Below are 72,089 nucleotides of genomic sequence, written 5' to 3'. Positions count from 1 at the left end.
GGATAGGATTATGATAAGGAAATACTTATGCTTAATACATTAAAATTAAGGTGTTTGGGAATTAATGTCTAACACATGGCAAGTAAGTAAATTAACTTTCATGTATAGTCACCTAACACATCCGAATATAGACCTAAACTTCTCAAGGGAAGAAAATAAAATGTGAGCAATCCAAGGTTGTTTTCACAGGTTGACACAGAATGTAATCAGACTAAGGTGATATTTCACTGTGGATTCAAAGTGTATTTCTCTGATGGTTCATAAATATTGAATTTTTTAATATATTTCTGGTGCTATAACATTATCAAGGGAAAATTTCACACAGTTTGCTGGTCACAACATTTGATCACATCTTTACTGAATATTTTCCTTTAATCCTCATGGAAGTGCATATGTCTATTAATTTCAAATTGAACCAGAATTATGGACCTGAACATTCACTAATGACTATAGTGATGTTTCATTTTATGCGTCAAATTGTTTGGGTTAAGGGATGCTCAGAAAGCTGCAAAAATTTTGTTCATGGGTATATCATGAGGGGTGTTTTTAGAAGGCATTGGCATTTAAATTGGTAGACTGAATAATAAATATCTTACTTAAACAATGGAACTAAGAAAAATCTTCTGCATCTGTTGTCTGAAAAGAACAATGTTGCAAAGGGAAAGCTAGTTCTTCTTAATTGAACTGAGTCATCCATCTTCTCTTGCCCTTAGAGCTCACAGTTTCTAATACCCAGGGCCACACTTTGTCACTTGTACCATCAACACCCCATTCTGTTCATCCCTAGTGTCAGATGTTCAGACTCAGAATGAAAATTACACCATTGGATTTAAAGGTTTTCAGAATCCATCTGAATTATATACAACTAGTTTTGATGGCTCTCCAGCTTAAAAATGACAAACTTCAATTCTCAGTCATCATAATTGCGTGATATGTATATACAAATATATATAATGCATATGTAATATATTTATGATATTTATATTTCATATAATGATTATATTCTACTGGAGGACTTTGAATGATAAAGATTTTGTTACCAAGAGAGATGATAGAAGAGAATTTTAAGAATGAGTTTTTTAACTTGTCAATGGATTTTCTGAAATTGGTTTTCTAATCTGACTCAATATAAAGATTGCAATTAACTTTTCTAGTATTCAAAAGAGCACTGATAGTTCATGTAATGCTCTGGCAATGTAAACATGCAAATGACTTCTATAAATAATCCTAATCAACCACTTATTTGAAGCAAAAAGTGAAATGATTCTCTAGATAAATTTTGAACATTTTTGGAAAGCTCAGATTCATACTTGTCACTGGCTGGCTGCTTCTAATATTATTAGAAAAATTAATGAAAGAAAAGGACATGGTCAGTTATAGGGCTGTATAAAGGACCCAGTAATGTCTAGGTGTGCTCTGAAGGATAGCCTGATCCCATGTACTAACAGAACTAAAATTGCTGAACATCAAATGCAGAAACTCATCCAGCAATTGGCTGAATAAAAAGGCTCATCAGTTTTTTGACCTTCCTGGGTTTCTCCTGTTAAAGTAAGTGCACTGAGTAGGAAAGAACTGAATCCTGTTAAATGGAATAGATACATGTCAGAAGAAAGTGATAAAGCTACAGATTTTTAGCTTCAAAAAGCTGATGATTATTTTTTCCCCCATTGGATGCAATCACCTGATAACCAGTAGAAGCAGCCTTCCCATCCTCAATGGAACTGGACTCTCCACTCTCATGAAAGGTGGTCTATACAAACCTAGTAATGATCTCCTCCTCATCCACAGATGTATCCTCCTTTACCTATATTTGAAAGGATTCACCCTGCATTGTGAAAACAAGGGAATGGCCTTCCCACAGGCAACTATCTTCCAAGACAGACTTTCTTCACTGCCCATCCATCTCCCCCCCGCCACCCCACCCAAAACTGCAAGGAGACCCAAGTCTTTCCTGGTCACAAAATTGAGTTAGAAGATTGTTACAGATTTCTTACCTACCATGCATGATGTCTTGGGTTTGATCCCCAGCACTGTAAAAAAAATGAATAAATAAATTAATCAAAAATATGACTCATGAGGAGGAGTGCTATGTTCCAAAATAATTACTTGAATTTTCAAGTATGTACAAGTAGAAAACTGGAGACCATATTTGGAAATGTCTATTAAAGATTTAATATAGTAACGGAAGGAACACAATGTTGAGCTAGGATGGTTTTATTAAGCAGATAATATGCATCTAGTGTTGTAAAACCAACAGGTATAAAGTGATCAAATAGTTGAGTTGGCACCTTAGATATAGAAGAATTAATGACTTCCCCTTTTATAACTTGAAATGGCTAATCTCAGTTTCTTGTGGAGAAGAAGGATTCAAAGGAATACGGAAATTGGACACTGAGATTGTTTTCATCATTCAAGAAATGTCCATCTACAATGGGAAGTTACTCATGACATACATTTAACCAGTATTTTGAGATATAAAAATTCATAAGCATTTCCCAACCATTTTGGTCAAGTTCAAAAATCACTGATCTTTTGGTCAGAACATACAGAGAAGCATTAGGCACTTAACTGGAAAGCTTAAAAACAAGGATAGTTAAAAGATGCTATGGTGGGAGGGGACCAGTGACCACACTCATTTTTCAAAGACATTGTAAGCATATGGTATTTGTGAATGTCTTCCTCCAAATTGTGTGTGTTCAGACCTTAACTCCCCAATTCATGTTAGTGGTATTTTGAGAGTCTGGGAAGTATGAGATATTTTAGGGTTTCCCATAGAAAGAGAACCAATAAGAAATAAAGATTTCTTCAGTTGACTCACATGATCACATGATGAACAGTCCCACAATGGTTGCCTGCAGTCTGAGAAGCTGAGAAATTTGGTAGCAAATAAATTCAATTAATTCACAAACCTCAAAATGAGAGAGAGAAAGAGAGAGAGAGAGAGAGAGAGAGAGAGAGAGAGAGAGAGAGAGAGAGAGAGAGAGAGAGAGAGACTAATAATGCAGCACCAATCTGAGGCAGAAGACCTGAATTATGTCTGGAGATACACTGGTATAAGTTTGCACTCAAAGGCTGAAGAATTTGGAGTCTGATATTTCATAATTACTCAAGTGTTGTTAAATTTGTATGAGTTTTCCTTTTATTCTGCCTTTTCATTCCATATGAGCCCCCAGAATCCTTGATGGTGACACCTACATTCAGGGCATGTCTTCCTCTCTCAGCTCACCCACATTCCAATGTTATCTAGAAATATCCTCACAGATACTCTCAGAAGTATGCTTGCCAATATTCTAGGCAAACCTCAATCCAGTTGATACCCCAAATTAGCCATTACATAAGTATAATGTAAGTTCATGAGGGTGGGGTGTCCAATGATGATATTAGTGGCTTTGTAGGAAGAAGAAGAGAGACCCAAGCTAGCACACTTTATTTTTCTTGCCAGGTGGTACCATCTGGCATATTATGGTACTTCAAAAAGCCTTTACAAGATGCTAAGTAGATGCTGGCACCATGTTCTTGGAATTTCCAGGCTGCAGAACTATGAGCCAAATGAACTCCTAGTCCTACAAATTACTCACTTTCTGGTACTTAGTAATATTATGGCAAAGAATTAACAGAAATTTGGTATTCAGAAGTGGGGCTATTTCTCTTAAAGTACCTGAAAATGTGGAAGTGTTTATAAAGGTTAGAAGTGAATACTGAAAAACGTTTATATTGCCATAATTGGAGCAATAAGGGAGATTCTGGCAAGTGCTTTGTGAAAGAAGTGAACGGAGAAAATCTGAAACTTCTTAGAGAATATCTAAGTGATCATGACCAGAATGTTGACAAAAATGTGAATGGTGAAGGTCATTTTCATATGGTTTCAAATGGAACCTAGCAATAAGACTTTGGAAATTGTAGTTAAGGCCATCTTTGTTATAAAACAGAAAAGCACTTGACTGCATTGTGCACATGACTTAGCACATTAAGGACTGCAGATTTAGGGGCAATAAACTAAGGCATTTGGCAAAAGAAATTACTAAGCAGCAAACTATTCAGGCTTTTATGTGGCTACTTTTAACTGTTTAAAATAAAATGAAAAAAGCAAAAAGAAGATTTAAACCAGAAAAGTAATTAAAAATAAACAGAGGCATTTGAAAAATTCTAAGCTTGTCTATGTGGTAGAAAATCCAAGATTCTAGGAGAATAAACCAAGGATATAAACTAGAAACTGCTTGCTAGTGAGATTAGTATGAATAAATGCAATCATCAAGATAATGAGAATCTTAAGGGTAGCTTCAAGGCTACCACTTTCAGCACAGTCCCAGTGATCTAGCAGACAACATGATTTTGGAGGATGAGTAAGGACATTCTCCATTGAATCACTGCCCTGGACCACCCTGAGTCTCTTTATCCTGCATTCTGGTGTAGCTATCCAACTGCTAGTCAAGTGACCTTATGTATAAATCAACTCATTGCTCTAGAAGACACAAGCTATCAAACTTGGCAGAGTCCCTATGTTGTTATTTCTGCAAGCCTGAATAATGTAAGATCTTGACTTACTGTTGCTTCCATTATTGAATTTTGAACTACTTTGCTAATTTCTACCTTTTGCAATGTGTGTCAGTTCTATGTCTGTCCTAACATTGAAGTTGTGAAGTAGAGAACTTGTTTTAATTTTATAGCTCATAGCTGGAGTGAATTTACCCCAGGATGATTTATGCCTTATGTGCCTGATTCACAAAATAATCTGAATTTTGGATTTTTTATTTGACACTGAAATTAATTAAGACTTTACAGACACAGAGCTAGAAAACATGTATTTTCCATGTGTTAAAAACATGAAATTGGGGCTGTGGTGAAAAATGCTGTCGTTTTTATGTCTCCCCCAAATTTCATGAGTTCCATTTAATTCTCAATTTCACATATCAATGATATTTGGAGATGAGGGTTTTGTGAAGTAATTAGGATTAGATGAGGTCATGAGGGTGAGGTTTTATAAGCAGATGGAGGAGGCCCAACCTGGCACATTTATTTTCTCACAGAATCTCCAGAAGATAGCATCAGCATATTCTTGTGCTTTCTGGAATCCAAAACTGGGAGACAAGTAAACTTTCAGGTTTTAAATAAACTTTTGTTATCCAGGTTCTTGTTACAGCAACAGCAACTGGATTAAGAAAGCATAATTACTATAATAGATTGCAGAATGAAACTACCAGAGTAGACTGACTCACACAGTCCTATGGTTTGTCATGGTGTTCCTAGAAGAAAAAATGGATGAAGTCTAATATATTCTGGTTTCAATTTTATAAGCAGAAAAGTGCCAGGCCAAATGAACAAAAGTCTAACTCTAATCATAAAAAAAAAAAAAAAAAAAAAAAAAAAAAAAAAAAATAGAGTTAGTGTCTCTCAATCAGTTCCCAGGCCTGATGCAATTTACAGACAAAGAACCACCTGAATAAAGGGAAAAATGAGTGCCTTCATGAAAGCTCCATAGTAAAATGCCCAAATCTATACTGTTAATTTTCTACCAGCTCTATTAAAAAGAACTATGCGTTAGGGTAAAGGAAATGGTGGGATCATTGGGACACTAATTAGCTCTATTCTTTAAGCAGACATTGACTCCATGAAATCCAAGTCATCACTGTGGTCAACTAATTGAAGATCAAATTTACAGGGATCAGTAATCACTGGGGTTTAGCTCAAGTTTATATCCAAGTGGGTACCAAGAGATTAGAAACTTATCCTACAGTAATTTTCTCAGTCTCAAAATGCACAAGTGAAAAAAGTTAACAGTTTGCAGAATGCTCATGTTTGTTTCCTGACCTGTAGTGTGAGGGCTAATATGATTGCAAAGTCCAAGTGAATGCCATTTGAACTGCCTCTGCTTCCTGGTTATAGTGACATACACCTATAATCTCAGAGGCTTGGGATGCTGAGGCAAGAGGATCCTGAGGCAGGAGGATCCTGCGTCAGGAGGATCACAAGTTTGAGACTGGCCTCAGTAATTTAGCCAGGTCATTAAGCAATTAGTGAGAACTTGCCTCAAAATAAATAGATAGACAGATAGACAGATAAGTAAATAAATAATTAAACAAACAAATGGGCTTGGGATGTGGCTCAGTAGTCAATCAACCCACGGTTTCAATCTCTGATCTCCTCCCCCAAAAAACAAACAAAAAAAAAAAAGAAGAAGAAGAGAAAAAAGAACTGCTTCTACTTCAGAAATATCACATATAAATAAGGAAAACAAAGATTAATTCCTTTATCATTAACTTGAAAGATGCTGGGGTAGTGAGTTCATCTATATTCCCACTAAACTCGTCTTCTGTGTAGTCTCTGCAGAATACAAAAAGATATCAGATACTGGAATAGATTATCTTAAACTAAATTAAGAAGTGACCCAATTTTATCTTCAGTTAAAAATATGACTTCATTTTTTGAGTAAATTATCACACTCCCTTTTAACTGGTACTAAACTATTAATGTGAAAGATTCATTTTTGCTCAATTTTCTTGTTAATAAAGCCCACTAGAAGCTAGCTTGGATTTAGCTGGTAAATTCAAAAATGTATTTCCACTGTCCTACCTCAGGGTCATATCAACTCCCCAGCCTTATGTCATACTTAATTTTGTAGTGATATTCCGGTTGATGATTGTTATATTCCACAAAATATTACATTGGTGCCTAATGTTGATTGTACTAAACTGATGAGACCTTGATGATGAGAAGTAGCAACTGCTCTAGATTTACTAGTAAGACATTTGCATGTGAGAGGGTGATATTCAGCATCAGTGAACCCTCAATGTTTTTTTGCTTCAGTGAGATTTAGAGGTCTAGGTATTTGAAAGGCATTTTGAAATATCCCTTTTTAGGTGAAGAATAAGTTGGTATATTAATGGCTTCTCCCTTCTCCTCCAACCAAGAAAAAGGCACCTGGCCTAGGGGGGCAATTTGTGTTTTGGAGACAACGTATTTCTCATTTGTGAAATTTCATAAAGTACATGATTCAGTCCACGTTCTGAGTGAACCCATAACAGCAGAGGTTCCAAAACTGGCCCAGACTGTTGTAAAAGCTGCTCTGCAGCTTATGCCATACAATACAATAGATGCAATGATGCTTACTGTCACTGGAAGATAGGGATGCCTTTTGTAGTTTTATGTAGGTTCTTTATTCATGAATTGCAAAGCTTTGTTATTCTCATAAATAACTGCTCTCCTTTCCTAGGGAGAGATTTTGGCCTGCTTTTTGGCTGTAGGAGAAACTGAGCACTTAATCATGGTCAAGAAAATCACCAGGTGACCTGAACTGTCCATAATAAACTGACCTATCTTACCCATAGGTCATAGAGTTTGGTCCACAATATCATCACCAACTTCGACCTTCATCATCAAATGAGTACAATTAGTAGGGCTCAAATAGATCTGGAAGGTACTACTATACAATTAATATGGGAGATATGCTCATTATTGCTATTTCTGCTACATTACCCTCTCCAGCTCAACTTGGACTTTTGGTTTCATGACAAGTTGCCTTTAATTAATTCACAAAGGAAGGAAGACTCAGAAGGTACATGATTCAGGAAGTCATCAGGTTCCTATTTCTGAAGGACAATGGAAAAGAGAAATTATCTAGCACAGAAAATTTCAGTGACTAAATGTTGGCTACACAGGTTTTTGGGAATAAAAAATAACTAAATGTGGGATTTTATATTGATTTATGTATGCACTGTGGCAAATGATTAGGCAAGAAAGTCAGGGATGTGAAATGAATATAAGAAATCTGATGACAAACTAATTTGGAAAATAAGTTACTGAAAAGACCTCTTCTAATGTGCAAGTATTTCTCAAACTTTCTGGTAAAGAACAAAAACTAGCTAAGGTGCATGCTGAAGGCATTGCATAATGTACAATAGAAGATAGTTATAAATACAAGGTATGAATAGGTTACCAGTTACTGAAATGAGGGCTAGAACTGTCATACACATTCCCTTCTTATATTATTAAGAATGTATTTCACACATATATGTATAATTATATATAATATTTACTATAAAATTTTCATGCATACTATATATAAATGTCATTTTCCTATATTTCCCCTGTGTGACACAAGAAATATTGACTTTATTTCAGTACTTTAGTATTCTAATATTACATAATCATGCTTAACTTATGTAATATCATGAGAAAAATAAACATCAAAAAAGAATATTGCCTTTTGTTCTGGGAAAAAGAATGTGTTCTCTTTTAGTAGAATGTATGATACTTGTGTTCAGTAAGGAGTAATTATGATCTTGGTATTGTTGTTATTTGGATACTAAGTATGAGAGTGCCTAGCTACAGAGGTTGGGTTTGTGATGGTTAATTTTATGTATCAAATTGACTGAGTAAAGGATGTCCAGGTAGCTGGTAAACATCATTTCTTGGTGTATCTTTAAAGTTTATCAAAGAGATTATCTGACAAATTAGTACACTGAGTAAATAATAGACTGAATAAAGATTGTATGCTATTATGATTGTGGGGAATTATCATATAATTCATTTAAAGTTTCAATAGAACAAAAATATAAAGTACAGAAAAATTATCTCTAGTGGATCTGAGACTTTAATCTTCTCTGCCTTCAGGCATTGTGGTTCATTGTTCTGAGGCTTTCTTCTTAGTATTTCAGACACAGATCAAATTACACCAACAGAGCCCTTGGTTCTCCAGCTTAGAGAGAGAATAGAGGATGGGACATTTCCATAATTATATGAACCAACTTTCATGACAATTTTCTCGTCTTCCTTTTCTTTCTGTATATTTAAACATGTATCTTTGTACAGATTTGCACATCATAATACAAATATATACTCATAACCTATATATACATTTATACATATATACACATATATACATCCATGATTGACACACACACACACACACACACACACACACACACACACACATATATATATATATATATATATATATATATATATATATATATATATATATATATATAGGTTTTCCGTGGAGACTCCCTACTAATACAAATATTAAACCTGAAGGCTAGTAATATTTTATTCCTTTTTATTCTATCTATATCAATGTTTGAACTCTGCCTTCTTTATTCAGAGTTGTCAAGCATGCTATTCTGTACCTCACCCTCAACAATAGGATAGCTATTTGTTCAAAAATAACATGTTGATCTTATTTCAGAATCTTCTTTGATATAGAAGTTACAGAAGTATTGTGCTTATAATATTATTTAAAAGGCATTTTTTTCTTCTATGTTCCAGGGATGTTTCTTTTTTTTAATTTTATTTTTTTATTAGTTACACATGATATTACAATGATCTTGGCAATTCATATACTTGAATAATTGGGGTATAGTTTCTCATTTTTCTAATTGTACAGATTGCACAATCACACTGTTCATTGAGTAAAAGGAATTTTTTAAAAGAATGAAAACATACAAATTACCTCCTGGAACAAATATTTATTATCTTAGCATAGCCTATATATTACTACATGAAAATATCACTATATTGGATATGGATATATATATATATATATATATATATATATATATATATATATATATATATTATGTTTATATATTTATATATGTTTATAATATGTTAATTTGTTACATATTATATATATATGTATATATATACATATATATATGTGTGTATATATATATATACATACATATATATATATGTATGTATATATATATATATATATATATATATATATATATATATATATATATATACACACACACACACACATACACACAGGAGTTAAAGATGTACCAATTTTTGAATAGATGTTCTCAAAATGAATTATTGTTTTCTCTCTGTATATTATTAAATGATCAATACTGAATCAAGGACAGAAAAACGATGTTAAATGAATTATGTCACTATATTTTAATGGAAAATTAGAAAATTAAAAATGTCACAATATTTTAAAACTAGAAAATGTATTTATGTAAGGTTTAATAATAAATGCCTTTACTACACAAATAAATGCAGTACAGAGGAACTAAAACAGGTATAAATTAATAAAAATAGTGTGTATTTGCAATGTTTTTTAAAATAAATAGCTATTAAAGGTTACTATAAAAATAATCTAATCTTCTTGTAATCTTTTAAATAGGAAGATTGTTCCTTGAAAATCACCACTCAAATAATTGAAATCATTCTGCCCACTATCTTGTTATTATTATATATGATTTTCTTCAAAATGTTTTTCAATTTAGTATCCATATTTCAGATAGATGATTAAAATAAACTAATTCATTATTATGTTAGTTGTAAATAAAACAAAACATACAAAATGTTCAGTTTTTTACTGATCAGTACTATTCTTTAAAGGTAAAGTTCATGCACTCATTGCTAATTTGTACAATTGCTTATTATCACATGTGAGCCAGAGGAAATCTTAAAATTTCAAGTCAGTTAGCTGGACATTTCTATAACCACCATATGTTATGGAAATAGTAAACAATTAGGTGAACAATCTCAAAGTTCTTATATAGTGTCAATATCTACTATTTGCTAAGTTTCTCTGCATAAAAAGTTGCTAAAATATCCACATTACTATTATCTTCTAAGTGATGGTTGAGTACATGTAGAATTACTAATATTATAGTAAAATTTGCATTTTAATTTGTTGTCATCTTGGTTTTCTCTATGATATTCAAAATTTAAATTCTTAAATTTACAATTCAACTTAAATTTTAGTGCAAATACATACAAGACATGTTTATAGACTGAATGAGTGCAATGTTCTTTCTAGAATATCTATGAATAACTTAGCAGCTATGCTTCACTGTTCAATATTCATATAAATTACTTTAAAAATTAAAAGCTGGACAAATGGTGCACACATGTAATCCTGGCTATTTGGAAAACTAATGCAGTTGTTTATGTAAGGCAGGAGGTTCATGACTTTGAGGCCAGCCTATGAAATTTAGTAAGATCCTGTCTAAAAATAAAAAAAAAAAATTGGAGCTAGGATTGGACCTCAGTTATAGAGCACATGATTAGAAGGTGCAAGGATCTAGGTTCAACTCCAAGAAAACACACACACACACACACAAAAAAAAAAAAAAAAAAAAAATAGGAAAGAGAAAGAAAAAAGTAAAGAAGTTGTGAGTATATTTCCAATATGACATCAAAAATTCCCAGTGAAAACATCACACAAATTATTGTGCACAACATTTCCACTCTTGTTCTCTCTTTTAGAATTCCCTTTATTCCATTTCCCTCAATTCCAAATAACTATTGTTGGGTTCAACATGTACCTCAGTAGTAGAGTGCTTGCCTAGAAGGCTGTTGGGCCTGGATTCATTCACCAGCTTCTTAAACACATGGACAGTGGAATGAATCTGATCTAAACTTTCCTGTGTACGTGTATGAATACCCCAGAGTGAAACTCACCATAATGCACATCCATGAGAAATTAATTAAAAAAAAAAAAAAAACTAGAAGTAAATAGCAGTTAGAACAGTGAAAAAAGAGAACAAGTGAGGGGAGAGGGAAGAGAAAGGGGAAGTGCTGGGGACTGAATTAGAATAAAGCATATTTCATGAATATATAATTACGTCAAAAAAATCTTAATGTTTTGATGTTATGTATAACTAAGAAAAACCAATAAAAATAATTTAAAGATTAGATAAACAAATAAAAATTATTTGCTATTTTTTAACTCAGTGGAAAGATAGTAGAATGAATTGCATATTACTTTCCTATATCCATATATGAGTACACTACCAATGTAACTCCATATCATGTACAACTAGAAGAGTGGGAATGTATACTCCATGTATGTATAATGTGTCATATTGTCATGACAAGAACAAATTAAAAATGAACTAATGACTCCTTCACAATTGGCACCTTGCCAGTATTCTAGCTTCTTGCAGATATAATCACCCTACAATTGTGCTTGAAATCTTTTGCATGCTTGCATCTCTGTTTTTTTTTTTTTAATTTGTCCATCATTCAGCTTTATATTTTGCCATCATGTATATAGACTATAGTGTATTTATCTATTAAATTATTTAATATTTGTTATGTATTCCTTTCTTACCCTGGCCTTTTAAAAATTAAAGTGTTGTTACAGATATATCGATGTGCTATTCATCTTATGATTTCACATGTATGTTACATATAATATGTATATGTTTTACATGTGAATATATAAAAATATATTAGATATAAATATGAGTGTATGTATATAAGTTTTGAATAAACACAAATATATACCTTATGTATGTTCATATATATAGATAAAGCTCTAAAATATAGAAAATGCTTTGTTTATTTGGTAGTCCAAATTTTCTGCCACACAATCTTATCTGAGCTTTCTCTTTTCAAGTAGTAACCAAGTAGTAGATGCAGAAATACAGATGTCTGTGAAGAGCCTGATGGGACCACCATCACCCTTGTGGTCAGGTCCATAGAAACCATACAAAACTTTGAAGCCAAATCCAAGTCAAGGAGAGCATCCCCCTCTTACAAGCAGAGTAAGATTATTTTCAAACAGCTGAAGAATAACAACACTCTCTCAGACTACAACACCCAGAAAGAGTCTACTTTGGACCTTTTTTCATCTGCAAGGCAGAATCATAAAATGTACTTCTGACAGCTTACCCACAAGCACAGCTGGGTCAATATGGTCTAACATAAGTTTCCATGTTGTCAGCTTCCACAAGAAGTAACATCACACTAGTAATTTCTGCTCCAAGAAGATAAAAAATTTGCTCAGAGCCACTCCTTCCTCTTCAGCATAGCCTCCTGCTTCAGCCACAGCTCTGAGACTTCATTGAGATTTCCCTTTAGTTGATTGTGAAGGTAAAAAATAAAAACAAATCCACTTTGATGGCATATATCTTTAAATGATTTTATATATATTAAAAAATTAAATTGTGTTTATGATTTATGAGAATTGAAATATTTTTAAAAATGAAATTCTTCTAAATTATATTATTCTATTTATATTTAAGGTACAGAAATGTATAGAACAAAAATCAAAAATTTCTATCCTTTTTTAACTGAGAAATATCACAGGTACTACTGGGCAGAAGGTCTCACTAATTGCTAAGGATCAACATGAAAGTGGGATCCTCTTGCCTCAGCCTCCATTTGCTGGGGTTACAGGCATGCACCACAGCACCTCCCTCATTACCTACTTTTAAAGTGATAGTCCAAAGATATTGAAATTTAATTTCTCAATAGGTGTTAGATCTTGAATTAAATGTCACTTCCAAATCCTGGGAATGTCTCTGGCTCCCCTCTTTCATATACACACAGATGAAATATCTCATAATTATATATATCATAAACATCATGATTGGTGGGATCATATTCTCACAATATATTTCTTGCTGAATTAACATAAGTCATTTCAAAGGAGAGCTTTCATCTTATTTGCTACATTAGTCAATCTAGTTGGTGTCTTAGGGTCAGCAATTGATTAAAGTAAAAGTTGTGCACATATACAAATTCTGTGTAACATATCTGTCAAATATAAGCTATAACTTAGTGTTTCTCTCTAAAACCTTGGTTTGATTTTAAATAACATGACATAAGGCTATATTTATGATATTTTCTTGAAAAGGTTATTGAAAAACAACTTGTATGCTTCTATATTTAACTATGACTGTTTACTGCCTCTGCTTGTATTTGTTTTCTTCTCTCAAATTCTCCGTAAATGGCAATTGAAATAGATCAAATTATATTCCATGCTTGTATGATGATGTCAAAATGAAAAACAATATTATACATAACTAAAATGCACTAATAAATAAAAAAGGGTTTGATGCATTTTTATATAGTAAGGGGTAAATATAATTTATTTGAATTATAAAAAGGAGTGGGGTATTAACTGATGAGGTAATAATTTCTCAGTTATATGAGGACATAAAATAACAAACCATTTATCGAGACTTACTGAGAATTTACAATAATCAAGCAGATGACTAGTAAAATAGAAATAATAGAAAATTAGAAGCAGTCCCACACTTATAATCTTATATTTAAATTTGTCTAACTAATGTTTCAAATAACTACAAATAGTAAATAATTCTGAGACAATTGGTAAATCATTTAAAAAATTATGGTTTCTTAGTTTGAAATACATGCAACAAGTTGGAACTTGTTTTGTTTTTCAAAGTATAGGAAAAATATTAAATGAATACTAAATGTGTAGAAAAACACTGAATAATAGTTTAAATTAGGGAAGGGAAGAGATTTTTAAGGCACAAAAAGAACAAGCCACCAAGAAAAAATTAGAAATTTTGAATAAATTAGCATTAAATGTCTGAATAGTAAAATGTATATGAACAAAGCAAAATAAGATACTGTATACAGACAAATGCAATTAAATAATATTCAGAAACACCAAAAGAAATTAATGCTATTATCCAATCTTTTGGATCATAAAGAAATCCAATGCTAACCCAATCTTTTGCTATATCTGAATTTCACAGGATGGGTAATTTATAAAGAATACATACAACATTTTTTTTTTTATCCATTCATCCACTGATCTATACACAATAGCAAAATTATGATATCAATCAAGATTCCCTTCAGTGGATTTATGGATAAAGAAAACATGGTATATTATGCAGCCATAAAAATATTGATGATTTTTAAAGGGAATTTTAAAAGTTTATTGAATATAATGTATTATGTATTCTCTATATAATCTTTGAGTGGATAGATATATAGGTAAACATGACAATGATTGATACAATATAAACTAACAATCATTAAATCTGTGTTTTCAGTATCTTGACATAGAATTTAAAATATTTTGGCAAATTGTTGTGAGCCAGGTTTTATGGGCAGTGACTAAACAGACTCCATTTTACACTGAGACTCCATATCATGTAAGAAATGCTTCTCCCATGGGAACATTCTGCCTCTGTACTCATCAAGAGTTACGTAGCATATCATGTTTGGCAACACAAAATGGCAATTCTTATACAATGAAAAATTGTTCTATTTTTTAGTTCCCATTTTTCTTGAACAGTATACCTTGTTAGAGATTAACTATCTAGACATTAGTAACCACACTTTAACTTGTACTCAGGTAGGGTTGTTTTGACCCACTTCCTCTGCTGTTTATGATTTTACATCTCATGACATTTGTTTATGGTTTTGAATGATAGCAACAGCCACTTATGATTAATATGGTTTTGGACTATAAAATATATACTCAAATCCCAGGAGGGGCTCAAAGGGTCTACACCTGCTTCTTGGCCCAGCAGTTGGTGGATCCAGACCACCAGCTGGTGAATAAAATTTCCGTCTCCTGATCAACTCAGTAATATATTGCAATCTCACCATAACAAAATACTAAATCAATTTTTAGCTTTTGCTAAAAAAATTTTGTTAAATATATTTTATATTGTAGCCATGCTAAGTATTTGATGGTTGAATTTGGTATACTTTTATATGTACAAATATTTTATGAAAAAATCATGCTTGAAATATTTAGTGAAAATAGGTTTTAAGTATATATCCTATACACTGACATCAAATTAAAATGAAATTCTATTTATAATAGTCTGTAAAAAAATTGCCCCCTGTGATGATACAGCAGACTGAATCATAGAAAATATGGAAGCATAGGAAAAAATGTGGTAATTATGGACATCCTTGTTAGAGTAGAAAACAATAGTCAGAAAAGTTTTAAACTAAATTTCTTTCTGTGTTTTATGATCTATAGAAAAATCTGTAATGAAAATAATTGAAAACATTTAAGTCCATTTCATTGAATAATTAAAATTACCATTTGGTCATCAATCGCTTCTCAACATACCTTAATAAAACAAAAATGAAATTTTTTCTCAGATATCATGGTAGCCTGTATTTAGTTTCCATAATAACAATGAAATAGAGGCTATTTTTGTTAAAATATCAGAGGGACATTATATCTGTATTTATGATGTATGGGGAAAGAGCCCAAGTAATGAAGTAAGAAGATCTGTGATTTTTTTAGTATAACCTAACTTAGCCTGTATTAATATTTTGTTGTGGAAGTAATTTTGACATAAAGTTAAAAACAAAAATCAATTTTTACTATATATGCATTCTATAGTTATTATTTTTAAGATATTTTACTACCATAAAGTCATATACCTTGGTGAACATGCAAGAAAGTACATAATAATGATGAATTTTAAAATATTAAATGTGAAAATGAAAAAAAAAAAAAAACCACAAAATTATCCTGCTGATTTGCTCTGCTGTGTCTTTATTATAATAAATACATTACTTAAATTATTCCATGTGTTACATTCCAAAAATAGCTATTATTTACATCTATACTAATGTGCATTTATTTTTACCTATGAAAAAATGATTAATAGTAGGTACTAAAATTGTACATAAAATATAATGTAGATTTCTTCTATAGTTTCTCCACATAGAAAATAATGAAGGAACTTACTACTAGTTTTAAATATTAACCATTCTACCAACAAAATATTTGATTTTGCAAACTATACAATAATTATATCTTTTAATTTTTTCTCTAAATTATAAATTTTTTTACCCTTGAATCTTTTCTTCTTAGCCACTTTTCACCCCTGGTCGATGTGATCCACATATATTCTGTAAATCTACACTATAGAAAACATGATATTACTTGAAAGTGGAGAAAAGAAATAATTGTTAATATACACATATCTATTCTTAATAGCTGTGTTTATTAATTAAATGTATAAAAACTACTTCAAAACATTGACTTTATGCAACCATGATTTATTTTTTCTTCAGTGTTGTGGGTTGTATGCAGATTCATGAGAGCATATTGTCCAACATGGCTGTAAGCACAGATCTTTGACTTTAGCTGGGGTGAATGGAGAGTGAGAAAACTACGTTTCTCACTCCATGTAGTTATTCATGCTCTCTATCCAAATTATCTCTTATCAGCATTTTAAATCATGTTCCAAGCATCTCCCTGAGCAAAGAATGTTTTATGACCAACTACAGGTTTGAGAATCAGAGACTTCCTCTTGATTGAAGTAGTGGTAAAATCACATTTCAAACAAAAAGATACACAAATATAGAAAACAATTTGACATGTTTTCTGTTTACCAAAGAATGTTACCTGGCATTAAATTAGTCACATTTGTTATTCTGGTTGCTGCTGTTGTCTGTTCTCTATATTCTCCTGTAAAAAGAAAAATAATATTTCCCCTACCTGCAAGAGAATTTTCTTTAAAAAGCTCAAAGTTTGACCTAGTTTTGGGAAGTGTCCTTATATCTTGGGAATTCCTTCCTCTAATATATCTGCTCTCTTCTGGTGAAGGCAACAATTATCTGGTGATACTGGGTATTAAGTCTTGGCCTCTTTGTAATATTCTGTCTCAACTTTGAAGGTCCATGTTTGTTCCAGTACTGTCTGTTAATATGAAGGATTTGTTGTGACTTCATTAGAGTTCAGATTCTTCCTCTGTTGAAGGAGGCTTTCATCAATCCCTTGATGGTTAGTTTCTGAAAATGTTCTTCAATAAACAGCATGCAAAACATTTATTTTAATAATTTATTTTATTAGGATCACCAGGCTCAGTACTCAGAGGCTGAGTAAGGAGGATTGTGATTTCAAAGCCAGCCTCAGCAACTTAAGAAGGCCCTAAGCAACTTGGCAAGACCCTGTCTCAAAATAAAATATTTTTAATAGTACTGGAGATGTGAATCATTGGTTAAATGCCCTGAGATTCAATCCCTGGTACCAAAAGAATTTATAATAATAATAATAATAATAATAATAATAATAATAATAATAATAATAATAATAATATCTTTTATAAGGGAATTATAAATAATGCAGGGGTTAATTTATATAATAATATACTCATAGAGTACAAATTGATTCGTTTCAATTTATATTCAATTCCAAATTTTTCCCTCCCTCTTGCTGTTCATTCCTACTACATGTCTCCCCACTATTTATTCTTTATTTTTTATTTTTTTGCAATTGGTGTTTAAAGATATACATAAAGCTGTAATTCACTATGGCATATTCATATCTGTACTTAGCATAATTTGGTCAACTTAATTCTACTGACTTTTCCTGTCACTTCTTCTTCCCCTCAATCCCTTCCTCTACTCTACTGAAATCCCTTCTACTTTCTGGAGTTCCTCTTTTTTTTTTTTTTTTTTTCCCTTGCTTTGTTCTAGTTTCTTCATGAGGGAGATATTCAACTCTTGTCCTCCTGAGTCTGACTTATTTTACTTAGCATGAGTGTTCTGCAGTTCCATCCACTCACGAGCAAACATGATAATTTCATTCTTCTTTATGGCTGAGTAAAACGCCATTGTGTATATATACCACGTTTTATGTACCCATTCATCCTTCCATAGGCACTTGCACTGGTTCCATGACTGGGATATTGTGAATCATGCTCCTACAATCATCAATGTGGCTGTATCACTCTAGTGTGCTGATTTTATTTAGTTTTTCTTTTTCTTTTTCTTTTTTTTTAATATGGGGGTTGTATTTATTTGTTATAAAAGGAATGAAGATGAGAAAATTTAAAAAAAAATGTTTACTAATTCATTCATAATATCAACAAACACATTATATCTTAACATAAAATCTATCTTTTATGAAAAAACTGCATTTTCCAAACTAAAAAATATGAAGAAATAAAAAGTTTGGATTTACATTTTTAAAATCTTTCAGTAACCAGCTTGGTAAAACACTGAACTTTTATATGTTTTCTTCTGCATTCTATCTGCTGCATTTATCTTGTTTTTGTAGAAGTATATGAAGAAAATACATTGCAAAGAGAAATACAAGGAAAGGGATGTATATGTTAATGACCTTACTAGAGAATTGACATTCTTCCTTCTGATTTGCTACCTTACCAACATCCAACAAGTTGTAATTTCTTAAAGGTTAGTTGCAATATAGAATATGAAATAATAGCAATGAACTTTTCAGATTCTATTACATTAAAATCCATTGATTCATTTTGTAATTTGGCTGGGTCATCTACCCCTGTGTGATTTTATAATGTCAGGCTTTGGTCATTTGGAAAATACTGGTTCGCTGAATTATTCAAAATTCTCAATGAAAAAAGTCAAACTTCTTCATGTCAATATTTCATTACTGAGTCATCAGAAAATGTCTTCAAATTTTGAAAAGCTGTTATGTTCACAGTGACAGAGAACTTTTTGGGGGTTTTAATTTTAATTTGGAAGTTTGAATTTTATCATTGGCAAAAAGCACTATTATTGCCCTAGAAGTATCAGATTTATCTTGCTCATTTGGGGGGAAGAAGAAGAAGAAGAAGAAGAAGAAGAAGAAGAAGAAGAAGAAGAAGAAGGAGAAGGAGAAGGAGAAGGAGAAGGAGAAGGAGAAGGAGAAGGAGAAGGAGAAGGAGAAGGAGAAGGAGAAGGAGAAGGAGAAGGAGAAGGAGAAGAAGAAGAAGAAGAAGAAGAAGAAGAAGAAGAAGAAGAAGAAGAAGAAGAAGAAGCCTTTCCAAATACCCATCTAAATAACCATGGTTTTGTCAGTTATTCTCCAGTAAAAAATTATGTTCCATGACAAAGGTGGCTAATTCAGCTTGCAATGGCAGCAGCCTTTTACATGATGTTCAACACTTCCAGGAATTAGAAAATGCAAATTATAACTACACTGAGATTCCATCTGACTCCAGTCAGAAAGACAATTATCAGGAACACAAGTAACAATAAATATTGTTGAGGATGTGGGGGAAAAGGTTCACTCATACATTTCTGGTGAAACTGCAAATTGGTGCAACCACACTGGAAAGCCATATGGAGATTCCTTAGAAAACTTGTTATGGCACCACCATTTGACCAAATTATCTCACTCCTCAGTTTATACCTGAAGGACAGCGGTAGTCCCACCAACAGTATATGAGTGTACCTTTTTCTGCACATCCTTGTCAATATTTAATATTATTTGTATTCTTGATGATTGCCATTCTGACTGAAGTGTGATGAAATGTTAATGTAGTTTTGATTTTTATTTTCCTTATTAGTAGGGATTTTGTACAGGTTTTCATATATTTGTTAGCCACTTGAATTTATTCTTTGAGAAATTTCTGTTTATCTTGTTTGCCCGTTTGTTGATTGAGTTGTTTCTTGTTGTTGGTGGTGTTGGTTTTGATGTTAAATTTTTTGAGTTATTTGTATATTAGTGGTATTAATCCCCTATTGAAGGAGCAACTGGCAAAGTTCTTTACCCATTCTGTAGGCTCTCTCTTCATGCTCTTAATTTTTCCCTCTGCTGTGCAGAAGATTTTAATTTGATGCCATCCCACTTATTGATTCTTTGTTTTATTTTTGAGCTTTAGAAGTTTTTTTAAGTATATTTCCAGGAACCCAATGTAAGTTACTCCCTGATTAAAATGCATTCACCCTGTTCTCAATAACATCAAAATTATTTTTTTCATTTCGGGCACTGGGCCGATAATTAATAATCTCATGTACTTTATTAGGTCCAGGAACAGATAAAGCTCATTACGTGTAAGATCACTATCTCTTGATTCAAGGCAGTGAAAGAAAAGTCATATTTATCCAACTTGCATATTTTCAACATGCAAAAGTAAGACAGAAAGTGAGACTGGAAGCAAATAATCACAATACACGTTTGAGTAAAACAATGGAGGAAAAAGAAGCAATTATGAAATCATTGGGATATGATCAGCTACCTTCTACATGATTCCTGGTTTATTGTCCTCTAACTTTTTACTTTAAATTCAAATAAAATCTTGAACTTGCCTACTGATTTGATGTTCCCTTTTTATAAGAATGTCCCAAGATCATAGTTGGTAATATTCCATCCAAATTAATTTCTGTAGATATTTGGGGCTCGGATTCACTTTTGTAACTTAAACAAATTAGTATTTTTTAATACAATTTGTCATTACATCCATTCATAGTAATCTCTTAACAACTATGAAGTATGTTTGAGTATATTCCCTATATCAAAAGTCACATTCACATATTTTAATGAAACAGAGTTTTTTTTAATTTATTTTTTACCTTGGATCACATGCCTAATTGCAATCAGATGATATTTTTTAGAGTCTTAAATCTTTTTTTCCTCCAGCTAAATTTCTCGGCTTCACACCATGTTAAATCTTTTAAATGCCTCAAGCATGTTACAAGCTTATAATTTGTTGTATTATAAATTTGCTTTCCCTATTTGGAAATTGTGTTGAGTAGAAATAACAGAGATGAAAGAGCCTTTATAAACTCCTTAAAACTAAACAATTCTTTCTTTTTGCTTAGTTCCCTCTTGCAATAATGATCATATTTAGCTAGTAAAAGCCAAACAAAATTTTTAATAAGCAAATGGTCTTTTAGTATCTGCACTATTTTGCATGACACTGCAAGCAATATTTTGCCAGATATTTTACTACTACTTAACCTAGATGTTATTTTTTCAGACTTTTATTTCCATTTCCTCACTACCTTTTAGTTTTTGCTAACTTTTCCCTTGCCAGTATTCTATACTTTTAAATGTATTTGTCATCATTTCTCTAGTATGAGGCTGGTGCTTGGGACCCAAATCAATGACATACACTTGGGTTTTGTTAAGAGAGTATCTCACTTGTAGACCCCAATTTACATATTTGCTAGCAATTGCTGTGAAATAAGCAACCTCAACATACATCGTTTCAAAACAAAATATTTTACTATCTCTTAGGATACTTATGGTTATCTGAGTAGTTCTGCTCCAGGGGAGAGCTTGTTACAAGCTGACAATTGAGCATGGCTTCAAATAGGATATATGATGGCTAGAAATAATCTCCTGGCTCCTTCATACCATGTTTGAAGATTCCAAGCAGCCACAAATGACAAGTCATAGTGCAAAGCATGAGTCCAACCTACAGTTCTGTCATATATACCAATGGTGCACTGGTCTGCGCAAGCAAAATGGCAAGTTGCACTCTACCTATTCACGAAACAAGAAGAAAATCTGCTTAGTAAAATTACATGTGTGAAAGAATGAGGGGAACTTTCACAAGGTTTTTTTTACATCTGATAGTGTATCAAAAAAGGATTCCCCTATCATAAGATTAATTTTTATGTTGCTAACAATAATAAACCCATTCATCAATCAGCAGCTTGAGATATGAGAGAATGTTGTGCTTTCCATGAATTGTGCATTTTAGGAAGTCACATTCTGCATGAGCAGTATGAAATTAATATTTTCAATATCTTATTATCGAAACTATTATTCATTTTAATAGTTTTATAATATCTCTAGATCATAGTCTTGAAACCTTCATGTTTTCATTGCATACCTAATTTTAATAAAATTATTTAACTCCTAAATAATGTTGATGCTAGCATTATAATATTCCTTTTATTATCTTTTACTTTTCTTTCACCAACACAAATGCTATTTCTCTGGGCCTTATTATCTCAATACCAAAACTAAAAGCAGTTTAGATATTCTTTCTTATATTTATCCCTGGGAAAGTGGTGTTAAGTTTTTCAAGATAAAAATTTTTCTTATTATTATTAAAATGTGGAATGGAGGATATGAATTGTTGGACATATTAAAGACACAGTTAAAAACTAAGCACATTTTTCATAAATCAATCCTGACATTCAAGGTCACTAAATACCTGCACAGTTTTCCTCTTATTTTTCTTTTACATATTTTTGTTTTTCTGCCTTGGTCCATATAAAATTTATTTATATGCATCTAATTGTGATTTCCTGCTGCACTTCTCGTACACTTCCAACATATTCTCTTCTCATTTCTTCCACAGTACTCTTTATTGCAATTTGTTTTCCAAATATGAACATCCATTCCAATCACTAACAAATAAATCATAATTTCTGTAAGTTGACCTTTTTTTCAGATTTAATACATCTTATTATAAATCCTCTCACTATTAAAACCATTATTAGCAATAGATACAAATTATTTCTCATTGAGATCTTAAAGATCCATTTAGAACTTTTCATGCACTATCAAAACATTAATATTGAATTTTATCCACATTTCAGTCTTTTAGAATTTCTATTCTCAACTCCATTAATATATTTGTAAGTGACAATGACCTCTAAAATATTTATCCCATATTCTTCCACATAATGACTTATATGATAACTTTTCTAATTATGCAAATTTCTATTCAAAAACCTTCAAAACTTTATCAACCTCTAGCCAACTCAGTGGTGCAAACCTGTGATCTCTGTGTCTCAGGAGACTAAGGCAGGAGGAGGTCAAAGATAGTCTCAGCAATGGTAATGTTCTAAGCAACTGAGTGAGACCCTGTGTTTATATCAATTATAAAAAAAAATAGGGCTGGGGATGTGACTCAGGGATTAAGTGCCCCTGAGATCAATCCCTGGTATCCACCACCCCCCCCCCCCAAAAAAAAAAAAAAAAATCAACTTTATCTCTCTCCAAGTAAGGCAAAATTTCTAAACATGGCATTTAACACAGGATTTGATCAATGCAACACTATTTTTTATTATGAAATAATCTGTTTTACATTCTTGATATACCAACCTAGGAAGCATAACATTTTCTTTGACTTATTTCTTCCATAGTATATTTCACAGAAGAGTACTGCTAAAGAGCTATATGTAGTTCATAATATCATTTTCAAACATGAATTTAGGAGGTTGATCGCTGTTTTATGACTATGATGTTGTTATAACTTATGCACATGATATCTGTGTCAGCAGCATTATGATATTATTGGTTTAGACTGTGTTCAGGTTCTCATAGAGAACCAAATATTTCCTTGGATAATTTTGCAAATCCAAAGTTTGTGATTTCTCCTACTAAGAAACTTACATTTATATTTAATTCTCACTTTATTGATTCTAGACAATCATTGTTGTGCTTAAAATCCTTTTGAAAACTGTGTTATCTGCTACTTTCATTTTGTACTATCATTGAATTTGGGCACTGTAACTTTAATACATTTTCATAGGAATCTTTGATTAAAATGTGTATGGCAAAAATTAAAGAGGGCTCTTTGTCAGAGTTAAGAAATAAAAAAAAATGTATTCTGAATCATTAAATCAGTTGCATTCTTTGCCCAACATTTTTATAAACTGTTGGGTAACCTACCCCATCAAAGTCTTCAGACATTGTCAGTATATCTCTATTGAATTATTATTTCTGTTTCTATGTTGCACTGTTATTTTTCTGTGACTCTAAATATATACATATATAATCTGATGCTTATATGTCACATGTAATGTATGCTATTTTTCCTCTTCTGTATTATTCATACTTTTTTTAAATTTCAATTTTAGCCTGGATTTTTTTTTTTTTTTTTTTTTTTTTTTTGCTTATCTGGCATCTGGTTCATGCTGTGGCCAGTATTATGCTCAAATAATCTATTTTTAATTGCCATTACTCAGTTTTAATTCAAAAAATATATATATTTGATTCGTTGTTGTTTAGGAGTTAAATTTTCCATTCATTATTTACTTTTGGGACACAGAACTCCTAATAACTTTCATATCTACATTTGTTAATTGTGGTAGGTTGTTTATCTTGGATTATGGTTCCAGCATCTACTTATATTATTTTTTTCCATTCTGTCATCTTTTTTGTATGCCAAATCACTTTTGTTTTAATTGAGAGTATATTGTGTGAGTTAGTTGAGGCAGAAGGTGAATATTAAGAAACTGGTTCCTGCACCTGTTGATGCTCACAAACCTGAGTTCTGTAGAGTAGGTGTGCAAGCTGGAAAATCAGGCAAAATCTGTTTTTTCCAGTCTCTTAATAAGATTTTCTTTTTCTCCAGGAAAACTTTGCTTTTCCTCTGAAGGTCTCAAAAATTAGATAAGTGATATGAAGTCCACTCACATCATTACAGATAATCTGCTCAATGTAAAGTTAACTGATTATCAGTATTAATCACATATAAAAAATAACTTCACAGCACCACATGGATTAGTGTTTGACCAAACAATCTGGTACCATAGTATATTCAAATTTACGTAAAAATAACCATTAAAATTACATATAAAGACTTTCAGTTTTGTTTTTATCATACATAGAAGGATAATGCTATTCTCTGGAAGGAACCAAAACTGAAAGAATATTACATTAATACTGACCTAGGCCAAGGAAGTAATCTTTAAACTATTTTTTTAGTTCATTCTATTTTGATTCTGTTATGTTCAGTTTTATAATATTTAAGAATAATAAATATTAATATTGCTATATAATTGAATTTATTCTTCTTTGAAAGCATTAAATTCCAATTTCTGTTCCTTTTGAACTCTGAAGATAACACACACACACATTGAAAGAAAAAAAAAAACAGAATTTCTTTATTGATACTTTCCCCTTGAATTTTAACACCCTGTTCTGCACAAAAATATTTATACATATTGCAAAATGGCTGGAAGACAGACAATCTGCTTTTCCTGCTCCTATCTTTGGCCTTCACGTTTTCTGGCACCTTTGCATGCTCAAATTTTGGTTAACCTGATAGTCATAAATACCAATATGGTCTCTTCCCTCGCCAGTGAAAGTCAATGAAATATCTCTCTCTCTCTCTCTCTCTCTCTCTCTCTCTCTCTCTCTCTCTCTCTCTCTCTCTCTCTCTTCTCTTCATCTAGAAATTGCTGCTCATAATCTCACTCCATCTGAAGGATTATAAATTCTCTTCCTTGGTTTCCTTCTGTCTTGGATTGTGAATCATCAAACACTGATTGTCATAGGAGCTTTCTAATGGACTTATTATTCAATGTTCTTTTTCTTCATATTTTATTTGGCTCTGCATAGGAATATTGGACTTTCAGAATTTTACCTTAACACATTTTTTTTGGCTCCCAAATTAAACTCAGAGACTTTCAGGATGAAGTTAATGGTAATTAGTTCTATTATTGGAGATGGAATGTTAACAAAGTGGCTGGAAATTGTTTATGAAATAAAGTATGTTACAAGAAACAGATATGGAGAGAAGAGTGCTGTGGCTCAACAGCATTGAAAGGTGAGCTCTTGAATATCAAGCATTGACTGAAAGTTTATGGAATGTGTGATGCATTCTGTGACCCCATGAAAAAAGCACATTCAGAGACTAAAGGTGTCTATTGGGCATAAGTACAATAGAAGCTTCTTTGCTTTGCTCAGCTTCACTAGTTTCCCCCAGAACTTGATGAAAGATTTACACACACACACACACACACACACACACACACACACAATGATTATACTATTTATACGATTATAATATTTATTATAATGAATGTGGAAGAAAAAGTATTCTTAAACTAACAAATATTTAATGAATATCTACTGACTATAGTAACTGAAATGCATGCAATTTAATTTTGAGAAGGATAAATTATACAGATATTAGCATCAGTAAAAGAAATTTCATTGGCCACTTTCTTGATTCAAAATTCCCTAATAGCCAAGATCTTATTTAGTCTTCCACCCTGCTCCATATTTAGTCTTCTTTCTCAATTGCTTCTTCGTAGACTAAAGATGAGTGGTGCTATTTTTTTCTACTTTCCAATCCCAGCAGCTTTTTTAACTACTGTGTAGTGTCCAGTAAGTATAGACTTAAAAGAAAAAAAAAAAACAGCTCCACTTTTTGCTGTGAAGCAATAAGATCAGATTTGTCTCTGGAATTTTCTTCTCTTCTAAAACAAAAAATGTGGGGGAGCACATTTCATATCACCACTAGGGTATTTGTTGATCTAAAGATACTACATTTATTTTGAAGATAAATTGGAATGTGTGAAATGAACATGATTAGCAGTTATATAAAAGGACGGTAAGAAGCATATTACTTGAGACTTTGTTCATAAAACATGAAAACTACCTGAAATTATAAAACATGAAATTCTAAAATATTTACATAAAGGTTAGAGACCATTGCTGTTTTCTGATTCAGAGTTTTGAAGTTCAGCAAAAGCTCTAGTTTATAAATCCCAGAGTGAATTCAAGCAATCTAACTTGTTTAGTGCATGGAACATATTTTACAGAGGCTGTTTTATCATTTTACCCAAGAAACCACTTGCATCCATCACATTACAACAAGACCTGCTTTTGTCTTTTTCTTCTTTTCTTTCTTTCTTTTTTTTTTTTTTTTCCTTTAAATCACATTTAGCTTTCTTTACCCAGAAACCGTGTTATTCCTACCTCAGGGATACATTGCTTAGATTCTATGAATGCTTCCCATAAATTTCCCTTACAATGGCAATATTGTCGAAATAACAACAAATGCCAAAAGCAGTTTGTAGCTCCTGTTCAGTGTTGTTTGGCTAGAATCCTCAGGCTGTTGATTCCACTCTGCTGTAATCTATTCAGCCAGAATGATCTTTTTGAATTACAAGTCATTGAGGGACATGAATCATTCTAAACCCCAGCATATGCCATGTTTCTAAATGTGGTCTCCCTTGATCTTCTCAGGACTCTAAACCAGTCAGCAGTTGCCAGCTTGGCATTTTTGCCCATACCTTTCTCTCTAAAAATATTGTTTTTGTTGATTATCTGCCAAAACTTTTTCCCTGTCTTATTCATTATCTTCTGGGAATCTCCATCCCCATAGTATGAAGAAAGATGTCTTCAGTTTTAAAAATGGCACAGAGTTAAAAGGAAACAATAATGCAATTTTCTTAATCGGTGCCTATTCATTACCAATTCAACAGCTTTGGTGCCTACCATGACTTCAATATAGATACTGTTCACTAAGCATTTATAGAAAAAAAAATGATTAGACAACCCATAACAAATTATGACAATGATGTATTTTTGCTATTGTTCATACCAAAATGCAAGAAGATTAATAAGATTTAATAATAAATTAATTTGATGGTGTAAATTATGAAGATAAAATTTTAAAACTAAAAGAAAAACTACAAACTATAACGAGCTTTTGTTATTGATATTTGCTTTGTGTTCCTGTGCATATAAGTTATATGCCATAATTTGGGCCACAAAGTGCTTTCATTTTGAGAAATTTATAAAATGAAACATGAATTCTTGTTTCTTACTTTATAGTCATTTTATCATTGGGTTTTGTATATGATTTATATTTGAGATGAAATTTATGCTTACGAAGACAATACTAGCAATGAATTAGCTTTGTTTCAAGTAAGCTGAAATTGGTTACCTACAAGCATTCAGGAAAAAAACCCACACACCCTAAATATGATTTCTATAAAACATTATTTTAAATTTATCTCTATACTAAAACACAATCCTCATGTCCTTTCTACACAAGTTCTTAAGGATAGTAGTAGTAAGAGGTCATTCACCTGATTATAGCTTTTAATTAATGTGAAAGAATAGTAAAGCCTCAAACACAATGTGTGATAGTTAATCTGAATTGTCAACTTAATTGGATTAAGAGACACAGAACATTAGGAGGCTTCTGGTTGTTTTGGTACGGGTACATCTAGAAACAATTGGCATGAGGGACAGCAGACACCCACCCTAAATGTAGGCAGAAGAGTTCAATAGGTTGGAAGCCTGGATGGAACAAAAAGAACAAGGAAGTAGCAGCAGACACAAGCTCAACTCTTCACCAATGGGTTCTCCATTGCTGCTGGGATCACCTGAGAATATCAGACTTCAGCTTCTTCACTCTTACAAAGCAAACTATACCCAGTGACTCTCTAGGAGTTTTCAGGCCTTCTGTTCTGGACTGAGGTGTCATCATTGATCCCTCTTGTTCTGAAGCTGCAGCTTCTTGGACTGAACAGCTACTGGTTCCTCCAGGTCTGCAGACTGAAGCCTATGGACAGCCATTGTGATACCACTAACCAGCTTCTTGTTGGGAGATATACCTGTTGGTTCTGTTCCTCTAGAAAAGGCTGAATAATACACAAGGTTAAAAAATATCCAAATAAATAATGAGAAAATGATCAGATGATTTGCCATATATGATCTGATATGATCTGAGAAGGAAAACTTTAGTTAATCATAACCTTTATTTTGTTTTATCTCCTTTTAATTCCCCTGGATTTGTCTTAGAAACTCCAGTGAAAATTAGAAATTTAGAAGAAATAAACTACAGTCAAGGTAACTGATGTTAAGTATTATCTAATGAGGCAGCATAAAAATGTAGCAATTCAGCAGGACTCAAATGTGCACAGGTTGAAAGATCATTAACTCTGAAATTGGATTCTTCTTTTCATTTGGCATGGATACTACTTCCACCTAACACTTTGGGGTAGGTTGTTCAATGAAGGGCACATTGTCCCTGGACTCTGGGTACTGTGCTCCTCATCCAGAAAGCACACTTCATTTCACTTATTGAATTGATGAAAAAAAAATGCAACTTTAGATTTCACATGACACTTGATGCCTAGATAAGAATATTTCATTTCTCCAAATTAATTTTGTGCTTTACTTATCCAAACAGTATTACTTCCATTGCTTCCATGAATTTATGTTTCTAAATATGTTGTCTGGACATTTAGTTTGCTTCTGATCCCTTGCATCACTAATAGCAGTATTTCTATGCCAATGGGACATTAAATTGCATTTGTTTTCCTTTCTGAATATAAAAAAGTACATTATTTTCTACTGTCTCATTCTTTATTGCTTTTTAATTCTTGCTCAAATATATACTAATATAATTAAATGTATTTTTCATACTCTTAGCTTTCTCCTCAAAGATAATATGAAACTACAAAGCACTTGAAATTTTTCAACGAGATGAATTAAAGGCCATAAAGATAATCAACTGATACAGTTTCAGAGAACAAATAATTTCAATTTCAAAATATTTTTGCTATCAAATTTGTTAATCAGTTTAAGTCTGATGCTTTGTATTGGATATTCTTTTGAGTGGCATTCATGAATAAATTGTAATTTATGTCACTTTCAAAAATAGAAGTGTATGCTCTCTCAAATTCTGTACTAATTTTTATATCTATCTGCGAAGCATAAGAATATTGTTTACTTGACATGCTTATCTATTATTGAATCTCCTCAAATTACTTTATATATGCCAATATGTAAATTATTATTATCATATAATGATTTGAATATATTAAATCATTAGGAATATTAACAATGTTTTTGAGCATTTGTCTTTATTTTCTGTCATTGTTCACATGCTTCTTTTATAATATTTTTCTCATTAATTTGTGGACAATTTCTGTTTTAGGAATGCAAACTTCTTATTATTAGAAACACTCCAGATATTTTTCTCTTAATCTTAGATTTTTATATACTTTATAGTGACTCCACTTAGATAAACACATACAAAGTCATATAGTAAAATCTATCAACTTTTTGCTTCACATTTGGATTTTTGCATTGATTAAAACTCCTTTCTAAAACAATTCACTGTAAATATGTTTAATATATGATTGACTTAATTTTGAAGTTTTTTTTTTCTCTTTCCATTTAAAAATCTTAGCTTTTAATCCATTTGAGATATATTTGTGATAGTTTGAAGTCAGGAAGAAACTCTATCTTTGATATGGAGACCCTAATTAAAAAAAAAAAAAAAAAAAAAAAAAAAAAAAAAAAAAAAAAAAAAAAACATTTAATTGCTTGAAATGATTTATTCTTCTTAATTATTTAGACATATAAACATATATTATTTCCACATTTTTATTTTTGATTTGTCATTATCTTTGTACTATATTGCTGTTCTAATCACTTGTTAGCATATATCAAAATCTGGAAGATAACTCCTCCATTATTTTTCTTTCTTTTTAAAGTTCCTGGGGAATTTCTTTATACCTTTTGATATACTTGTCAATATCCAAAAACATTTTGATAAATTTATTGAGTTATAGTTGGCATACAAACTGCATATAATCAATGCACATTGTATGGTGAGATTTAATATGTATATACACATTTATGTGTACACACAGATATGCAAGGGAGTGACACACACACACACAAATTTTGGTCACCATCATCATAATCCATGCAGTAGACATATTCATCCCTCAAAATGCTTGCCAATGTCCCTTTGGTATTACTTTATTTTGTTTGATGTATGTATTTGTGTGTTGGTGTATTAAGAAAACTTAAAATGAAATCTAAGTTCTTAAATTTTTAAGTGCCCAATACCTTATTGTTAACTAGTCTCTATGTTGATCAGTGTATCTCCAAATGTTGTTTTTTTTCTTCTGTGATCAAATTATTTCATTTAGGATTCTACCTTATAGGTCCATTTATATTGTCACAAATAGTAGGCTTACCTTCATTTATACGGCTGAATATCATTCCATTGTGTCTGTACAAAACATTTCTTTTTCCATTCATTTGTTGATCCACATTTGGGATATTTCCATACTTTGATATTAAGAATAATTCTTTAGTGAAAATGTGAGTATGGATACATTTTGAGATCCTGATTTAAATTATGTCTTCTATATATACAGAAATGAGATTTCCATATATTATGGTAGTTCTATTCCTAATTTTCTGACGAGTCTTCATACTGATTTGGGTAGTGGCTGTTCCATTTTATGTCCCCACCCACAGTGTGGAAGGGCTCAGATGTATGCATTTATTATTTTCATTTTTGGTAATAAATATCTTAACTGGAATGTTGTGATATCTCATTGTGGTCTTAATTTGCATTTTCCTGGTGATTAGTGATATTTGAATATTTTTATATGACTATTAACCATTTGTATGTCTTCTTTGCTGTGGTATATACACAATGGAATATTACTCAGCATTTAAAGAGAATAAAATTATGGCATTTGAAGGTAAATGGATGGAATTGGAGAATATCATGCTAAGTGAAGTAAGCCAAAATCAAAAAACTGAAGGCCAAATGTTCTCTCTGATAAGTAGATGCTGATCCATAATGGGGGGGGGGGGGGCATAGGGAGAATGGAGGAACTTTGATTGGGCAAAGTGAGGGAGGGGAGGGGACATGTGGGCAGGAAAGATGGTGAAATGAGATGAACATAGGTACATGTATAACTGCACATATGTTGTGACCCTACATCATGTACAACCAGAGAAATGAAAAGTTGTGCTCCATTTGTGTACAATGAACCGAAATGCATTCTGCTGTCATGTATAACTAATTAGAATATTTTTTAAAGAGAGAGATAGAGAAGAGAGAGAGATTTTTTAATATTTATTTTTCAGTTTTCGGTGGACACAACATCTTTATTTTATTTTTATGTGGTGTTGAGGATCGAACCCAGAGCCCCGTGCATGCCAGGTGAGCGTGTTACCACTTGAGCCACATCCCCAGCCCAGAATAAATTTTTAAGAATACAAAAAATGGGCTGAGGATGTTGCTCAGTGGTTAAATGTCCCTGGGTTCAATCCCCACTACCAAAAAACTCCCCAAAACAAAACAAAATTCTTATTCCTATGTAACTGTATCTTAATATCCATTATTCAACCTTTACCCATACCTCCTTCTCCCCTACTGTCCCCAGCCTCTGGTACCCACAGTTGTACTCTCAACTTCTATTATGTCAACATTTTAAGATTCCATATATGAGTGATATTGTATAGTATTTGTGTTTCTGTGCCTGGCTTATTTTGCATGACTTATGATCTCTGTTTTGATCCATGTTGCCATAAATGGCAGAATTTCATTCCTTTTATGGTCAAATAGCATTCTATTACATACATGTACCAGCTTTTCTTTAATCATTTTTTAATTGATAGGCACTTAGGTTGCTTCCATTTCCTGCCTGTTGTGAAAAGTGCTACAATGAACGTGGGGCATGGATGTTCAGCACATTGGTCTTATTTCCTTTGGATACCAAGAGTGGTATTGCTTAATCACAAGGTGGTTTTATTTTTAATTTTTGAGGAACCTGCATACTGTTCCAAAATGATAATAATAATTTACATGCCTACTAACAGATTGAATGGGTTTCCTTTTCTTTAAATCCATGCCAGCACTTATAATTCTTAGTCTTTTTTTAATATTTATATTTTAGTTATAAATGGACACAATATCTTCATTTTTATTTTTATGAGGTGCTGAGGATTAAACCCAATGCCTCATGTATGGTAGGCAAGTGCTCTACCTCTGAGCCACAACCCCAGCCCAATCCTTAGTCTTTTTATATTAACCATTCTTATTGGGGTGAGGCAATAATCTCATTATGGTTTTTATTTGTATTTCTCCAATGATTAGTGACGTTCAACATTTTTATGTACTTATTGGCCATTTATATGTCTTGTTTTGAGAAATGTCTATTTAGGTCTATTACCCATTTTTAATTGAGCTATCTATTTTTTGGTATTAACGTTTTTGAATTCTGACATATTCTGGACATTAACTCCTAATCAGATATATAGTTTGCAAATTATTTTTCCTATTCCATAGATTATCTTTGAATTCTGTCCCTTGATTCCTTTGCTGTATAGAGCTTTTTTGTTTGATATATTCCCATTCATTTATTTTTTCCTTTTATTTCCTATAGTTTTGGAGTCTTATCCAAAAATTCTGAGCCTATTCCAATGTCCTCAAGTATTTCCCCTATGCTTTCTTTTAATAGTTTCAATATTTCACGTGTCAGATTTAAGTCTTTAATCCATTTGAGTAGATTTTTGGAAATGGTAAGGGAGAGGGATCTATTATCATTCTTTTGCATGTGCCTATCCAATTTTCACAGGACCATTTATTGAAAAGATTTTTCTTTTTTGCAATGCATTTTCTCAGTATCATTTTCAAAATTCAGTTGGCTGTAGATATGAGGATTTACTCCTAGGCTTAGGTTTCTTTAATCTTTATATTAATACAATACCATTCAACTGCATTATAAACTTCTTCTCCCAATTGTCAGTTAATTTTTGACTTAGCTTTTGTTATCTATTATTTTACATAAGTTATTTGTAAAATTAAATAAAATGCTATAATTTTTCTGCTTTTTTTAGGGGGTAACAGTGATTGAACCCAGGTACACTTAACCACTGTGCTACATTCCCAGCACTTTTTAAAAATTTTATTTAGAGAGAGGATCTCACTAAGTTGCTTAGGGCCTCTCTAAATTGCTGAGGCTGGCTGTGAGTTCGAAATTCTCCTGTTTCAGCCTCCTAAACATCTGGGATTACAGGCGTGCACCTACCACTCCTGGCTAATGTATTTTTAGTTCTTTTTAAGCAGTGTTTCCCTATTATTCAGTCAGAAGATATTTTCCTATATTTTAGTTTTAAAATCCTCTTTATCTTTATATATTTGAACTGTCCTGTGATATATTTGTATAGAGTATTATGGAGGAATTCATTTAAATTACTTTTCCATCTGGGAAGCTACTTATCTCAACACTGATCTCTACTGGCAACTTTTTTCATATATGTAATGTCTATATATGCACTCAATCTGTTTCTGGACTCTTCATTGCACTCCATTGACCTTTTCATCTATAACTGACAATATACCATACTGAACTCCAAAATAGGTTCCTGCAAAAATCTGAATAATTGGCAGGGCAAGTCTGCCTGCCATCTTGTTTTTCTTTTTAAAGTGTTTGGGCTATCATTGTCTGTTGTTTTAATATTAGCTTACCACTTTTCACAAAAATGTCTACTGGCTATTTTAATGGGACTTTTATTAAATAGATGGCTTAATGGGGAGAAATTAAAATTTATTGATATATAGTATTTCTATTAAGAAGTCAGATATTTTTATCTGCTCACATCTTCTTTCCTATTTTAGGATAACATTTTATTACTTTTTAATTTTTTTAAAAATTGTTTTTTTATTTCAAAAAGGCAGATTCAGAATGTCAAAAGTTGAATGTTTTCTCTCATATGTGGAAGCTACAGAGAAAAAAGGAATTTAAAAAGAGGATATATTATGAAAATAGAAGTAAGATCAGTGGCGTAGAAGTGGGGGATCAATAGGGAAGGAGGATGGGAGGGAATGAACTAGATAATGATGTAGACAAAATTATGCTATGTGCATATAGAATATAGCATAATGCATTCTGATTTTATAAATAACTATAATGTACCAATTAAAAACAATAAATACAAGGAAAATCAATAAAGCAGAGTAAAGGAACTGGGGGTGGGAGGAGTGGAAGAAAAGAGGAATTACTTGGGATTGAAATGGAACAAATTATTTTCCATCCATGTACATTTATGTCATTATGTCAAAATGAACCCCATTATCAGGTCTAACTATAATACAATAATAAAAAAAAGATACTTTATATGGTTTTGTTTACTGAAGAAAAAAATTTTCTACTTTACTTTTTAGTAGTTTTTGGTTGTTTTATTGAAGAAATGTTGCTTTTCCCATTATTTTTAACTAGCAGCTTTTCTAAATTACATTTCTAGTTTTATCTTTATATTCTCATGGTTTTACTGTGTGGAGAATCATACCATTTACAAATAATACGGCATGTATTTATTCTTGCATCTGCTATTTATTTTGTTGGCTTAATGCATCAGCTAGGATTTCTGTTACAATATGAAACAGAAGAAGAAATAATGAGTTTATCCTGTAACTTATATTTGTAGGATTGTTTTTAAGGTCTTGGCATCTTCTTTCCTTTTTGGATGACAATAATGTCTTTTAGTACACTCCACATACTTGTGATTCTTTTTTTTTTTTTTTTAACACAAAGCTGCTTAACTTTTAAGCAGCCAATGGAAAGAAAACCCATATGATTTAATGAGGCAGTAGAATTTTGAAGAATGTAATCACTAAAATTTCCAAAATTTCCAACTTGCCCAGAAAACCATACTATCCTAAATATCTTTATGTAGAGCTTCATTATCCTCTTAATTTAGCCTGGTTTTGTCCTCATATAAAATCAAGTCTATTACTGATTTGTTGTTCATTTTCATTTGGGGGTAAAATTTCCAGAATTATAATCTTTTAAAAAATATTTTAGTTGTAGATGGACACGATACCTTTATTTTGTTTATTTAGTTTTTTATGTGGTGCTGAGGAGCAAACCCAGTGCCTCTTGCATGTTGGGCAAGCACTCTACCACTGAGCCACACCTCTAGCCCCAGAATTACAATCTTAAAAACAACTAAGATAAATACTTTGTTATGTATTTTAGTAAATAAATAGGTTAAATACATTTTCAAAGATAACTAACATATTTGTTGTATGAAGATTATTTCTATATGAAAATGGCCTGATTGGAAAACTTTCTTCAACCCTTTCTTATTAAAGATCTATGCAGACCGCCTTTTAAAAATAGAGTTAAACATTTCCTCTTTGATGCCTCTGTAATACTGTGTTAACACCTGATTAGAATAGGATCTGCATCCATAATTCAGTTACTTTAATCTTTTGGGGGGGTGTACTGGGAATTGAATCCAGGTACACTTTAACACTGAGCTATATCCCCAGCCCCTTTAATTTTTTAATTTTTTATTTAGAGACAGTATCTCCCTAAGTTGCTTAGGGCCTTGCTGACATGCTGACACTGACTTGAACTCAGAATCCTCCTGCCTCAGCCTCCCAAGCCACTGAGATTACAGTTGTGTGCTACTGCACCTGACCCCATTATTTTAATCTTTTTAAAAAAAATATTTAATTATTTATGTATCTTTAGTTTTTTTGGTGGTGCCATTAGTTTGTTTTTATGTGGTGCCAAGGATTGAACCCAGTGCCTCATGCATGTTAGGCAAGCACTCTATCACTGAGCCACCACCCCAGCCCCAGTTATTTTAATCTTAAGGAACAAAAACTAAATTCCCATTTCCTTATCTGTATATCCTGATACTTTTAAAATTTAGATAATTCCTTAAGGTTTCTTTGGACATAGTATTTAATTGGGTTTTAAACTAATTATTGGTCAAGGGGAGAATATATTTGAGTTACAAGTATGAATCATGATTGTTTACTTCTTCATCTACACATATATCCGTGATTTTTTTTATATTCATCTATCACTTAAGAGTACTGTTATTGCCATGAGTCACAAGCTCATATAATTGATTTTAACCTCATTCCCAAGTATTATATATCTCACATTTATCAAGGTTGTAAGTTCCATCTTCACTTCAAACAGCGTGTCAATTTTACAAGTATTAGTCCTTAGTTATTTTTCCAGTTTCACTATTTAGAGAATGTTTAAGGACAATAATATAATCACTTCATTTTACATAAAAAGAAACATCTCAGAGAAAATACAACTTGTTTAGGCTTGTACATCTAGTTTGTGTGGGAACCAGATAAGAATCAACTTCTGTTTTTTCCAATATATCATCCATCTCTCTATGGCATCTGTATTTATCTGTGATTTCTATTCTTCTCTATTTATCCTCATAGCTCTAACTGATTATAAAACTCTATTGATTACAAGGGCAGGAGATTTAGTTCAGTGATACAGCACTTGCCTAGAATGCATGAGGCCTTGGGTTCAATGCCCAGTACCAAAAATTACTGATGATGCATTGAATAATCTTGATTTATTGTTTTTTCACAATTATTACTATAACTCCAAACTAGGTTCCCTGTTACCTCACATCAGAAGAAATAAAATAATTTCTTAATTGATCAACTTGACAACATTTTATTATCTATTTTTGCCCTCCCCATCTAACAAACACAAAGATTTAAGAACTTTTCTGAAACAGTCTTCCTTGTTTCCCAGTTCTGCTTTGAGAAATCTTCATTAGATACAAGTAGAATTAAATATCCTCATCTCAACACATAAATTTGATCTACTGTGCTAAACTAGTTTTACCTGCCCCCCCACCCCAGTTTAGCTTCTGTTACTCTCCTTCCTATGCCCATTATTCTTAGAATCACCATCTGCTAATTTCCTAATGCCTGCCATATTTACTTTTGCTTTTGCCTGTTAGCACCTGTTGTCTGCTTAATTGGAGATATTCTCCACTTTTGCAATTTATCCTCTCAGTTTCCATACACTTACATGAAGTTTTATTTTTTCATTCCTTGTCAAGCTATACACTTTCTTTGAGTACTATTGATATTGCACTATATCAAAGTTAACATATATTTAAACACCATTCAATGTTTATCACTTTTCAGTTAGCCTATGTCAGTCTTACCTTCACTCAAAACAAATGTTTATACCTCATTTCTCTTCTATATCTGGAAAGTAACACCATGCCATAAGATATTAGTAAACGTTCAAGAAATACAGACTGCCTTCATCACATTTGTTTCTGTTGCACAAGCAGAATTAGTGATGTGGGCAGTGTGAAGATTTTCTCTCTAAAATAGAGTTTATACTTAGGAAAATATTTGGCAAGAAAATATTTTAGAAAATCAATAGAAATACAATGCAAACATGTACTCAATGAATATGTCCTTTATAAAAATATTTACTGACTTTTGTTCACATCTAGTTTTTCTAATCTTAGAGTAAAATATGAGTTTCAACTTTCCTTGCTGAGTTAATTTGAAAGTAAAAACTTCATAAGTGAAACAATACATTTCAATTACCAAAGGTTCTGGCACAGGGAAAGTACTTAATGAATGTAATTACTTTTCTGTCCTCATGTGAAATAAATAAAAAAAACAAATAAAGAACATTTACAAATTGTGATATATTTTTCCAAATCTGAATCCACTTGATATTAATTGGGCAGTGAATTTATTTCTTTTCTTTCTCTATTTAATCTGAATATTTTATAACAATTAACTCAATATTTTCAGATTTTTAACCTTTATGTGATTTTTTAAAAGTTTCCTTGGTTTGTATATTCAGTCTATTTTGAAAAATTTAGGTGGATGGTGCTGCATCTTTCAGGTAGCATTCTTTTTTATGACTTTCAAACTTTTCACTGTATCATCCTTTACTTGCACTAAAACTGTATTTATTATAACTTTTGGCATGGTGCAATGTGTTGGAGATAAAGGATGTCTTTTTATATTTCCACTGAGTCTTTCGGTAGACTTTTCTCATTTATGGTAATCCTTCTTTTATATTGCATAAAAAGGAATTACAGTGCATTGTTAGAAAAGAATAAATGTAAGAACCTTGTCCTTTGCAAGTCAACTTAATCCAACTGTAGCTGACATTTTGGGGAAATCTATAAATAGTCTGTTGTGAGACTCACACACACACACACACACACACACACTTGTGTGTGTGTGTGTGTGTGTGTGTGTATATATATATATATATATATATATATATATATATATATATATATATATATTAGAGGTATAGTACTGGCCATGTATTATCTTTTGGAATCCCCCATCTCAGTTATCCTAAGTGTTTTATACAAAACAATCATAAAATACTTTCTGTATTTTGCATTAAATTATATCTCCTAAAACACTTTTCCTTCCACTTTTCTCACACATTCATTCAAGGAAATAAGTGTAATAGGTCAATGTGTAAAGTCATTTTCAAACTTCTTTTGCAAAATAACTTTATGGAACTCTGTACCTTGCAGATGATTATTTGAGGGCCTATTAAAAATGTGAAAATTTGATTTCCCCCAAAATACTGGTGCATCAAAATATAACAAAATCTTAAATGCATAAATTTGATTCAAGGTAATATTTATTGCCTACATTGATTTTACATGCACTGAAACACTGTAACCCAAAATAGACCATCAAAAGTGCTTCACTGACACTCTAAATTTGCCTCATTATACTCTTACTAAGAATTTGAGGCTGCACAAGAAAATGCTGACAAGTTTCCTTTGTTTTGGCTTTCTTCATTTCAAGTAAAATGTGCTAAAAAAAATCTCCCCAAACCAAGTGTTAGTTAAAAGATTTAAACGTGTGAGGAATCATTTTGAATTTAATAGAGAAAAATATATTGGATGCAGTCCTGCATCTAAATTGCACAGTGACATGAAAATTTTTGAAAATTTCAATTAATGTATTTATATTAATTCATATTTAATCAAGTTTAATTATAAAATATAGCAAAAATGGTTTCTATTCATATCTAGGTTTTCTTGATATTTTTTTTTCTTTCAATAAATATTTCCTTGAATGAAATTCTTATATTTAAGAAATATTTACATTTTGATGCACCAGTATTTGGGGATAAATTAAATTTTCACATCTTTAATAGTTCCTCAGTATTATTTCTGAACATTTTCAAACTCATGTCTCCAAACATAAAATATATAACTCATGTCTCCAAACAGGAAATATACAAAAACAAGAAAAACAGCAATCGTTTTTTTTGTTGTTGTTGTTGTTTTTTTTTTTTTTTTTGTACCAGGAATTAACCATTGAGCAACATCACGAGCCCTTTTTATTTTTATTTTGATACAAGGTCTCATTAAATTGCTGAGGCTGCCTTTGAATTTGCAATCCTCCTGCCTCAGAATCCCTTCCAGTTGCTGGGATTACAGATGTGTACAATGACAATCTTAAAAGACATTAAGTCTGTTTATATCCTTTAAATTTTTTTTTTAAATATCTTTATTTTATTTTTATGTGGTGCTGAGGAGTGAACGAGGGCCTTGCATGAGCTAGGCGAGCATTCTACTGCTGAGCCACAACTCCAGCCCCTTAAATTGTTTTTAACATCAGTATTTTACATTTATTAACAATATTTTATGTTTTTAAATAATTTAGAAAATGTGTTATTATTGAGAAATCTTTAAAAATATTACTTAGATAAATATGGCCATATGTCACAATTTTATTCTATGTGAGGTAAATATAAGCCCCTTCTTCCCAGGATAAAGCAAGGGCACATGTCTGTAGGAACTTGGGAATCTCAATTGATAAGTACATATTTGACTTATTGATTGATCCTCAAAAAATAAAATAAAATACTTGGGAATCAACCTAACAAAAAGGGTGAAAGACCTATACAATGAAAACTACAGAACCCTAAAGAGAGAAGTAGAAGAAGATCTTAGAAGATGGAAAAATATACCCTGTTCATGGATAGGCAGAACTAACATCATCAAAATGGCAATATTACCAAAAGTTCTGAATAGGTTTAATGCAATGCCAATCAAAATCCCAATGGCATTTCTTGTAGATATAGATAAAGCAATTATGAAATGCATATGGAAAAATAAAAGACCCAGAATAGCAAAAACAACTCTAAGCAGGAAGTGTGAATCAGGCGGTATAGTGATACCAGACTTCAAACTATACTACAGAGCAATAGTAACAAAAACAGCATGGTACTGGTACCAAAACAGGTGGGTGGACCAATGGTACAGAATAGAGGACACAGAAACCAATTCACAAAACTACAACTATCTTATATTTGATAAAGGGGCTAAAAGCATGAAATGGAGGAAGGATAGCATCTTCAACAAATGGTGCTGAGAAAACTGGAAATCCATATGCAAAAAAATGAAACTAAATCCCTTTCTCTCGCCATGCACAAAAGTTAACTCAAAATGGATCAAGGAGCTTGATATCAAATCAGAGACCTGGCATCTGATACAAGAAAAAGTTGGCTACAATCTACATACTGTGGGGTCGGGCTCCAAATTCCTCAATAGGACACCCATAGCACAAGAGTTAATAACTAGAATCAACAAATGGGACTTACTCAAACTAAAAAGTTTTTTTCTCAGCAACAGAAACAATAAGAGAGGTAAATAGGGAGCCTACATCCTGGGAACAAATCTTTACTCCTCACACTTCAGATAGAGCCCTAATATCCAGAGTATAGAAAGAAATCAAAAAATTAAACAATAAGAAAATGAATAACCCAATCAATAAATGGACCAAGGACCTGAACAGACACTTCTCAGAGGAGGACATACAATCAATCAACAAGTACATGAAAAAATTCTCACCATCTCTAGCAGTCAGAGAAATGCAAATCAAAACCACCCTAAGATACCATCTCACTCCAGTAAGATTGGCAGCCATTATGAAGTCAAACAACAAGTGCTGGCGAAGATGTGGGGAAAAGGGTACACTTGTACATTGCTGGTGGGCCTGCAAATTGGTGCAGCCAATTTGGAAAGCAGTATGGAGATTTCTTGGAAAGCTGGGAATGGAACCACCATTTGACCCAGCTATTCCCCTTCTCAGTCTATTCCCTAAAGACCTAAAAAGAGCATACTACAGGGATACTGCTACATCGATGTTCATAGCAGCACAATTCACAATAGCAAGACTGTGGAACCAACCTAGATGATTTTGACCATATTAACTGAATCAAGAACTTTGGCAGATAGTAAACAATAGAGTCCTAGGAACTACTTAAATTATATCTACATTAATTTTAATTTATTATGGTATAAGAAAGGAACAAAAAGGAAATTTTAGTAAACCAGGTTAATAAAACCCATTAAGTCCTGTTATGGTTTAGATGTCATGTGTCCTCCAAAACTGCTCTGTGAGACAATACAATAAAATTTAGAGGTAAAATGTTTGGTTTATAAGAGTTTTAACCTAATCAATGAATTAATCCCCTGATAGGGAGTAACTGTATAGGTAGGGTGTAGGTAGAAAAGGTGGATGATTGGGGAGGTATGCCCTTGGGGAGTATATTTTTTTTTGTGATGAGAGCTATCTCTCTGCTTTCTGGTGCCATGTCCCCAACTTATTTCCTCTGCCATGATGTTCTGCCTTATCTCAGGCCCTGAGGAATGGAGTTGGCCAGCTATGCACTGAGACCTCTGAAACTATGAACCCCAAAATAAACATTTCCTCTTGTACTTGTTTTTGACAGGTCTTTTGGTCACAGTAGCAAAAAAGCTGACTAAACCAAGTCCTCTCTTTCTTTATCTTGCTCTCTCTCTCTCACACACAGAACACTTACACAGGAAGGCCCATAAATGCATATGTTATAGGGCATATTCATTTAATGAAGGTGCTCTCTGTAAACGTATTTTTGCTCTATTTAAGATTCTCTGTAAATACATATTGTTTGTTTTAAAACAGACCACATTCAAAAGAGTAATATGAGCAGTTCTCAGGAACAGACAGAGCTGTATAATCATTGAGGCATCCTAGAAAGTAAAGAGTTGATAAGCAATGATTTACAGGAACAAATACTGAAACATTAAGTGTTACCCCCCAAAAGGAACAATGCTACCATTGTAACAATGAGAGGAATCAAAATGAACTACAAAGTAAAAGTTTTTATAAAACCAATAAAGGAAATTTCAAAAACACCTAATAATCTAAAGTAAAAAAAAAAAAAAAAAAAGATGTGTTCTTCCCAGGAGTACAAAGATACATGAATGCTATAATAATTAGTTTATTTGTAGATGGAAGAAGATTAAGTTTTTATATATTTTATAGGAAATGTGTGGACTTCATGAAAGTTTACAATATTTGAGATTCTAGTGCAGTCTTTACTAAAGACCTACATTAGCATATTTTCAAATGAGAAAAGAGACATGCCCTATATTTTACATATGTATCATTTACTTGAGTCTCTAATATTGGTATATAGAAGTCTGCCATTTAAACAAAATTTACCAGACCTGTGAACTATTAAAAAATGAGATAAAAGATAGAAAAAAATATTGCAAGTATTAGAAAAGAACTTTACGCAAAGAGCTGGGTAGAGTGATGCACACCTGTAATCCCAGCCACTAGGGAAGCTGAGACAGGAGGATCAGGATTTCAAAACCAACCTCAGCAATGGGGAGGTGCTAAGCCACTCAGTGAGACCCTGTCTCTAAATAAAATACAAAATAGGACTGGGGATGTGGCCGAGGGTCTCTGAGTTCAACCTCTGGTACCAAAAAAAAAAAAAAAAAAAAAAAAAAAATTATATCAAATATGTTAAAGGATCTACTGGAAGAGGTGGAAAATTTTTTAAAAGGTCTTATCAAAACACTAGGCTTAGCAGAAGAAATAATCAGTGAAGTTGATGCAGGATTAACACAGAAAACACATTTGAGAAAATCCAACACCCATTGCAGATAGAAACAGCTCAGCTAGAAACATACTTCTCAAACCTGATAAAGATAAACTACAAAATATACATAATTTGAAAAGTTTGTCCACATTTACCTATTTACTCAACATTTTACTAGAAGTCCCATACACTATAATAATCCAAGAAAAATAATAAAAAGGAATCCAGTTTGGAAAGAAAAAATTTAAACTTCATGTTTTCATGATCCTCTATATAAAAAATTGAGGTAATCTTCCTCCCTTGCTGGGGCGGGAGGGAAAGGGAGGGAGAAGGGGAATAGCATGGATGGTGAAAGGAGGCCCTCATCACTATACAAAATACATGTATGAAGATGTGAATTTGGTGTCAACATACCTTATATACAATCATAGATATGATAAATTGTGGTATAAAGGTGTATTAAGAATTGTAATGCAAAAATAAATAAATGAATAAATTGAATGGAATATCAACAAAATGAATACAATTAATAGGAGAGGTTAGGACAGTTATACAACTCAAGATCAATATACAAAACAATCAATAATATTTCTACTTCTTTACATCACTCAAAAATTGGAAATAAAATATATGAAACACCCATAGATAAATCTAACAACAATATGCACAAAATGTATACAGATAACTACATAGTAATGCTGAGAGAAATCAAATACATGAATAAATGGGTAGTTATAACTGGACTGTAAAGCTCCTTAGTTTTATAATGAACCAAACAACTATGAAAATATTTGAAGGCTTAATACTATCTGATTTCATAATTTATATTAAAACTGTTGTGGCTGGGTGCAGTGGAGCACACCTGTAATCCCAGTGGCTTGCTCAGGAAGCTGAGGCAGGAGGATTGCAAGTTCAAAGCCAGCCTTAGCAACTTAGCAACGCCCCAAACAACACAGCAAGACCTGTTTCATAATAAAAAATGTAAAAAGGGCTGGGGATGTGGCTTAGTGTTAAGTGCTCCTGGGTTGAATCCTTGGTACCTAAGTAAATAAATATAAAAAAATAAAGCCAAGCACAGTGGCACACACCTATAATCCCAGCGGCTCAGGAAGTTGAGGCAGGAGGATCACAAGTTCAAAGCCAGCTTCAGCAGTGATGAGGCACTAAGCAACTCAGTGATACCCTGTTTGTGAATAAAATACAAAATAGGGCTGGGGATGTGGCTCAGTGGTCAAGTGCCCCTGAGTTCAATCCACAGTACCCCCCCCCCCCAAATTTTAAAAATTAGAAATAAACTAATCAATAAAATGTGGCATTGGCACAAAGATGGACAAATAGAAGTATACAAAAGTACAAATAAACTAGAAATAGACATACACATGTATGGAAAACTGATTCTCAACAAATACAGTAAGGCAATTCAGTGGAGAAATAATTGTCTTTACAAAAAGAATTACACTGGAAAAATTGTATACCCTGATTGGGGTTGGAAACATCTATGCTCAATATCCTAAGCCATATACAAATTAATTTAAAATATATTATAGACATTCACATAAAGCTTAAAACTATAAAGATTCTAAAAGAAAAGAAGGAATAATCCTTTGTTATCTGTTGTGATAAATATTTTTATATATGAAACAAGAACATAATCTGCATTTTTTGAAATACTAAATTAAGCTGCATCAGTATTTAAAAGAAAACACTTGTTATTCAAAAGATATTATTGAGAAAATAAAATAACAAGACTCAAACCAGGAGAGAGTGTGTGTAAATCATATATCTGATTAAGTAATTATACCCAGTGTATATAAAAATAATTCTAGATATTAAATGACAAGAAGAAAAATCACCCAATTTTTTAAATGGGCAAATCATTTGAACAAATACTTTATCAATGAACCTATACAGATGGAAAATAAACACATGAAAAGATTTTTGACATCATTAATTAATAACAAATAACTGTTTTATGATGACTTTCCCAAAACCCAGTGAATTAAAAACAAGTTTATTATGTCACAGTTTCTATGGGTCTGCAATCTGGCATGGCTTCTTTGTATCCTGTGTTTCACAGTAGTTCAGAAGTCTGCACTTGAGCTGTGGTCAAGGTTCCGTAGTCTACTCTGAAGGATCAACTGGAAAAGTACTTGCATCCAGTTCACACATATGGTTGTTAACATAGTTGAATTCCTTGAGAAATATATTATGGCCTAAATATTATTAACTTTTGGCAGAAAGATCTTTCAATAGATTACCAGGTAGCCTGTTAAGAGTCCGTAAACAAGTCAGGATGGCACCTGGCAAATGTTAGAGTCTGTAAACAAGTCTGGATGGCGCCTGGCATTTTGCCAGAGGGAGTGGTTTGTGAAGTAACAGCAGTGAGCCATTAAGTGTGGAGATTCCTTATTGGTTGACTGCTGTATCTAGTTTATGTTAATTAAGATAAGCTGTGTGGAATGTATAAATACCTCTGTTGTCCTACAATAAAAGGCTCCTACTCCTGCTCCTACTCCTACTCTACACAAGTTTTCCTCACCCCCCTCCCACTGCCAGCTATTTTGCCCAGCCAGCCGGGCTGCAGTATAGCCAGGAAGTGGGGGGTGTCGAGCAACTTAATTAACATAAACTAGATACAGCAGTCAACCAATAAGGAATCTCCACACTTAATGGCTCGCTGGCATTACTTCACAAACCACACCCTCTGGCAAAATGCCAGGCGCCATCCAGACTTGTTTACAGACTCTAACATTTGCCAGGCGCCATCCTGACTTGTTTACAGACTCTAACAATAGCCCTTTCCATCAAAGCATTAGTGAAGACTCAAAGATTACATACCAACACAAGAGAAGTCACAATCATTATTTCACTCAGCTTTTTCACTGCTATGACTAAAAAACTGCACCAAAAAGTTTATTTGAGGGCTCACAGTTTCAGAGTTCTCAGTCTATAGACAGTAGGCTTCATTCCTCAGGGCTCAAGGTGAGGCAGGACATCATGGAGGAAGAGTGTGGCAGAGGGAAGCTGCTCACATGATGATCAGAAAGGAGAGAGAGAGAGAGAGAGAGAGAGAGAGAGAGAGAGAGAGAGAGAGAGAGAGAGACTGAGACTCCACTCTCCAGATAATATATATATATATATATATATATATATATATATATATATATATATATATATATATATATCCCAAAGCCATGCCCCCAATGAACCTCTTCCTCCAGCCACATCCCATCTGCCTCCAGCTGTCACTCAGTTAATCCCATCAGGTATTAATTCAATGGTTAGGTTAAGGCTCTCATGACCCAATCATTTCACCTCTAAACCTTCTTGCACTGTCTCACACATGAGTTTTTGGTAGACACCTCACATCCAAACCTTAACAACCATCTATCACAGAAGTCAACAAACACAAATATTAATTCTTTGATAAAGTAAGAAAATTGTTAAACCCCAACAATGCTGAACTTATACAAAGGATATAATAATTTTCAAATATCAGAAGTAAAAAGAAAAATTCACTGATGATTGTACCATTACTACAAAATAGTAAATTAGTATTATAATCAATTTCATGTCAACAATTTGAAAACTAATGTTAAGTGGGAAAAAAAATTAAACATATAAATAATCAAAAGAATACAAGAAATAGAAACTCAGAATACATATTTATTCATTTAAAAATTGCCTGATGTTGAATTATAGGAAATACTTAAAGATGAAATAGTACCAATCTTTCAGCTACTTGAGAGGGTGAGGTTAGAGGGACCCTGTTTTGAAATAAAGTTTAAAAAGGGATGGGGCTGAAGCTGAATAATGGAATGCTTGCATAGCAAGGATAGGTCTTGGATTCAATCTCCCATGCCAAACACACACCAATTAAAAAGGGGTGGGGGCTGGGGTTGTGGCTCAGTGGTAAAGCATTCCCCTCACATGTGTGAGGCCCTGAGTTCAATCCTCAGCACTACATAATAAATAAGATAGAGGGATTGTGTCCAACTACAATTAAAAATTAAATATTAAAAAAGAGGAAGATGAAAATGTAGAAGAGGAAGAATTATTTCCCTTCTCATTTTGTGAGACAAATATTACCCTAAAAATAAAAAAAATGAAGATGTCATAGGAAATATATAAGGTAATATTCTTAAATAATATAGAAAAAAAAAACATCATTAATCACGTCACACCAACTCTAATGTACTAAGTATAATTATATCACTAAGTGTGATTTATTCCAGGGAATATATATATGTTACTATAGGAAAATTGATCAATGTTGATTCATATAACATTTATTTAAATGAATAGATTCTTTTCATTTTTTTTTTCTATTTGGTACCAGGGATTGACCCCAGGGACACTTAACCATTAAGCCACATCTCCAGCCCTTTAAATATTTTATTTAGAAAGAGGGTCTCACTGAGTTGCTTAGGGCCTTGATAAATTGCTGAAGCTGGATTTGAACTCGTGATCCTCCTGCCTGAGCCTCCCCAGACACTGGGATTACAGACTTGTACCACAGTCCCTGGCTAAATGACTAAATTCTTAATTTGGAATCAATGGTAGATAAATAGTATGAAGGATAATTACTGATTCTATCTACATGTACATATAAAAATAATTTTTATAAAATTGTTATATATCATTTAAAACTCCCAAATTTCTCCTATGTCACTCATTTTTAATAGTTTATGCAATAATGAATGAATAGTATCTCTTTATAGAAGAGTATAAGTAACCCCATAGTTGTGAACTATTTTTTGAGGGGTGAGTACTGGGGATTGAACTCAGGGGCATGCAACCACTGAGCCACATCTCCAGCCCTATTTTATATTTTATTAGAGACAGGGTTTCACTGAATTGCTTTAGCACCTCACTGCTTCTGAGGCTGCTTTGAACTTGCAATCCTCCAACCTCAGCCTCCCTAGCTGCTGGGACTACAGGTGTGTGCTGCGGAACCCGATTTTTGAACTATTTTTGTCACCTCAAATTCATGTTAGTATAATACAATTTTGTGATGAACCTCCTATACCTATTTTCTAAAATCCACTTTGTATCCTGGATTTAAAATTAGAATTAGTTCTGAAGTGCAATAACATATATTGTGTCTTCCCATAAGTACTATAATAAAAATCTGGCCTAGATAATAGTATGGGTCCAAATGTGATATACTCCCATTGATCAAAATCTCTAAAAATTTGAAGAAAAATTTTAAAAAGGCACATTCATACTCTAAATACAAATTAAAATGTCTATAAATGGAAATCAAACATAAATACAAAGTAACAGATAGGCTGAGAGCTCTGTGAAATATGGGAAAGCACCTAGGTAAAGGCAGCCAAGTATATAAGCCCTGAAAGATAGCAGAGGTTAATAGTGAAGCGAACATGTGCTGCTACTAATGCTCTAAACAAAAATTATAGCTAGAATCAGCTACACATAAAAGGAAACCAAGAAAAATCTGTAAACTCATACTGTGGCTAGGATTTATATGGGGATCCTAGAATTAGAGAGCATAGCTTTGCAGCTAGGATCTTGGCCACTAGCTTAGAGACTAAATGTTTCTTAAGAAATTTATGTAAACCAGTGCTTTTCTTTTATGCTTCTGTTCTTAGGGATCAAGTGAAAGCAATATCAAATTCATTTATCTAGGAGATTTGAGCACATGAAAAGTAAAATATAAAAGAAAAAATTTTCTGCTCTAAATAAATTGGCAAACCAATTTGCAATCATATGGGAAAAATTAACATTAAAAACTTTAGCAATGTGAAAAAGTTAGCAGATACACTCACTTTCCTAGAAATGGAAATTACAAATAAATCAAATATTTTTAACTTAAATCTAACTAGAATGTTCAAGGAGATAAATGAAGGATTATAAAGAGTAAAAAGGTGACAGAGGAAAAAAAGAGGCACTAACTGAAAAAGGAAGAGTTGAATATGAAAAATTAGGTATTCTGGAAATTGAATATATGTTCATTCAATTATTTTAATTCAATATACTAATTATAGGTAAGACAGTAGAAAAGAGTACAAGTGAAAGTATAAAAGTTTTTCATAATACATGTTTTTAATTTTAGAACTGTTTTAGATTCACAGAAAATCACAATTATTATTAAGTTTTCTTACAGAGTACACAGTTCCCACATCTGGTTCCATGATTATTAACAGCTAACATTAATTCACTACATTTATTATTATTAATGAGCAATATCACTACACTGTTATTAACTAAAGGCCATTCCTCATTCAGGCATACTTAATTTTACAACTAACATTCTTTTGCTATTCCAGGATCTCACTCAGAGTTATATCATATTAAATCTAGTTCTCACATCTCTTTAGATCATCTTGGCTGTGAATGTTTGAGATTGCTTTTTTTTCAATATAGAAAAACAATTTTGAGAGGTACAGGTTAGATGTTTTGTAGAATTTCTTTCAATTGGTATTTGTCTGATAATTTTCATAGGTTTAGAATAGGATAATTGTTCTTTGGGGAAGATGACTGCGAACGCACTAGACGTTCACAATTGGCGCCCGAACAGGGACCCTGCTGGATTGACAGGAAGGGTAAGTTCTTTTTCTTTATATTACAGGGTGATGGGACAATCTTCATCTTCTCCTTTTTTAAATATTCTTAGGCATTCACTTGCTGTCTATGGTATTAATATTTCCCATTCTGATATAGAGATGTGTCTTAAGGTGGTCAGGGAATGGAATCCCTGGTTCCCAGAGGAAGGATCTATGGATGTGGATAATTGGAAACGGGTCCGTCACAATGTTGAAAAGGCCATGAGGCAAGGCGAAAAAATTCCGATTCGGTTTTGGTCTATCTTGTCTATTGTATATACAATGTTTAAAGCTATGGAGGAAGAAAGGTTGATTGGCAATTTACAAAAGGAGCTAGCTCCCTCTATTCTAGATCTCCCTCTTGATATTAGTGAAAAAGAAGAGGTAGTAAAAGATACGCAACAATTGACTCATAATTCTTCACAAAATTCTGCTGATTTAACTGGTAATGATATGGAAAAGAAAACGAAAGTAAAAACGACGATTGATGATCGCTCCGTTTCGGAGCAATTCAAACTTGTTATGGAGGAAGTTCTGGGACGTCTTAATAAATTAGAAGCTAAAATGGACCCTAGGCCTTTATCGGGAACCAGGCCTTTATCGGGAACTAGGCCCTCTGCCCCTCCGGCCACCAACCCTTTTTTGGCAGCTTCTTTAAAGGCTGTCCAGGAAATGGACTCAGAACCTTCTGACGATGAGGACAAAACTCCCTTCTTTGCTTTTCCTATAATCAGGCCTGATCCAGCTAATGGAATGGCACAGCCACCTCGGTATGAGGGGATTGATATTGATCATATTGGCAGATTAAAAAAGGCAGTGACAATGTACAGACCTCAATCCCATTATGTAAAAGAATTGCTTAATGCTTTTGCTACTCATTACAATAATTTTGCTCCTGAGGATTGGAAGATTGTGGGCCGTGCTCTTCTACAGGAACCTGAATATCTTCAATGGCACATGTGGTTTTTAGAAGGATGTGCCACTAAGGCTAGAGAAAATGTTAACAGTCAAAACCCTGTTATTCGTGCCATAGGATACCCTATGTTATCTGGCACTGGTATGCATGATGACATTCAACATCAAATTAATATTCCTCCTGAGATTCATGAGCAATTGAAGTAAATAGCTTTAGAAGCTTGGGACAAAATTAGACCTACTGGAGAACATTATGGCTCATGGACAAAAGTTTCACAAAAACCCAATGAACCTTATGTAGAATTTTTGTCTAGATTAAAATTGACAATTGAATGAACCGTGGTAGGAGAGGCTGCCAGGCAACAATTACTATGTTTGCTGGCTTATGAAAATGCTAATGAAGATTGTAAACAAGCCATTTTACCGATTAAAGATACAGGAGATGTTCATACATACTTAAAGGTGTGCAAAGATATAACATCAGAATCGAGAAAGATGCAATTATTTGCTGAAACCATGGCCTCTACATGGCATGCTTTGCAGAATACTAATCGAAATTTGGCTAACATGAAGTGTTTTGGGTGCTGCCAGACTGGACATCTGAGGAAAAATTGTAAGCAAAAGAATGAAAAGGAAACTAGGGGACCCGGAATATGTCCTAAATGCAAAAAAGGTAAACATTGGGCTCGAGAATGTAGAACGAAAAATGCAGCCACTCTTGCAGTTCAGGGAAACGGTCCATCCAGCCAGACCCCAGGCCCTAGACAAATAAAGGGGGCAACACACAATCTTTTCCCTACAACCCGCAACCCAACATAGTGCCGCCATGGACATCCGAGCCTTAAGTGATTTTGATCTCCAGGGTGGTGCTATGCCTAAAAGAATACCTACAGGAATATTTGGGCCACTACCTCCAGGGATTTTCGCTTTGCTCACAGGACGCTCCAGCCTTAATGCTAAAGGTATTACTGTCCATTTAGGCATTATCTATGCAGACTATGAAGGAGAAATTCAGATTTTAATGTCTTCTCTTGCAAAATGTCAGGCCTGAGGGAGCTAAACTCTGCACACTCAAACCCCAACAGATGACCATAGAGGTAAAGTGCATATATGTACAAGAATACATACTATTTACATGATTCTTCAAAGTTGATATTAACTTTAATCTACTGTTTTTAATTTTTTTCAACTATAAAGTTATGCTTCTTTGTTTTTCCTTCCTTCAATTCTGTACTCTTTTGAAAGAGGTCATTATATGCAGCTCAAACTTAAGGAGTTGGCATGTTTTACCAAATTGATAGGTGTGTATGTATATAAATTACTTGGGGATTCTTCTATAGGAGGATTTGCCCCTTTATTTACTTCTTCAATAACAGGATGGATGCATGGATATTTAGCCTATACTTTGGGTTTTACTCCAATGGTACTTTATTTTTCAAACTGTTCCACATCTGACCATTAGGAGCTCTTTCAATTGACACTTATATCCTTCTGGCATACCCCTGTCAATATAAAGAAATTTTTGTTGTTGTTGTGTTTTGGATTTTGCTTTTGTTTGCATCCTGGTATTATAAGATAGTCATCTATTATATTGTATATTCTTGGTCCATTCCTAGAGTCATTCATTTTTCCAAGGAACTCTAATGCCTTTTGTTAAAGACTAGTATTAGAAATCAAGATATGGGCAGGGTAGGTTTATTCTTCAGTAAAGGAATGCCATTTATTCTACATGCTCTTAGCTAATATAAAAAGGAAATATATGCACATATATACATATATTTGTCTATATACAACCATCTGTTTATATAATAAGCAAAATATGCATTCACACTGATGTCACCCACTCTAATCCTATAGGGACCATTCTAGTCTTCACTTTTGCCTATCTGAAAATACTCATTGTATCACTGAGAAATGTAGCTCCTTCCATCCTTTATGCATTTATTTAAATGGTCTGTTCCAACATGTGTTTCAGAATTGTTAGCCTTTCCTCTCATGGGAAACAGATTTTTTTCTTGATATTTTTCATATTTTTTATATTGTGGTCTATAATCTCTTTTGAACTATGTTAAAATTTTAAATTCTGAGACTAGATTCATTTCTGTTCATGTAAATGCCCAATCGTTCTAGCACAATTTGTTGAAAAGACTCTCCTTTCTCCATTAAAATCCCTTTGCTCCCTTGTCAAAGGTCTGTTGACTTATTTATGTGGTTCTGGAAATCTCAATTATGTTGCATTGGCCTATGAATCTGCATTTTCACTAATACCACACTCTGGTGATTATGGTGACCTTTACAATAAGTTTTGAAATCTACTAGTGTGAGTCCTCCAAACTTATTCTTTTTAAATTTCTCTTAAGTCTTCATTTTTTGCTTCTTGGTATAAATTTTAGAATCAATGGACAATATCTTCATCTGTTTTTAGCAATAAAGTAATCCTGGCCTCATACAATAAGTTAGGAAGTATTATCTCTGGTGCTCTTTTCTGGAAGAGATGGTAGTATTTCTTCCTTATATGTTTGGTAGAATTTTTCTTTGAAAAGATATTGGACTGGTGCTTTCATTCTTAGAACTTGTTAACTATTGAGTTGATGTCTTAATAAATGTAAGCCTATTCAAATTATTTATTTCTGCTTAGGTACACTTTGGTAGCTTGTATCTTTCAAACATTTCACCTATGCTATCAAGTTTGTGAGCGTAAAGTCATTTTAGTGTTGATATAACACACTTTTAATGACGAAGGAATCAGTAGTGATAACACAAAACTAATTCTAATCTTGGTAATTGTTTCTTTTCTCTTTTTAACTTGATGAAGTTGGCTTGAATTTTATCCACTTTTCAAAGAAACTGCTTTTGTGTTCTTTGATATTTTCTATTGTTTTATTGTTTCTAGTTTCAATGATCCCTGTTATAATTTCCATTAATTGTATTCTTCAACTTGCTTCAAGCCTAAATTGTTCTTATTTTTGTAATTTCCTTATGTGGAATTTTAGAGTATTCATTTCAGATCTTTCATGCATTTAACACACACATTTAATGCTTCCAGTTTCCCTCAAATCACTGCTTTCAGTGCATCCCACACGGTTAGAGAAATTGTATTTTCCTTTCTATTTATTTTAAAATAGTTTAAAAATTTCCTTAAGATTATTATTTGTTTTATGTGTTATTTATAATTGTGTTCTTTAATTTTCAAATATATGGAGAATTTCTAGTTTAATTCCAATGTAATTTGAGAACATTTTGAATAATTTATATTTTTAAATGTGTTTTGTGGAAAAAATGTAGTCTTTCTCTGTGAGTGTTTCATGTGTACTCTGCTGTTTTGAGACACATTAGTCTGTAAATGTCAATTAGATCAGTTTGATTAATGATAATTTTCAGATTCCTATATACTTCCTCATTTCCCTCTTAACTGTTTTCTCAATTACTGGGAAAGGTATGGACACCTACAACTATAATTTTGAATGTGTCTTTTTTTCCTTTCAGTCATATCAATTATCCTGAGATTCTGTTTACACATTGAGGATTATTGTGTGTTCCTGCGGAAGAGACCCCTGTTTATGCCTGCTAATTTTTCTTATTCTGAAGTATGTGTATTAATTTTATAGTACTTATGTAAGAAAATACCATAGACTTTGACTTAAATAATTAATTTTCTGACAATTCTAGAGGTTAGAAATTCAAGCTCAAACTGTCAGCAGGGTTGATTTTTTTCAAGGCCTCGGTCTTTGTCTTATAGATGCCCATTTTCTCTCTGTGTCATTTCTTCAAATATAGTCAACCTGTCCTTGTATGTTATCTGTTCCATCTGTTAGTACCTTTAACAGAGTAATCACAGTGATTTTCAATTCCTTATATGATCATGAAAAAATAAAGTTAGAAGTATGATTGATATGCAAAATGAAGATTTAAAGTGGGTCTATAAAATGTTCAAATTAAAACCAGAGAGAGTAGAAAAAGAGTGAAGGATAAACAAAAATCCTGTGGATAGTAGTAATTGCCAACAAGGTAGATATCAGTACAAATAATTACTAAATGTGTTTGGCCTAAATATACCAATTAAAAAGATGTGGTTTTTTTTCATATGGATACAAAAGCAACAGCCAATTTTATGTTGTCTAAAACAAATAAACAAAGAACCTTCAAAGACATAAATTAAAAGTCAAGAGATGAAGAAAGATATACATGCTAACATGAATCAAAGAAATTTGGAGAAGATATTTGATTTTTTTTTAAAAAGTATACTTTAAAATACTGAATTATGCCCCCATTCATTTATTGAAGCTTTTAAAAAATATTTTTAGTTGTAGATGGACAAATACCTGTATTTTATTTATTTATTTTTATGTGGTGCTAAGGATCCAACCCAGTGCCTCATGTGCAAGGTAAGAGCTCTACCACTGAACCACAACTCCAGCCCATCATTTATTGAAGTCTTAACCTCCAGTATCTCAGAATGCAGGGGTATTTAGATATAGGGACTTCAAAAAAGTAATTAGGATGAAGCTACTAAGGTGAGTCCTAATCCAACATGACTACTGCTCTTAGAAGAGGAAATTTGAATACAGACACATTATTGGAGATGGTAAAGAGTTCAGTTATCAGGAGTTCAGAGAGAACAGAAGAGGATTGAATAGGTGATGCAAATAGTATATTTGAAACCATTCTCTATGATAGTATAATAGCAAATATTTGACACTAAGCATTTTCCCAAATCCATCGAACTACATATCACAAAGAATGAACCTTATTATATGTGCATTAAAATTATTTGAGGGGATAAGGAGATCCTGGGATAATACCAATTATGATAAGAGAAACTCCAGATAGATCTCTTGCCCCTTCACTACTTGAGGACACAGTGAAAAGATAACAAAGAAGTGAGCCCTCACCAGACACTGAATTTTCTGACACCATGATCTTGGACTTTCCTACCTCCAGAATTGAGATAAATAAGTGAATGTTGTTCATAAACTACCTAGTAAAGGTATTATGTCCTTATAGCAGCCAAACAGACCATGAATCAGAGACTCCAAATTTTTAGTCCCTCTCTTAACTTTGGAATTCTCTATGTATTCCTCCATAGGAAAGAGTCTGAGTCTTGTAGTCCTATCAGCTACAATACACTGTTATAATACTGAGACTTTTGGTGTGATACTATGATATTTATGCAGGGAAAAACATTCTATAATCTTAGTCTTTTAATCTCCTTGTATCTCTCTGCTTCTAAATTGTTTTTTCCTTGGTACAACAGTTTACCTTTTTCTTTTCTTTTCTTTTCTTTTTTTTGTGGTGCTGGGGATCGAACCCAGGCCCTTGTGTATGTGAGGTAAGCACTCTACCAACTGAGATATATCCCCAGCTCACCTACTTTTAAAAAACATATATATTTTAGTTGTTGATGGACCTTTATTTTTATTTATTTTTTATTTTTTATATGTGGTGCTAAAAATTAAACTCAGTGCCTCACACATGCTAAGCAAGTGCTCTACCACTGAGCTACAAACCCAACCTAGATTTTAACTTCTTATGTGATATAAGAAGGCTATGAGGGACTGAAGTGGGAGCAATGTTCTTCCCAAGGTATATTAAGAATCATTCATTTTTTCCCTGAAAGTTAAATAGAGAAATTTCCTGGCATATGTCACATGATTATTCTTCCTCTCCGCCAGTCAAGGCCATGAGGCAATCTTTTTAAAAATCTTCTCCATAGGAAACTAATATAGTAATTGCAGGTAAATCTCATGAAAATTTAAAGGATTTCCTGGAACTGTAGTTCATAGAAGTGGAATGAGTGAATTTGTCTGACAGAATAGTCACTCCCAAGTGGAATGAGTGAATTTGTCTGACAGCATAGTCATTCCCAGTTTCTATGTGCAAAGAGTAGGTTGTGCCCTGCCATGAGTTAATTCATGTTGTATAGAACAACAGCTTTCAGTCTGTGCCTGCCCTGAGTTACTCTATTTTATAAAAACAGAAGGTTGCCATGAATTACTGTTCTGAGTACAAGTGCTAAGGTAGAGTGACTTGGTAACTTTTCTGGACAAAGAGATGATCACCAAATGTTGGACACATCTATCAAAATAACACCCTTCTGTTGCAAAGCACAATCATAAGGTACAAACTGATAACTACATTAATCATTCTAATAAAAAATACCAGCTGTCAACTTATTATATTAAATGAGAGACACACGAATGTGTGGCCATATCAAACTGGTATCAGGGAAACCAGGCCTGTGAGCTTATCAAACACAACCAAACCAATGGTTTGGTTGCAACCCCTACCTGAAACACATGAATGGAGAAACAACTATGATGATGGTAACATGGCGTACATCAACCCCTTAGACCACATGGTGAATGAGTCCTGAGACCAATAGTCCTCAAATTCCTGAATGTCCCCAGAAATTAAGCTCAGCTCATTATCCCTGCTTGATGTGGCCTACTTTGAAATTGCTTGCCCTCTGAACCCTCACCTTGGACAGCTCTGTGATTTGAACAAGTTCCTCACCTTGAATGAGTTGTGCAGGATAGGTAATAAATGTTATCTGACTACCTGCAGTGACTGTTTTGAATCTGTATCAGCTTTCTGCCTTTGCTTTCAATTCTGCCTCTTTAATCCCTGTGGCCACTGTTAGCCATTTCTTACCCATTTTGTATCTTAAATATCATTGTTTAAATTGTGATGTGTGACTTCAGTGTTAGAAATATTGGTAATTAAGATTGGGAAGGAGTAAAAGAACGTGTGATTGTCCAGCTCAGGGTTACCCAAGTGAACCATTATTACTTGGTGAATTAAAGCCAGTGAAATTGATGTGGTTTGTGAAATTATTGCCATTTAATACGTTCTTATATTTTGTAATATTCTGAAAAGACACAAAAGTGTCTGGTTTATGTTAGTGACATAGCTTACTCATATCTTTATGATTGTTCTTTGAATGTCATATGTGTGTGTGTGTGTGTATGTTTAATGATGCTTTACATTTCTCTGTTCATTTTCTTCAGATTGTATAATCTCTGTGATACTATTTTTAAGTTCACTGATTCTCTCTTTTGCTAGTTCAAGTTTACTGCTGAACTTCCCTATGGAATGTTTCTTATTGGTGATTGTATTTTTATTTCATAAATTTTATTCAGTACTTTTTATAATTCATATCTATAAGTATTTTCTACTTGATAAGACAGTTATCATACCCTCTTTAATTATTTCAACATACTTTCTCTTACTTCTTTGAACATGCTTATACAACTACTTTGAAATTTTATTTGCTAATCCAAACATTTGGAACTCTTCAAAGGCAGTTTCTATTGCCTGCATTTTTCCTGTGCACAGGTCACATCTGGTATCCAGGAATCTCCTTTATCTTTTTGTTAAAAAACAGATTATTTTACATAATATGTTGCATAAACTCTGGATACTCTCTACTCAGGAAGTGTTTTTTTGTGTTTGGTAATTTATTATTTCTTAAGTGACTTGGCCCAATTAATTCTGTGAAATGGATTTTCCTGACAGTTTGCTGTTTCCTCTCCATGTGCTTAGAGTTTCCTCCCTTGATTTTAATTTTAACCTGTTTTCCTAAAGGTTGCCCCTGGGTCAACACAAGTCACTTATAAGTCAAAATTTGTGTTAAGAACTCTCAGTCAGTTAGAATTTTATTCTCTACCTCACATACATGTTTGTCTTGGAGGCAATTATCACTGTCAGTGAGTTTGTTTTTACCTGCCATTAAACCATGGAATAGTATCTTGAATTTTCTTTCTCTGATCACTCCTAACAGAGCAAGCCTTGGGCATTCACACAGTCTTCCATACTACCAAGAATGTATGTGACTTTAATTTTAAGCCTGACTAGAAGAGTGTTTCTTAGTCTGTGCAGCTTTGATTGTATGAAATATCACCTTGTATTGTAAAATTTGCTGATAAGCTTTTGATGGCAGAGTTAAATCAGAATGAATTTAGCATCTGTTTATGCACTAATCTTCCTATAGTAAAAAGAGAGAAAGAGAGAGAAGAAAAAGAAAGTTCATAAATAACATAACTTAAAAGACCCCAGGCTTTTAAAAATATATATAAGTAAAATGTCACAGAACATTTGATTCAAATATTCCCTTTCTTACAAATTTCCATAGAAATAGTTGGCACAGCAGTAAGACAAATAGGGAATCCTTGAGAGGATAACAACACACATACTTTTGTTCCTGGCACCAACTCAGGGCCTTGTTTAATAACAGCCTTAGAAGAATACATTTGACAATATTTGACTTAGGTATCATTATTGAAGCAAACTGTCAGACTGAGACTTTCTGTGAAAACTCAGGAAAATGTATATATGCAAACTAGGTCCAGTTACATTTCCAGTGTATTGGAATAACTAAACTTTAAGTATTTTCCTTTAAGTGAAACAGTTGTTTCATGGGTTGAAGGTATAATAGATGTATTTTTTAACTTCTGTATTTGCATCTTGAGAATTAAAGAATGATAGGTTAGTGAAAGAAATAGTTTACTAAGAATAAAAAAGCTAAAATTCAGTGCCAGTTAAGCAAATAACAAGTTGCCTTTTCTTGAGATTGGAAACAATTCCATGAGTTATCTCAACTCTAACACCAAAAATAGCAAGAATTAACATTGATACTGCACTTACTATATACCTGGTACTAAGATAGAAAGCAATATATGTACCTTCTCTCTCAAAAAGGTACTAATATAGGAAGAGAAACTAACTTTTAAGAACATCATGAAAGAATTCACTAAGAAAATAGCTTCAAGTACTTCCAGCCACAGGATAAAGGTACTTCAGCATATGTAAAGTCAACTATCCCTTTTCTATTTAATCTAAATAATTCTAGTCATCATTTTTTAATGAGCTTTATTATGGCTCAGACTTTATAAACACAATTAGGCATAGCAATACATTGTTGTTCTGTTTTTTTTTTTTTTTTTTTTTTTTTTTATAACTTTATTTATTTTTATGTGGTGCTGAGGACTGAACCCAGTACCTCACACGTGCGAGGCAAATGCTGTACCATTGAGCCACAACCCCAGCCCCTAATTCTAGGCATTTTAACTACTATAGTCTACCAAAACCTAGACATGGATTAGTCCTAGGAAATTTTCAAAAATGAAATCTAAACTAATATTGTAAAGGCTTGGTAATATTAATATTATACATAAGACTATGATAAATCCAGGAAGGAATTATGAAGAAAAAATTTTATGATATACTTGACTTCGGGCAGCATAATGGAAATAAAGGTAGAAGTTCCTATAGAGATACTTTTGAGCAACTGCATACGTTTAACATGTACATATTGCTATATTAATTGAAAATATATCATTCTATGTTCTCTATTAAAAATTAGAAACATCCCTATAATTTATCACTACATAATTATAATTTCTTTGAAATATTTCCTCTAGATATGATTTCATCTTCTCTTCCTTTTATACACATTTCCATATGCAGCTCACCCAGAGTAATAATTCAACTCCTGAAACTAAACTTGAACTACATAATCTATAACATAGTAGGTCTTCATTATGGTTTGGATCTCAAATGTCCCCCAACGGCTTATATGTTGAAGGCCTTGTCCCCAAGGCAGCAATATTCAGAGTTGGAGCTTTTAGAAGGTATTTGGATCCTGAGAGCTCTAATCTCTTCTACATACAATTGTATCTTCCTATCTAAGAATGTATTTCTATTACTCAAGATTTCCTCTTGCTTATTAAGAGATGCTGAAAATTAACATTATATAGATCCTACACATCACATGTATTCATAGGTGTTTTTTCCATGAGATTTTCCCATTTATCTTCTTTTTTTCAAAGCTGACTACCATATACAGAGTTATAGAACAGCAAATAAATAAAAGTCACATCCTCAAGAGACTTGTAAAATACATCAAAATGATTTTGCAAGGATATTCTTAACCTTTAGCACTACCATGGAAAAGATGTGCCAGTTAACATGGGTTAGAATTGAGTAAGCAAAGTTATTTATGTCTAAATGACCACTTCTAAAATGAAGCCAGCTTAATACAACCATCAAAAAATGCTAAATATTCTGGTGTTTTAATTCACTTTCTGGTCAGGTTGACTTGTTACTAGTCCCTGACAAAATTAATTGAATGAAAACCACTAATGACTGATTTCATCTTTTTCAATGTGATGATTCAGGGAAGTTCATTTGCTTTGTCCACATTGGTGAATTGGAATAAATGAAATCTAAAATGACCACATTTAAGGAAACAGTAATGCTTTAATCAATTTAAATTGTATATTCAAAAATATTTCTTGAAATATCTTAACTCTTTAGTTCTTTTAATTTTACATTTTGTGCATAAAGTAGTAGAAAGTTTACATTTAAATTTTCAGGGGCTGGGGTTGTGGCTCAGTGGTAGAGATCTTGCCTCACATGTGTGAGGCACTGGGTTCGATCCTCAGCACCACATAAAAATAAATAAATAAAATTTTCAGAAGACAACTGGGCTAACTGAAAAGAAAAATTGTAAAAGGAAAATAAATTAAGTGATGAGACTTAAGGCACATTTAGTTGTTAAAAGGAAAACTAAATAACTTAGTTATTTAGTTAGGCATAGTTTTTGGAATTAAAACAGACCTCAGGTTAAGACTTCTCTCTACCACATATTACCTTTGTAACTCTGGACAAGATACAATTGTGATTTCCTTTCTCTATGGTTGATCTTTAAAATGTATGGTAGTACCCAATTCATTGAGTGATTATAAATAATTGTAATTATATAATGTACCAAAATGTATTATTTAATCCAAATGAGTCATTATGGTTTAGATATTAGGTGTCCCCCAAAAGCTCAGGTGTGACACAATGCAAGAAAGTGTATAGGTGAAATGATTGAGATATCAGGGCCTTAAACCAATCAGTGAATTAAATCCACTGATAAGTGGGTGGTAACTATAGCCATGTAGTCCGTGGCTGGATGAAGTAGGTCACTGACGGTGTGCTTTCAGATTCATATTTTATGCCTGATATAGAAAACCTGCTTTGTTTCCTGCTACCATGTTCTGAGTTTCTTTCACCATGCCCTTTGGCCATGATGGTCTGCTTCACCTCCAGCCCAGAGATATAGAGTCTATGGACTGAGACTTCTGAAAATGAGTAAAAATAAACTTTTCCTCCTCTACATTGTTCTTTTAAGATCTTTTGGTCACCGTGACAAAAAACCTGACTAAAACATGTGTATGCAATAGCTCTTTGAGTTACTGTTATGAAATAGAGAAAACTAATCTTTAAGGTAATACCTTTAAGGCAAGTTTTGGTAGAACAAAGGAGTGAGGCTCATTATTGTATTCTACAATAAAATGTGATTTTATATGATACAGATACTACTAGAATCTAGAAGAAGAACCACCAAAGGTTCTTCTCCTATTAAACAAAAGTCAGTAAACAACTGCCAAAAGATGGCACTCAAGTCAAACTCTAGAAAGAAATCCTGTCTTAAAATCCCACATTAGTTTCCAAATGGGGTTCTGAGAAATGAATGGTCGACTTTAATGCCCTACTTTCTTATATATTATTTTTTAAGTTGTAAATGTTTATTTTGTTTATTTATTTTATGTGGTTCTGAGGATCGAATCCAATGCCTCACATGTGAAACGCAAGTTCTCTGCCACTGAGCCACAATCCCATCTCTAATAACCAACTTTTTAAAAAAATTCTAATTTGTTATATATGACAGCAGAATACATTACAATTTATAGTACACATATAGAGCACAATTTTTCATATCTCTGATTGTATATAAAGTATATTCACACCATTTTTTGTCTTCAAACATGTACTTAGCATAATGATGTCCATCTCATTCCACCATCTTTTTTACCCCCATGACCCTTCCCTTTCCCTCCCACCCCTTTGCCCCTATCTAGAGTTTGTCTATTCCTCCCATGCTTCCCCTCCCAAATCCACTATATTTATATCCACTTATATCACAGAAAACATTTGGCATTTGTTTTTTTGAGATTGGCTAACTTCACTTAGCATTATGTTCTTCAACTCCATCCATTTACCTACAAATGCCATGATTTTATTCTCTTTTAATCCTGAGTAATATTCCATTGTGAATATATACCACATTTTCTTTATCGATTCCTCCACTGAAGGACATCTAGGTTGGCTCCATAGTTTAGCTATTGTGAATTGTGCTGCTATAAACATTGATGTGGCTGTGTCCCTGTAGTATGCTATTTTTAAGTCCTTTGGGTATAGACTGAGGAGTAGGATAGTGGTCAAAATGTGGTTCCATTCCTAGTTTTCCAAGGAATCTCCATACTGATTTCCATATTGGCTTCACCAATTTGCAATCCCACCAACAGTGTATGAGTGTGCCTTTTTCCCCCACATCCTCACCAACACTTATTATTGCTTGACTTCATAATAGCTGCCATTCTGACTGGAGTGAGATGAATCTTAAAGTACTTTTGATTTGCATCTCTCTAATTGCTAGTGGTGATGAACATTTTTTTCATATATTGTTGATTGATTGTATATCATCTTCTGAGAGGTGTCTCTTCAATTCCTTGGCCCATCTGTTGATTGGGCTATGTGGTGTTTTTTGTTTGTTTGTTTGTTTTTGTGTGTGTGTGCTTAGCTTTTTGAGTTCTTTATATACTCTAAGATTAGTGCTCTATCTGATGTGTGAGGGGTAAAAATTTGCTCCCATGATGTGGGCTCTCTGTTCACCTCACAGATTATTTCTTTTGCTGAGAAGAAACTTTCTGGTTTGAATCCATCTCATTTATTGATTCTTTATTTTAATTCTTGTGCCAAAGGAGTCTTATTAAGGAAGTTGGGGCCTAATCCCACATGATGGAAATTAGGGCCCACTTTTTCCTTCTATTAAATGCAGGGTCTCTGGTTTTATTCCTGGGTCTTTGATCCACTTCTAGTTAAGTTCTGTGTATGGTGAGAGATAGGGGTTTGATTTCATTTTGTTGCATATGGATTTCCAATTTTCCCAGAACCATTTGTTGAAGATGCTATCTTTCCTCCATTGTGTGTTTTTAGTGCCTCTCTCTAATATAAGATAACTGTAATTATATGGGTTAGTTTCTGTGTCCTCTATTTTGTACCGTTGGTCTACCAGTCTATTTTGGTGCCAATTACCATGCTGTTTTTGTTACTATTGCTCTGTAATATAGTTAGATCTGGTATAGTGATACCACCTGCTTCACTCTTCCTGCTGAGGATTGCGTTAGCCATTCTGGGTCTCTTATTTTTCTAGATGAATTTCATCACTGCTTTTTCTATTTCTATAAGGGATGTCATTGAGATTTTGATTGGAATTGCATTAAATCTGTATAGTGCTTTTGGTAGTATGGTTATTTTGACAATATTAGTTCTCCCTATTTAAGAACAAGGTAGATCTTTTCATCTTCTAAGGTCTTCTTTAATTTCTTTCTTTAGCATTCTGTTGTTTTCATTGTAAAGGTTTTTCACCTCTTTCATTAGGTTGATTCACAAGTATTTTATTTTTTTGAGGCTATTGTAAATGGGGTAGTTTCCTCGTTTCCCTTTCAGAGGATTTGTCACTGATATATAGAAATGCCTTTGATTTATGTGTGTTGATTTTGTATCCTGCTACTTTGCTGAATTAATTTATTAGTTCTAGAAATTTTCTGGTGGAATTTTTTGATTCTTCTAGGTATAGAATTATATCATTAGCAAATAGTGCTAATTTGAGTTTCTCTTTTCCTATCCGTATCCCTTTAATTTCTTTCGGCTGTTTAATTGGTCTGGCCAGTGTTTCAAGAACTATGTTAAATAGAAGTGGTGAAAGAGGGCATCCCTATCTTGTTCCAGTATTAGAGGGAATGTTTCAATTTTTCTCCATTTAGAATGCTGTCCGCCTGGGGCTTAGCATAGATAGCTTTTATGATGTTGAGATATGTTCCTGTTATCCCCAGTCTTTCTAGTGTTTTGAACATGTATGGGTGCTATATTTTGTTGAATGTTTTTTTCTGCATTAATTGAGAATATCGTTATGATTCTTATCTTTAAGTCTATTGATGTGATGAAGTACATTTATTTATTTCCATATGATGAACCACACTTGATTGTGGTGCACTTTTTGATTTGTTTTTTGCATTCAATTTGCCAGAATTTTATTGAGAATTTTTGCATCTATGTTTATTAGCGATATTGGTCTGAAGTTTTCTTTCTTTGATGTGTTTTTGCCTGGTTTTTGCCACAGTCTCGCTGGGCACAATTCAGGAGCCACTTGTCAAAAGAAACGAATATTTTTAGAACACATACACCGCACCACACAGCTCTTCAGGAAAACCCTCAGAGCCCAACTGCCACCAGCGGCTTCCCACAAGCCTCTCCACCTCCCCCACTCCTCCTGCTCTTGAGGCCAATTGGTTGGGTCGCATGGGCAGAGCCAAAAAAAGTCCCCCAATGAGCAGCTCCGTGGTCTAAAAGGGCGGGGAAACAGCCCAATGAGCATCACCGCAGAGGAGCCAATCAGTTGGCAGCTAGAAGTTTGCTGGGGCTGCTGTGAGCCAATCATCAGCTGGCAGCTGGAAGTTTGCTGGCAGCTGGAAGTTTGCTGGGGCCCCTTCTGCTGGGGCCACTGTGAGCCAATCATCAGCTGGCAGCTGGTGCTGGCAGCTGGAAGTTTGATGGGGCCCCTTCAGCTGTGGCTCTCAACATCAGTTTTGGAATCAGGATGATAGTCTGAAAGTGCTCTCTCTTTTTCTATTTCATGAAATAATTTGAAATATAGGTATTACTATTTCTTTATAGGTCTTGTAGAACTCAGCTGTGTATCCATCTGGTCCTGGGCTTTCTCCTGGTTGGTAGGCTTCTGATGGCATCTTCTATTTTCTTGCATGAAATTTATCTGTTTAAACTGTGTATATCATCCTTATTCAATCTGGGCAACTCATATGCCTCTAGAAATTTGTCGATGTCTTTGATATTCTATATTTCATTAAAGTACAAGTTTTCTTTTTAAAATAGTTTTTAGTTGTAGTTACACACAATATCTTTATTTTATTTATTTTTATGTGGTGCTGAGGATCAAACCTAGCATCTCACACATGCTAGGCAAGCACTCTACCGCTAAGCCACAACCCATCCCCTAGAGTACAAGTTTTCAAAATAATATTCTAATTATCTTCTGTATTTCTTTGTGTCTGTTGTGATATTTTCTTTTTCATCACATATGTTAATGATATGAGTTTTCTCTTGCCTTCTCTTTCTTAGCAGGGCTAAGGGTTTGTCAATTTTATTTATTTATATATTTATTTGTTTGAAGAACCAACTTTTTGTTCTGTCACGTTTTTTAATTGTTTCTTTTGTTTCAATTTTATTGATTTCAGCTCTGATTTTAATTATTTCCTTTCTTCTACTGCTTTTGGTATTGATTTGTTCTTCTTTTTCTAGGGCTTTGAGATGTAGCGTTTTTAAGAAATGAACTTCATGCAATGTACTTTCCTCTTAGTACTGCATTCATAGTGTCCCAGAGATTTCCATATTTTGTATCAGTGTTCTCATTTGATTCTAAGAATTTTTTGATCTCCTCCTTGATGTCTTTTACAACCCATTGTTCATTCAGTAGCATATTATTTAGTTTCCAGGTGTTGGAGTAGTTTTTATTTTTTATTTTTTATTTTATCATTGATTTCTAATTTCGTTCCATTTTGATCTGATAGAATACAGGGTCATATCTCTACTTTTCTGTATTTGCTAAGAGCTGCTTTGTGGCATAGTATATGGTATATTTTAGAGAAGGATCCATGTGCTGGTGAAAAGAATGTGTATTCGCTCATTGATGAATAATATACTCTATATATGTCAATTAAGTCTAAGTTATTGGTTGTATTATTGAGTTCTATTGTTTGTTCAGCTTTTGTTTGGAAGATCTATCCGGTGGTAAAAGAAGTGTGTTAATGTCACCCAAAATTATTGCATTGTGGTCAATTTTACTCTTGAACTTGAGTTTTTTTGATGAATATAGAAACTCCATTGTTTGGGGCATATATATTTATAATTGTTATGTCTTGTTAGTGTATGGTTCCCTTGAACAGTATGAAATGTCCTTATTTATCCTTTTTGATTAAGTTTGGCTAACCCTAACCCTAACCCTAACTTCATTGGATATGAGGATGGAGATGTCTGCTTGTTTCCACAGTCCATGTGAGTGGTATGATTTTTCCCAACCTTTCACCTTCAGTCTGTGTACATCTTTTCTTATGAGATAAGTCTCTTGAAAGCAGCATATTGTTGGATCTTTTTTTTTTATCCAATCTGCTAGCCTATGTCTTTTGATTGGTGAGTTTAGGCCATTAACATTCAGGGTTATTGAGACAGGATTTGTATTCCACCTATTTTTGTTTATTTTTGGTATTTAACTTGACTTGGTTTCTCCTTGGATTAGTTTTTCCTTTAATGTAATACCTCCCTTTTCTGATTTTTATTGTTGTTTTTCATATCCTCTTCACAGAATATTTTGCCAATGATGTTCTGTAGTGCAGTTTTTCTAGCTGTAAATTGTTTTAACTTTTGTTTATCATGGAATGTTTTTATTTTATCATCAAATCTAAAGCTTAATTTTGCTGGATACAAGATTCTTGGTTGACATATATTTTTTCTCAGAGCTTAATATAAGTTGTTCCAGGATCTTCTAGCTTTCAGGGTCTTCTGGGTTGAAAAATCTGCATATAACCTAATTGATTTCCCCCTATATATAATCTGATTCCTTTCTTTCATGGCTTTTAATATTCTCTCCTATTCTGTATGTTAGGCATTTCCATTATATTGCGCCTTGATGTGGATCTGTTGTAATTTTGTACTTTTGGTGTCATGTAAACCTCTTCAATTGGGTTTTTCAATTTGTTCTTCATGTTTTGAAAGTTTTCTGATATTATTTCATTGACTAGATTGCTCATTCCTTTGGTTTGGACCTCTATTTCTTCTTCTATCCCAATAACTCTTAAATTTGATCTTTTTATACTTTTATACTATTATAGTATAAAATGTTCTGCTCATGGTTTCTTACTATTTTCACTATGTGTTCAACATTCTTTTCAAGATTGTACATTTAGTCCTCATTGTCTGAGGTTCTATCTTCCAAGTGGTCTAATCTGTTGATGATGCTTTCAATTGAGCTTTTAATTTGGTTTATTGTTTCTTTCATTTCAAGGATTTCTGTTTGGTTTTACTTTAGAACCTCTATATCCCTATTTAAGTAACCTTTTGCTTCCTGTATTTATTTATGTAGCTCTTTGTCAAAATGATCTTTTGCTGCCTGTATTTGCCCTCTTATATCATCCTTTAATTCACAGAACATTTTAATTCATTTAGTTCATCCTGAACTCTGTCATTTCATCTGTTGTGCTGGCCATGGATTCTAATAATGTGGTATCTTGATTTGTTAGGAGCACTTTCTTCCCTTATCTTTTCATGTTGTTTTTGTGTCTTCCCTTCTATCTCTGTGGATTTGAGGAATTATCATTTTTACCCTATAGGCTTATAGTGTAGGGTTCCAATATCTCATCCTTGAGGTAAAGGACAATATTAACAGATCCCAATATAAACAAGATACAATCCAAAAACAAATAGTTGTTATTTACTAAATTTACTATTTGGTCACAATGTGCAGAAATGGTGTATTCAATATAATCAATCAATCTACAATAATCAGTGGGTTTATAAAAGGTTTTACAGTTTCTGATGGTAGACGAAGAACTAGGGGTGAGGTATAGGAAGATATCCTGAGGAGGTCAGAGGTGAGGATATAGAGTTATTGTATCTTAGGAAGTGTGAAAGAGAAATCTAAAGAAGAAGGTTAGTATTAAGAGAATAGAGAGGTAGTAATTTGGTCAGACAAGTAAGAGGGAAGACAATAGAGTACATAAAACAAACACACACATATATTAAGAAAAATAAAATATGTTAAAATAGTAAAAATTGGAGAGAGAAAAAAACAAAGAAGAAATAAAGAATATACAACACAATTGTAATATACAGTTCAGTTGTCTCAATCCTCAAAATCCTAACTAATGCAAAGTACTTGGTTTCACATATGTTGGGGATGTGAGGGCGAGAATAAAGAAGGAGAAGAAAGAAAAAAACTCAGAGGAAGAAACAATGATAGTTTTGGCTAGAGATGAGTATCTTTCCTGCTTCCTTTCTTAACCAATAGTATTCTTAACCAATGTCTATTCTTAATATCTCCGCCCTCAGGATGGTGGGGATTATGAGGGTGTGAGGGTTGGTCTTGGGTGGAGGGTACCTTGAGGTGGGATATGACACCCACAGGTCCCAGTGGGCACCTCAAGGATATCCTTTGGGGTCTGCTCCTGTGATGTGGGCGCTGGGTCTTATCTCCTCATCTCGCCTGTAGTCCTCACAGTTTCTGCCCTCTAAATTAGTCTCTAATGTGTACCTCCCTCACACTCTCCCTTTCTGATTCCTAATTAGGAACCTTTCTTTTTTGCGGGGGAGGGGGGCTTGTGTTTTCCACTCTGTTGGCTGCACAACTGTCATGGAGGGCTGTTTTTGAATTGGGCAGTCACTCTGTGAGATAGCGTCTACTGGGGTTTGGGGGGAATTAGAAAACTATGGCTACCTGGTGTTCCAAACTGGTAGTTTCCTCTACTAAAGATAGTGATGGAGGTTACCCAAGATGAAGGCAACTGCTTTCAGTGATGGGGTGTCAGGTCCAGTTGGTAGAGCTGGGCAATGGCATTGAGTGGTGCATTCAGAGATGAGCTCTGTGGCGAGCAGTGTTGTACTTGATGGCTTTCTTCATAGCCTGTGATGTCCCCAGGTGCAGGCAGGCTACAGGAGTAGGGACTATGGCAGTAGCTGCTGAGTCCCAAGATGGAGGCAACCAGGGAAGACCCACATTGGTAGATGGTGGTCCACATTGGTAGATGGTGGTCCACATGGAAGTGGTGGCTGGAGTTCCTGCATGTGGGCAGCAGCTGAGTGTCTTGTGTGGGAGCAGGGTCTGGGAATTCTGGCTGGTGATGATGCCCGTGGTCCCAAAGAGGCACCCCCGAGACCTGCGTGGGCAAGTAGCAGGGAGTCAGGAATCCTTTACTAACTCTGAGGCTGGGGCTCATGCATCATGGTGGACATGATTTCTGTGTGGGATCAGCTGTGGAGGGGTCCTCTATCACTCTCAGCAAAGCAGTATTTCCACTAGATGAGACCCAGGTCACAAAGCGACACAGAATGCTGCCTTACTCTGGCCCACTATCTTGGATCCCCCACCAGTACCCAACTTTTAGTAGGAGAAAGAACATCTAGGCAGGAAGAAGATAAAGAAACAAATAACTTAATTTACAGTACAGAACAAATGAACCTTACAGACCTATACAGAACACTCCATCCAATAAAAGCAGAGTATACCTCTTCTCTAGTGCATACAGATCTTTCTCCAGGATAACACTAATTAGGTCACTAAATGAGTCATAACAAATTTAAGAGACCTGAAATAATACAGGGTATCTCTTCTGACCACAATACAATAAAATTAGTATTAATAGCAAAAGAAAAACTAGAAAATTGAGAAATAAGTAAAAATTAAATAACATTATCTTGAATGCTCTTGGATTCCCAATGAAGAAAATTATAAAATTCACAAGAAGAAAATTATAAAATATCTTAAAACAAGTAAATACAAAAACAAACATACTACAACTTATGAAATATAGCAAAAGCAATAGTAACAGTGGTGTTTATAGTAATGCCTACATTAAAAGAGAAGAAAGATCTAAAATAAACAATCTAATTTTATACCCAAGGAGCTATAAAAGAAATTGAAACTAAGCCCAAATTAGAAAAAGGAACAAAAGAACAATGATTAGGTCAGAAATAAACAAAATAGATAAAACATCAATGAAACTAAGAGTTGGCTTTTTAAAAATATAAACAAAATTGACAAACTTTTAGTGAAACTTAAGAATAAAAGGGGCAAAACTCAAATAAATAAAGAAAAGCCCAGAACCAGATGCCTTCACTGATTCTTTCTACCAAATATATAGGAATGAATTAAATTCAGGGGCCAATCCTTCTCCAATTATTTCAAAAATTTGAAGAGGGAGTACTTCCAAATTTATTTTATGAGGGAAGAATAATTATGATACCAAAGCCAGAAAAATAGATCACAAGAAATGAAAACTACAGGTCAGTATCTCTGATGAACATAAATGCAAAAATCCTCAAAAAAAAAAAAAAAAAGAATTCTAAACTGAATTCAATCACATATTAAAAGAACCATACACAATGACAAAATTCGTTCATCCCTGGGATGTGATTAATGCAATACAACACATTAACTAAATGAAGAGAAAAATCACGATCATCTTAAAAGGTGCATAAAAATCATTTATCTATATCATAATAAAATTTTTCAACAAACTAGAAATAGCAGGAAATTACCATAATATATTAAAGAGTATACATAATATGTACATAATTAACATCATGTTCAACAGTGAAAAATTGAAAGCTTTTTCTCTAAGCTTTGGAAAAAGCAAAAATTTGCATTTGCCACTTTATTAAACAAAGTGCAAGTCACAGCAATTAAGAAAGGAAAATGAATAAAAAGGCATCCAAATCAAAATGGAAGGAGTATATTGTCCCTGTTTGTAGATTATGTGCTTTTTGTTTTGTTTTGTTTTGTTTTGTTTTGTTTTGTTTTAACCAGGGATTGAACTCAGGGGCAATGAACCACTGAGCTACATCCCCAGCCCTGTTGCTGGCCGGTGGGCCTAGAGATGCAGGGCTGGGCTTCCAAGATTGTTTTTTTTTTTTTTTTTTTTTTTTTTTTTTTTTTTTAAATATTTAATTTAAATAAATTTAATTTAATTTTTTTTTTATTTTTAAAATACATGATTTGGGGGCTGGGGTTGTGGCTCAGTGGTAGAGTGCTTGCCTAGCATGTGTGAGGCACTGGGTTCAATTCTCAGCACCACATAA

The sequence above is a fragment of the Marmota flaviventris genome, chromosome Y (genome assembly GCF_047511675.1).
Source record: "Marmota flaviventris isolate mMarFla1 chromosome Y, mMarFla1.hap1, whole genome shotgun sequence".
Lineage (NCBI taxonomy): Eukaryota > Metazoa > Chordata > Mammalia > Rodentia > Sciuridae > Marmota > Marmota flaviventris.
The sequence above is the reverse complement of the archived record's forward strand: the minus strand, read 5'-3'. Positions refer to the sequence as shown.